Genomic DNA, 72,089 nt, shown 5'->3' with positions numbered 1-72,089 from the left:
GTTGCAGACCATGCACGGCTATAGGGATTCGGATGCAGTCTGCGGAAAACTGCAGTCAGCAGCATTTCCTTTTGGCCACACGCAATTCCAGCGCATCCAGAATTGTATGAGGAAAATGGCGGCGATATGCAACTCGTGGAAATAGTTCCTAACTCTCACTGAAAAGGAATCCTGCAAAAGAAAACTGAGAGCAGAGGATAGATAAAAAAGGTCAATAGTTCGGGGACGCTTAATAGGCTGCCATTAAGCAGACACTATAAAACAATAAATCTACTTTGTAAATGTTCTTACATAAAATAAAACCATGGAGTATCTAAAAAAGTCATTCTAAAGGCCCATACACACGTCGGATTTTAGCGAACGACCCGTTGTTTGAACGTTCCGTCGTTCGGACGTTTCCGCGTCAAATCCGACGTGTGTACAGACTATCGTTCGGGTGATAAGACTGGTTACCAGCGATCCGCCCGGCGGATCGTTGGTAGCCAGTCTTATCACCCGAACGATAGTCTGTACACACGTCGGGTTTGACGCGGAAACGTCCGAACGACGGAACGTTCAAACGACGGGTCGTTCACTAAAATCCGACGTGTGTATGGGCCTTTAGGAGTAGGAGGATAGATATGATTGTTTCTCACACCAGTTTATTTTCACCTCGGGTTCCCTTTAAGCTTACCCAGAAGTATTTAAAGATAAATGATGCAGCTAGATTTCAGCTTAAGCAAACACATCTATTGTCTGGTCATCCATCCATCAGACATGTGACCTCGAATAACTGGTTTAACTACCCCCTGCAGAACTGGATCTTAATTTGTCTCTCTTCCTGGTGCGTTGTGCAATGCAACCTCCTATTCCTCTATTTATTTCCTCTATAGAATTAACAGCTTGCTAAATCTTTGCTGTACTTCTGTCTTGCTCAACATTGTGGCTTGCGTTCCATTTTATTTTTTGTTGTTATTTATGTATTTTTTTAAAGGAAACCAGAGCTGAAGTAAATAGGAAAAACAGGTGGAGCAGCATGTATGGGGAGCTGTTCTGATGCCCACCTCTCCCACCATTCTTCCCTGCCTGCCTCCTTTGCTACCTAAATGCCCCTCACAGCCATTCTCGAGTCAGACGGGTCGTGCATCAATGCACAGGAGTTGGCCTGGCGCTCTGTGTATAGCAGGGTATTTTTTAATTGTTATAAGTTCACTTACATGTCAACAAGGAGGGGGGAAGGAGTTGTTCGTTAACCACTTCAGCCTTCAGTCGTTTTTCACCTCCCATTCATTCACCAATAACTTTATCACTACTTATCACAATGAATTGATCTATATCTTGTTTTTTTTCCACCACCAATTAGGCTTTCTTTGCGTGGTACATTTTGCTAAGAATATTTTTTTCTAAATGCAATTTAACGGGAATATTAAGAAAAAAAATCAGTATTTCTCAGTTTTCGTCCATTGTAGCTTTAAAATAATACATGCTACCATAATTAATACCCACTTATTTTATTTGCCCATTTGTCCAAATTATTACACAATTTTAATGATGTCCCTATCACAATGTATGGCGCCAATATTTTATTTGGAAATAAAGGTGCATTTTTTTGCGTCCATCACTATTTACACGCTTATCATTTAAAAAATTAATAGTAATATACCCTCTTCACATGCATATTAAAAAAGTTCAGACCCTTAGGTAACTATTTATGTTTTGTTTTTTTGATAAAAAAATGTATTTGGGTATTTTTTGGAGTGTGGGGGGTAAACAGTTAATTTTAAATGTAATACATTGTATTTATTGAAAAAAAAATGTATGTAGATGTAGTTTTAATATTTGACCACAAGATGGCCAGAGTCAAAAATTAGTTTTTTAGTCCTGTAAGCGAGCTCTCGCTTACAGGAAATGAAGTGAGGACGGGAAACTTTTTTTTTTCTTTAGACAGATTGCGGCTTCTGAAAGAAGCCGTCGATCTTTCTGACAGCAACTTAGATCAATGAATGGGAACTGTGTTCCCATTCAATGATTTCCATGCTAACCAGTGGTGGCACGGGAGTGCACACAGCCACGCGCAGCATAGCAGTAGCAGCCTTTTGGACTTAAAGTGGATCCGAGATGAACTTTTACTCATTGCATAATTGTGTTCCTTTCCTATTGTTTATAGGGCATTCCTCAAGCCAAATACTTTTTTGTTTTTATTTTAATGCTCTAATTCCCTATAAACTAAACAAGCCATGCCCACAAGTTTTCAGACAGCCAAGGCATTTTCAGACAGTAGCAAGGGCTCATGGGAGCTCAGTCTGGGCAGGAGGAGGGGGAGGTATTACTAGCCAGAGATTTCAGATGCAGAGGGGAGGATGGAGGAGGAGAGGGGGTTAGGCTGATGGCTCAAGATGCAGATAAGCCTGCCTCTGTGTAATGTTTACAAACAACATGGCTGCTGTCGTTGTATCACAGGAGGAAATAATCATATTCTATTAAAGCTGTTTGCAGCTAGATTTGCTGTGTAAACTATTTAAACTTTAGATAAGATATATAGACAAGTTACTTGTTATAGTTAGTTTTTCATCTTGGATCTGCTTTAATAGCAACGTTCAAAAGGCGAAAGTAGTTAAATACAATTTAAAAAAAAAAAATAGGCAGAACAGTGGCTTTAAGGCAAACCTGAAGCTAAAATAAACTTATGATATAGTGAATTGTATGTGTAGTACAGCCAAGAAATAGAACATTAGCAGCAAAGAAAAGAGTCTCATATTGTTTTCCAGCACAGGAAAAGTTAAAAAAGTGATCTATGCAAAAGAGCTTCTCTGAGCTGTTCCACCTACTGGGTTGAATACAGTCCTGCTTTATGAAGCACTTGAACAGCCAAGAAACAGTGAGAGACAGTGTGAGATAAGGTTTTACTGCAGGAAGGTTGAAAGGGTCATTATTTCTGCTTGTTTTAGAACTTAAAAGACATAATGTGGACTCTAAACTGCAAATATGACAGAATGCTGCAATGTTATAAAAAACACTATATAACTGAAAATAAAAATATGAGACTATTTTCTTTGCTACTAATGTTCTATTAATTATCCGTACTACACAACCAATTCATTATATCCTGGTCCAGATTTACCTCACAGGATCCTATAGGCATAGATGTCCTGGCACCTTAGACTCCGCCCTCCATGAACCTACAAACCCTCCACCAAACTGCACCTGAAGTGTGCTGGCTGTCCCAGCTGTTACTTCTCCTTACTTCCCTTGCCTGTCATAGGTGCCCCTTAATATTTAGGGTATTTCTGGCTACCTATTACTAAGTAGCTAGAGGTGCTCCAAGTATTAGGTAGCTAGAAGTGTCCCTGACTGAAGGGAGATTTTGTCAGTAAAATGCTGAGAGCTGGGTGAGTAATCTCTCATCAACACTCTCATCAGGACTCTGCATAGGAAGGGAGGGAGGGGGGAACTAGGGGAGTGGAGTGAGCCGCCTTTCCATCATCAGGCGCCTGTAGGCACAAGCCTATAGTGCCTTATGGTAAATCCGGCCCTGATTATATCATACATTTTTTTTTGCTTCAGGTTTGCTTTAAAGTGAGCCTCCAGACTAAAAATCTACTCAGCAGCACTGAAAAGGCCTGGTGTTTCTTTAACAGTTTCACAGCATCAGAACTTTGTTTTTCTTACCAAAGCCTCATTTTTAGCTGCATTTTTAGCTAAGCTCCACCCCATCAAAGAAAACTGTCCGGGCTCTTTTTCCCTGATGCTGTGCAAAGCATGATGGGATTTCCTATGTTATTCACGTTGCCTAGCAACTGGGAGGGGTGATCAGCACACAGGACAGTTGGAACTGTGTCTCATGCTCCCTGTCACCTCCGTTCAACCAAAAAGATGGCTGCCATCATGAAATCAAACATTTGCCTGTTCTTTTAAATCAGGGTGGGTAAGGAATTATATTACCTATCTATTTTAATTAAAATAACTAATGTAACTTAATGACAGTATGTTTGTTTAGGCTGGAGTTCCTCTTTAAATATCTATTTTTTTTTTAAGATTTTGGATGTAACGGTCCCTTTATCAGGTAGGCAGAGGGCCCGCCATCCACTCTATAAACATCATCTGCTAATTAGGCTGAGTGTCGGAGTCGCAGCGGTTAATGTTTGAAGGAGTTTGGAAATGTTTTCAGGCTAAATTTAAAATATGCATGTTTGCTCCGTGTATTTAAAGGCACACACTTCAATAATTCAACATCGCGCTCTGATTATGGCAGTCTGGCTCCGAAGGCGCGGATATCAAAGCCTATTCATTTCTTTATGGGGAGCGAATGCTGCTGCGGTGGGAAATGACAGAATGTCATGGTCGGCCGCGCGCGCGCTTCCTCGCTGCCGTACCTCTGGGGCGCCGCGCCTGTCCTGCGCCAGTTCAGCTTGTCCTCTTCCATTTACATTTCCCTTTTAGAGCCTATTTTGTAATCTGACATTAGGGCCATCTGTTTATTGGTTTGAGGCAATTCATTAATATGTAGCAGATACCTAGAATACCTTCCATTTTTTCCATCTTCAAGCGTATTTGCAGCAGATAACATGTATGCCTGCAGGAGCACACTTATCGGTGATAACATTCACCTCCAAAGTAACTTCTTTTTTTTTTTTCCCAAACTCAGCGCACACCTTAGTGCTTTTACCCAGTTAGTAGTTTAACTTCACAGTAATACTCCTATTACTGGGTCAATTTTGCATCATGGTTTGATTATATTCCTCTTTATTATTTTTTGCTATTTATAGAAAACAAAAATCAGTGAACATCACAAATATGTATACGCTGATCCAACATACTGTACCTTCATCCGACCCCCCCCCCCAATTTAGTCATACATATCTACACACATACATTCATACGTATATTCATACCCCATGGTCGTAAGACCTCCACCCAACCTCCCCCGTGTCCATCGTACATTCATACATGCAGACATACATCTAACATACAGGCATACACAGATACACATATCTATGTACTTTTCATGCTTACAAACATTCATACCATGAGAGACAAAGACAAGATAACATGTATGCCTGCAGGAGCGCACTTATCGGTGATAACATTCCCCTCCAAAGTAACTTCTGAGGCAAATAAAACATAGAAGCGTAATGAACACTTTTAGGGAAAAAAAGTAAAACGCACAGATTACAAGCCTGTGCACAGCACATTGTACTGTAACACTTAAAGGACCTCTGTCTCGAAAATCTTAAAATATATGTAAACGTATACAAGAAGTATGTTTCTTCCAGAGTAAAATGAGCCATAAATTACTTTTCTCCTATGTTGCTGTCACTTACAGTAGGTAGTAGAAATCTGACAGAACAAACAGGTTTTGGACTAGCCCATCTCCTCGTGGGGGGTTCACAGGAATTTCTTTATTTTCAAAATGCACTTAGTGAATGGCAGTTGATCCGTCCAACTGCCAAAAAAGTACACGATGAGCAGGGAGGCTGGTCAGCACCTTTGTAGAAATCTTTTTCAGGTAGTGTCTTTATAAAGAATAAAGGCCATGCTGAGAATCCCCCGTGAAGAGATGGACTAGCCCAAAACCTGTCGGTAAAGTCAGATTTCTACTACCTACTGTAAGTGACAGCAACATAGGAGAAAAGTAATTTATGGCTCATTTTACTCTGGAAGAAACGTACTTCTTATTTGTATGTGTTTTAAATTTTAAGTTTTGTGCGACAGTTCTTCTTTAAAACTGTTTGTTTACATTATCTTTTAAAGGACAACTGAAGTGAGGTATATATGGAGGATGCCATATTTATTTCCTTTTAAGAAATACCAGTTGTCTGGCTATACTGCTGATACTCTGTCTCTAATACTTTAAGCAGTAGACCCTGAACAAGTATGCAGCATATCAGAAAAATGAAGTCATGCTGATTTATTAGCACGAGCAACAGGAGGCTGCTCACGCTATATACTTTGATGAATCAAGCCCATTGTGAGTTAATAAGTAGAGAAAATTCAACAGAAAAGCTTTGTGAATCAGCCTCATAGTTACATAGCTTGGTTGAAAAAAGACATCTCTCCATCAAGTTCAACCAGCCCACACATATCCAATTTGATCCGGGGAAGGCGAAAAACCTTACAAGGCTTAAAGAGAACCTGAGGTGGGTTCTAAGAATGATATCTGCACACAGAGGCTTGGTCTGCCTATACTGCCCAGCCTCTGTTGCTATCTCAATCCCCCCTAAGTTCCTCCTGCGCTCTGCTGTCCCCCATAAATCCCAGCCGCGCTGTTGACACGCGGCGGCCGGGCTGTGTTTACCTATGTAGTGTCACTGTCGCTGCTCCCCCCGCCTCCTGCATAGCTCTGGTCCCCGCCCGCGTCCCTTCCCTCCATGCTGATTGGAGGGAAGATATGTGGGCGGGGACCGGCGCTATGCAGGAGGCGGGGAGCGGCGAGAGTGACAGTAAAAGAGGTAAACACAGCCCGCTGCAGGTCGACAGCGCGGCTGTGATTTATAAGGGACAGCAGAGTGCAGGGAGAACTTAGGGGGGATTGAGATAGCAACAGAGGCTGGGCACTGGGCAGTATAGGCAGACCCAGCCTCTGTGTGCAGATATCATTCTTAGAACCCACCTCAGGTTCTCTTTAAAGAGAACCTGAGGTGGGCTTGTCAAATTATATTAGGACATAGAGGCATGTTTCGCCTGTGTCCCTTCCCTCCCCATCTTCGTAAGCTTCCTCCAATCGGCTTATGGAAGGAAGGGACACAGGTGTGGAGTTGCGCTATACAGGAGGCGGGGCAGCGGCAGTGACTGATAGGCTAAAGTAAATAGCAGACTAGCGACAATCTGCGTGTCACTAGCCTGGCACTTTTTTTAATGGGGGACAGCAGAGTCTGGGGCAGGGGGAGGTGGGCGCTGGACTTATAATGGAAGGATACAGAGGCTGGTCATTGTATACAGAACATGCCTCTGTATCCTAATATGATTTGACAAACCCACCTCGGCTTCCCTTTAAGGCAATTAGCCTTGGGGCCCTGTTCACATTGCGTTTGGCTCGCTTGTCCATCCGCGTTGGGCATCTTTTTTTTTTTTAGATTACCGGCGCTTGGGTGGGCGATTCTTTTTTGTGCTTAGCGGTTTTCTAAGCAGTTTTTCCGAGCGGTTTTGTAATTCACCCCCTGACTTTAGTCAGGAAGTGAACTCTTTGACCTAGAAAAGAATAAATACAATGGGCTTGATTCACAAACTCTTATCACGGTGGTGCTAGCGTTTTGTGCACGCTATAATGCTCGTAATGTCTTTCGCGCGCGAGTTTACGCACAAAATCTCGATCATTTTTGCTCAAAATTTTGTGTTTTCGTGCGACCACGATTTTGTATGCGCTAAGATTTATCACAACTTTGTGAATCAAGCCCAATGTATTTATTCTTAAAAACGTAAACACAATCGCTACACAAAGCGATTTTTTGAGCCTTCTGCGTTTCTCCTATACTTTCCGCTGAGGCGGAATCGCCTCAAAAATGGTCCCGGCACCGCTTTGCTAGCTGCACCGCGCACAACCCGCATTGATATGAACTTTTTCATAAACATTCATTTTCCTTGCGGTTGGGGGGAGTTTTTAAAAACTGGCCGCAGGCGGAAAAAAGCCGAAAACGCCTGCAGTGTGAACAAGCCCTAAAGGGAAGCTCCGAGGAGTATAAAAATAAAAAATCCACTTACCTGGGGCTTCCTCCAGCCTCTGGCAGCCGTGGCAGCGACACAGGAGAAAAGTAATTTACAACTCATTTTACTCTGGAAGAAACATGGTAGCAGGAAAAAGGGCGCCGGCTGAGGGTGGACAAAAAGGGCGCCGCCATAGACATTAATGCTATTATCGTTATTACGGCGAAAACAAGCAGAAAAACGGGCGCGGCGATAAATATCATTAACATTAGAACATTACAGTTTTTGAAGTATGTTATCGTTTTTGTAGCTTGCAACGTTATAGTTTTTGTTATATTATTTTGTTTGTATGTACAGATTTTATGTTATCAAAGATATTATCGTTTCTATGTGTAAAAGGGTGTTTCTGCAGAGGGAGTGGTTAGGGTTAGGCACCACCGGGGGGAGTGGTTAGGGTTAGGCACCACCGGGGGTGGTGGTTAGGGTTAGGCACCACCAGGGGGAGTGGTTAGGGTTAGACACCACCGGGGGTGGTGGTTAGGGTTAGGGAACACTGAGAGGTGGTTAGGGTTAGGCACCACCGGGGGGTGGTTAGGGTTAGGCACCACCAGGGGGAGTGGTTAGGGTTAGGCACCACCGGGGGTGGTGGTTAGGGTTAGGGAACACTGGGAGGTGGTTAGAGTTAGGCACCACCGGGGGGTGGGGGTGGTTAGGGTTAGGCGCCACCTGGGGAGTGGTTCATTTTAGGCACCCCCAGGGGAGGGTTCTGTGTTAGAGCAGGGTTCGTTAAGCTGTATTGTTGAATTACGTAACGGTTTTTAACGTTAATATATTTTCGTTATTATTTCCTGTCTGTTTTTACAACGGTATTTATCATTAACCAAGTATGACAACAATGTTTATCATTATCAGATTTCGTTATCCACCAGCGCCATTTCGTTATCCAGCCGGGCCCTTTTTTCACAGCACTCTCTTTTCATGCACGCAGAAACATACTTCTTATTTGTATGTGTTTACATGTATTTAAAATGTTAAAATTTTTCCTGATAGTGTTCCTTTAATTGAAGTTATTTTCCAGTTTAACAGACAAGCAGAGAGCCCCCTGCTGATTGTTTTCTGCAATGCAGCGAAGGTTTGGCGTCTGGTGTGAGAAATGACCCTTTACATATAACGAAGTGTTTTAGCAGCCCGGAGGGGAGGGTTTGCATTCCTTTATCTCCAGGCTGATCGAGTTTCATCAGGTTGCACAATATTATGTCGAAAACTATGATTCAGTGTTACATTTTTTTGTTTAATGTTTTGACTTTTAGATTATGTGTTTATTCGTCATAATTTATGGATTGTGTGAAACAGGCGATACAGCCAGCTAAAGAAACATCTGGACAGATTTGTCACTTTCGGTCTATATCAGATCAGATGCTGCGCGCAGTTAAAGCGAAACCCTACTTTTGTTTAACCCTTGAAAGTGGGATACAAATCTCATCTGACATAACTTTAAAAAAAAATAGTGTTTTCCTCTTTGTTACAGTTACCATATTTGCTTTTCTGCAAAAGTAATATTGTCTGGTTACAAATTACAAAATCCTTAAAGGGGCACTATGGCGAAAATTTTTAAAATTTAAAATATGTGCAAACATAGACATATAAGGCCCGGTTCACATTAGCGGTGGCCGTCCGGAATCGCCGTGCCGGAGCCGGACCGCTTGCAGAACGGACGGAACGGACGCACGGCAATAGCAATGAAAGCCTATGCGTCCGTTCACATGCGTCCGTTCTGCCGGACCGGAGCCAGACCGGATCCGGACCGGATCCGGACTCCGGCGTCCGTTCCAACATGCGCTATTTTTTGGTCCGGCTCCTCCGGCAGCCGTATCCGGGGCGGAGCCGGACTGCACCATCCGGCCAATACAAAGTAATGAGAACCGGAGAGCGCACAACACACTGGCTACAAAAAACGGACGTTCTACCCCACTTCCTATGCATTTTGGATGGGGACCACATGGAGTTCACAGAGTGGGGCAGCAGCGATTTCATGCTGGAGCTCTAGGCAGCAACATGTCTGATATAAGTCTGATAACGAGGAGGCGAACAACAGAGAATTCCCAGGTATACGAAAAATGCCTGGATCCATGGTCCCAACTGCAGTCTCTGTATCCACGGATGGTCTCCACACGTCCACCTGTCTCCAACAATGACCGCAGACCCTTCTGCTGACCTCCCAGACCCCAGGTATTTACAGGTTGTTATCTCCTTAAGAAACCGGATCCGGACCGCAACCGTGTTCACACCGCACGGAAACCGGATGCAAACGGACCGGATCCGGACCGGATCCGGATAGGAACCGTACGGATCAGGTCCGGTCCGGATACGGTGCGGTCCGGACATCCGGTGCGGTTTTGACAAAACCGCAAGTGTGAACGGGGCCTAAGAAGTACATTTTTTCCAGAGTAAAATGAGCCATAAATTACTTTTCTCCTATGTCCCTGTAACTTGGAGAAGGTAGTAGAAATCTTACAGAAGCAACAGGTTTTGGACTAGTCCATCTCTTCATAGGGGATTCTCAGGGATTTATTTATTTTCAAAAGCACTTAGTGAATGGCAGTTGCTCTGTCTAACTGCCAAAAAAACTGTGTAGCGAGCAGGAAGGCTGGCCACCATCTTTTAAATGCTTTTTAGGGAATATCTTTATAAAGAATAAAAGCCTTGCTGATAATCCCCTATGAAGCGATGGACTAGTCCAAAACCTGTCACTTCTGTCAGATTTCTACTACCTACTGTAAGTGACAGCAACATAGGAGGAAAGTAATGTATGGCTCATTTTACTCTGGAAAAAAAAAGTACTTCTTATTTGTTTACGTTTGCACATATTTTAAATTTTACAATTTTTCGCCATAGTGCCCCTTTAAGTACAGTTTATCTGCTCTGAAAGCTGCCATTTTGCATTTTTGAGTTTTATCCTACTTTAAAAGGTGTATCAGGGCAAGCAGACCCATTGCGACATCATGTCCTGTGTGCTGGTGATCTGCTATCTTTGGCTCCTGATTACAGCTTGTCCCTGGCATCACTGCCTATCAGCCACTTGCCTTGATCTTCTGCCTGAAATTGACTTTGACTATCTGCCTGGTGCTTCAGATCTGACTGCCTCTGTTTCCTAATCAGGAAAACAAAAGTTTGCTCTCTTAAAATAGAAAGAATTTGCAATAATTCGGGTTGGAGTGAGCTTGAGATGTCTCCCAGGCACCACTGCTGAATATATGCAAATTAACCATTGTACCCTTAGAAGCTAAACACACCTCCAGAACCGCTGGAATGCAATGATGTGTCAGCTTGTTCATTTGTACAGAGCCATAATAATCCAACATGCATACAGACTGTTTTGGATTGTTTGATCCTGATCAGTGAAGAGCAAAAATGCCAATGTTATTTCTGTATGAATGCTTGCGAAAATAATGTAAAATTTGACTTTCAAATGAAAATATCATTGAAAATCATTTTAGAATACATTTGTGATTGTTTTGTATTTTTCACGCTAAAATAAAATTATGTTTGCGCTTCGTGTGAATTTTCACTGCAAAAATAAATTGTTGCTGTTTTTGCACCGGAAGGAAAATTCATTTTGTTTGACAATGTCGCAAAAACACAATGTATTTTCGTGAATATTTTTTCAAAATCGAAAATAGCATTTTCGAGGAGAAAATTACTTTGGTGGAAATTTGCAAACAGTACTGCTTCCTAATATATCCACCTTGAGTTTAATTCGTCCCAAAATATGACTGAGCTCTGCAATTTGAAATGTAACTTCATATTTCATTTGTTGCTATCTGGACAAATCAGATGGCCACAACCTAGAATGCCACCTACAATGATAAAGGGCATACATGTCAAACTCCAGCCAGTGGGCCGCATCTGGCCTGCAGAGTCATGAAATTTAAACCCCAACCCCACTTTGATTCATTCAATCTAAAAAGTTTAAACCATGAGGAGGCAGTGGTGGACTTACCTCCTCCAAGCAGACACAACAATTCCCAATCTGTTTGTCAAATACAAGAAGTTTATTTACAGGGGACAATTCAACGCGTTTCGCAGGTGTGATCCTGCCTCATCAGGCAATAACAATGGAGCAATAGCATATGTGGTCAGTAGAAGAGCCAGGCACCTCTGACACAGGATTCTTTTATCCCTTTGGTGCCTCTGTATCCATACTACGTCATATCAAGTCCACCCCTGGTGGAGGGGTGTTACCCCCTTTTTTCCTCATCTACGGAAAGTGACTTCTTAATCCTGAGTGGGATCAGGTCTAATCTCCCCACCTGCCTATACAGTGGTTGCCTTGGAGGTAACTCTGCCTTGTAAATATAGTTTATTACTCTGTTATACTTAATTTCAGCTACCAGTACATACTACACTATATTTGGCTCTTGGTGTCCCTACTCTGTGTTTTGATTCATGGTGGGTCCACTATAGACAACAAGAAAAGCTATGTTGGAGGTGAAGGCCTAGATCACCAGGGAAGCCATATGGGAGGAGGACGGGGAAAGCACAAGACACCAGGGAACTGTATAGGAGAGGAAGGGGAGTCACTAGACACCAGGGAACTGTAAAGGGGAGGGAGGAGGGCTACTAGACAACTGTATGGGGGGCATTTAGACACCAGGGACCTTATAGGCTAGGGAGGGGGCCACTAAATACCAGTGAACTGTATAGGGCAAGGATCCCCAAACGTTTTGCGTCGAGGGCCGGGTCAACATACTTCAGATTGCTGGGGGGCCGGAGAATACTTAGAAGTCTTTGCGGGCCAGACAGTGATGCATACTAAGGTGACAACCTTCAGTCCAATTGGACAACAGTGTCACCTGATGTGGAATTTGAGTGGAAACCAGCGAATTACTGCTTTCTGGCTTCATTCTATATGCAGACCACCAATATTTAAAGATGTAGCTAACCGCATCTATAATATATTTTGTGTGTGGGGGGCCGGTTAAAAAGCCTCAGGGGGGCCACATTCGGCATGCGGGCCTTAGTTTGAGGACCGCTGGTATAGGGGATGAAGGGGAGTCACTAGACACCAGGGAACTGTAAAGGGGAGGGGGGCTACTAGACACCCGGGAACTGTATGGGGGGGGGGGGTATTAGACACCAGGGAACTTATAGTCTAAGGAGGGAGGACACTAGATACCAGGGAACTGTATAGGAGAGGAAGGGGAGTCACTAGACACCAGGGAACTTTATAGGCTAGGGAGGGGGGGGCCCATGGGCATATCTGGGTAATAAAGAGCCTATGGCAAACTCTAAAAATGCGCCCCCCCCCCCCAGAGTCAGAGCCCCCTATCCCTCTAAACCCTCCCATCCTCCGTTAGAGCTCCCTCTAAAAAACACATCCTTTTTGCCTACATGTTTCATGGTTGCCTGTGTTTTTGGCTTGGGATATTGCTGAAGTTACTTTTATGGAAATATCTCTTATTCCCTCTCTGTCCTCTTTTCTAACTCTAAGCCAAGTGCACACCATGTTCCCCATTAACAGAAGTAATCTTATCTGAGGTCTGAGTGACAGGGAGGCACAGAGGAAGGCATGGTGGCACAGCACTGGGCGGGCATGGAGGCACAGGATAGAGACAGGCATGGTGGCACAGCACAGGGGCAAGCATGGCACCCATGGTACTGTGGCACCCATGGCACGAGCCATGCCTGTACTCCTCTAAATACGCCTCTGGGGGCCCGCTAGACTTTGAGGATGGCCCGCATATTGGTCCCAGTGTTCAGTTATGGCCCACTTTGCGTTTGAGTTTGACACCTCTGATATAGGAGAACCTTCCCTAAAGAGGGGTGGGGACCTTTGAGACCACTTATTATCAGCTTTACATGCTTTCCCCAGAAGATTTAACGAATCACTCCTTCAGCTGCATGACTTAAACAATTCATATCTACATGATGAGTCCACAGAGCGTTCAGACTTGCTATTCTCACCTTCAGATAGTCCTAGTATTAACATTTGCTTGCCATTTCATGTTATTATTATTTCTTGCACCCTCCTCTTTCATTTCCACATCCTGCAGGCATTTAGACAATGCTTTACCTTGTGCTCTGGGTTTAACACCTGACATACAGGGGACCAATTAGCAGACAGAAAACTCTACCAGGAAAACAAAAACTCTTGTGTATGACCCGGGGTGACACACCTAGTCTTACAGGCTCTGCAGACAGGGTGGGGTCTGCATCAGTCATTGTCAAATATTTGTCAATTACTGCTGATTGTTCAGATTTATTATCCACTTTCATCTGACCTTCCACAACCTGCTGCCTATTGATTTGGTATATTTGTGTCTCCCTTTTTACGTTTTCAGCTGTTCCTTGAAGCACACTTTGTAGCATTATAAAATAATGAAGTAGCTATGGAGCAGCCTTATATGCTTGATGCGGCATTGTAGGCTACTTAGGCTCAGTGTGTTCCAATGGACTCCACGAGATTCTATGCATTCAACTCAACTACTCCTCTCCAGGGCCAGGCCGAGGCGAGAGAGGCTCCTGCCTCAGGGCGCAGTGCAGGAGGGGGGGGCACAACTCACTCAGCTACAATTCCCTTATCATGTTTGAAGCAGAGAGAGATAAGAAAAGGGGATACATGGCAGTGACGGCAAGCCAGATAACTTGAGACTTAAGGCTCATACACACGGGGTACGGCCGTCGCCGCAACCACGTGGCACGCGCGTGTTGCGGCGACGGTTCGTCCGTGTGTATGACGCGCGCGCCCCGAACCGTCGCCCGTCGGAGCTGTCGCCAGGCGATTGACATGTTCAATCGCCGGCTACAGCCGTCGCCGCAACATCGCCGGAACTGTCGCTAGCCCCGCATGTGTATGCGGGCTAGCGACAGCTACCCACACACAGTACACGGAGCATCCGGCGGGGGGGAGGAACCTCGGCGACAGCTTCCGCCGCATCGCTAATCCCTCTGCTGCCGTGTGTATGCAGAGGGACTTGGCGACGAGCTGTCGCCGAACTGTCTCCGAACTGTCGCGCACACGCTCCCGTGTGCAGCGACAGCTACAATTGTCCCCCCGTGAGTACTTAGCTTAAGGTGTTGGTGGGGGGGGGGGGGGTGGGGGGGTGCTGGGGCGCCTCTTACTTTAATAGCAATCAGTGTGTGATGGCTGGGGTGGGAGGGATGGAGGGGCGCACTTTGATGCCTCAGCCTTGGATGCTGGAGGATCTTGTCCCGGCTCAGCTCCTCACTCTTTAACTGTCCATGTCCATGCATGGTGAACTGCTCCTCCTTCATGTTCTTCTCCATGCATGATGCACTGCTCCTCACCCTTCTCTTCTCCATGCATGGTGCACTGCTCCTCACCCTTCTCTTCTCCATGCATGGTGCACTGCTCCTCACCCTTCTCTTCTCCATGCATGGTGAACTGCTCCTCACCCTTCTCTTCTCCATGCATGGTGCACTGCTCCTCACCCTTCATTTCTCTGTGCATGGTGCACTGCTCCTCATCCTTCTCTTCTCCATGCATGGTGCACTGCTCCTCACCCTTCTCTTCTCCATGCATGGTGCACTGCTCCTCACCCTTCTCTTCTCCATGCATGGTGCACTGCTCTTCACCTTTCTCTTCTCCATGCATGGTGCACTGCTCCTCACCCTTCTCTTCTCCATGCATGGTGCACTGCTCCTCACCTTTCTCTTCTCCATGCATGGTGCACTGCTCCTCACCCTTCTCTTCTCCATGCATGGTGCACTGCTCCTCACCCTTCTCTTCTCCATGCATGGTGAACTGCTCCTCCTTCATGTTCATCTCCATGCATGATGCACTGCTCCTCGCCCTCCTCCAAATGTCAATGCTCTTCTGCATACGTGGTGCACAAGCTGGGCCAATAGTTGTGTGAAATGTATAGAAAATAAGCCCAGATTGCCAGTATCCAAAAGTTGAAAAACTTTAGAGCCTGAAGCTTGCCATATACACATTAGACCATTCAAACCATGGCACCTGATATGTCAGGATAAGATCACATGGCTGGCTGACATCAATGAGTTCAACCCCTTGGAGGGGTGTAGTACTCGAACAATGACATAATTGATTCACATCTGAGTGGACAGCAGTGACCCACCAGCTGTGGTATACAGTGGTTTTTAACGGCATGGTGGATTATGCCTATTAGCTGCCCATGTAGATGCCCCATTTAGTAGCTTATATAGACATAGACGGGTGCTCCTTATTGTCTATTAATGTATTTTAGAAGTTATCTTTGTGAACTCTGAATTTATGATGCCTCTGTGACAGCCCCAATTGTGTGAGGATTAAGTTAACAAGGGGTCTTATCTATTAGTCATAAATCAGCCAACAACCTCTCAACATCCCATTTAGATGTTCTGTTTCAATTAAGGCATCTTAATGATGTGTATTTATGCTTGCAAATAAAAATTCTATGTATCCCTTTTGATGTTGCATGTATATAACTGTCTGTTCCAACATCTTGTAAGCAAACAGGACTGAAGTCAGTCTAGCTGAAAGCTTACTCTTATTATTTTAAGTTAGTCAATAAATGGTATCATCCTGACTCAAAACTTCTTGCTTTTACTGATGGCTAACACGGTACAACACTCTACTGCTACTAAACGTTATCTTTACAATCCAATTTTCAGCCAGTTAATAGCTTCAACAGAATAGCTTCTTATCCATGCTTACATGTTTATTTCACCGTGTTGCCCCTAGCTGGGGTTTAGCAGAAGAAAAAGCGAAAAATCCCTGCCAAGTCTAGAAGAAGAAAGGAATGGACCCCCCCCCCAAGTAAAAAGAAAAAACAGTACATTATAACATAAAAAGAAGCGCAGATTGCTTGCGTTCCGCATGTTGGTATCTTTCACTGGAAGTAACGATCAGCATATGGAATGGAGGATAAATATTTATGCACAGATAGAACGTCCATAAAGGCTATTCCATTTGTGTGCCAAAAAGTAAGATGCTCTTGCCAAAATCTCCCCTCTCTTCGAAGAGCTTTCCTTTAGCCGAGGTCCCACAGAGCATAAAGAAGAGGAAATACATTTTATCGGAAATGATCTCAGCCTCTGCGTTTTCTAGCAGTATCATCAAAGATGTAACTGTATAAATTTCTGTTAAGTCGAGGGAAGAAGGAGCTGTGGAAGACGAGCCAGGAGACCCAGCTGTGTCCTCTACATCATTAGTGGGGCTCTGGGAGCACTGAGAAGAAATGGCTATTGGACCTGCTTCTAGTGCAGCTGTCAGATCGGCACTTCCTAGAAGAGCTGAAACAAGCTCTCTTATTTCGGGTCAATTTCGAGGAAGAAGAGGACGACGCAAAGGGCACTGCCAAGTCCATGCTCAAAGAAAATATGAAATTGTAATTAAACATTGAAGGGATGGCAACGGCTACCATCGAAGATGGAAAATGACTTAATTTCCAAGGTGAAGGACAAATATTGTGCGGAGGAAGAGTACCCACAGAAATACATTGAGCAGGGCACTCTGCCATGGCAGCGAATGTGGAGGTCATTGTAATTAACACTTAAGGCTCATGGCCTGCATACAGATGAAGTTAAAAAAAAGTTGAGCTGCAGGATTTTATAGTTTCCAGAAGTTAAACGCAAGTTCCTTGAGGGAAAACTTTACTTCTAGCCCTGGTTTCCATAACCCCCCCTCCTACACGTTTCATACTCACTTTGGTGTAATGCAGATCCTTTGCAAAGACCTTTCCGAACGTTTGCACGCAAAAGCATATTTAATGTATAAGCAAGGACTGTATTCTAAACCAAAGCAATGAAGAAAGCCAAACTTTTCAACGGCAGCAAATTAACCAGAGGGTCCAGTCAAACTCCTAAAACTAACTCACAAAGTTATCCGCAATCTATTTCCTCCATACAACTTTAGTTTCCAGATACCAACCCAACTACATCCTCAGTTCTGCACACAACCTTCTTCTTCTGTCCTCCAGTAGAATCACATCCGCACATTTGTATGTACAGGACATCTCACAAGCTTCTCAACCTCCAGGCCCGGATTAACATCACAGGAGCCTATAGGCACAGATGTCCTGACACCCTAGACTCCGCCCTCCATGAACGTAAACTACCAACGAACTGCACCACAAGTGTGCTGGCCCAGCTGTCACTTCTCCCTTACTTCCCTCGCCAAGCATAGTTAGCCACAGGTGTCCCTCAGTATTGGGTAGCCAGTAGAGATGGCCCGAACGGTTCGCTGGCGAACGGTTCCCGGTGAACGTCTGTGGTTCACGATCGTGGCGAACCGGGAACTTTTCCGGAAGTTCGGTTCGCCCCCATAGTGCACCATTAGGGTCAACTTTAACCCTCTACATCACAGTCAGCAGGCACATTGTAGCCAATCAGGCTACACTCACTCCTGGAGCCACTGCCCCCCCCCCCCCTTAGAAAAGGCAGGCATCGCCAGCCATTACACTCACTCGTGTGCCTGCAGTAGTGAGAGAAGGGACAGCTGCTGGAAGACTCTCATAGGGAAAGATTAGTTAGGCTCTTGTAGGCTTCTTAGCTTGCTCCTGGCTGATTCTTATTGCTAAAATAGCACCCCACAACAGCTCTTTTAAAAAGCTAATCTTGTTCTTGTGATCTATTTTTTTTTCTGTGTGTCCCACTGACACTTGTGTTGCTTAGACAGCCTTGCTAATTCCTACTGTGTGTGTGCCACTGCCAGGCCCAGCACATTCAGTGACTACCTGTGTGACAGGTGCACATTGTAATACCCATTACTGCATATACCTACCTACCTGTTGTTCACAGTGCACCCACCTACCTAAGTGAGCGCACTTAGTGTCACTGTGCCTGTCCACTACCTGTCTGTGTGACAGGTGCACATTGTAATACCCATTACTGCATATACCTACCTACCTGTTGATTCATTTCACATATACAGCAGGGCCTCGAAAGTCCTCCTGTATTGTTATTTTTGGTCCCTACCTCGGGACGTGCATGCCATGCCTGCTGCCTTCCTTGGATGTGCGGTGGTGGTAGCCGTTTACTTAGGCTCCCACTCCGGACCGGAATCGAACCAAGATTCCCCGGCCATTACCCGTGGTCACTCGCAATGGCAGACTTGCCCTCCATAACAGATTCTCGTTGCAGGTACTGAACCGCAAGCAGAACAAGTATTTACAAAAATAGATTTAAGATTAAACAATGGTAGAGAAAGAACCATCGAAAGTTGACAAGGCAGTCAGACATTACCTGACATCACTGAGTGAGGAAGAGCAATCCCGCCATGTTGCGCACCAGTCCAGCATGGCCGTCACTACCCAAACAGCTGTTTGCGGTGCGTTACACAGTGAGTTTGGTGCGTCAGTGTGAAGCAGTACTCTAATTACACTCCCTGATTGATGTATACACATTCAAGATGTTTTAAAGAACTTTAGGCCTGCAATTTAGCATTCAATGTGATTTCTGCCCTTAAAACGCTGCTTTGCGTCAAATCCAGATTTTTCCCTGGGACTTTTGGCATCTATCCCACTCCGCCATGCCCCCGTCCAGGTGTTAGACCCCTTGAAACATCTTTTCCATCACTTTGAAGTCTATTGCGGTTCGCGGAAGTTCGCGGGAACCAAACTTTTTGCGGAAGTTTGCGAACTGAAAATCGGAGGTTCGGGCCATCTCTAGTAGCCAGAAGTACCCTCAATATTAAGTATTAAGACTGAAGGGAGATCTTGTCAGTGGAACTCCGAGAGCTAGGTGAGTAACCTCTCCTTTACGCTCTGCTCAGGCCTTGCAATGGGAAGGAGGGAGGGAGGCACTAGGGGAGGGAAGTGAGCTGTCTTTCTATCATCAGGCACCTGTAGGCAAGTGCCTACAGTGCCTTATGGTAAATCCGGCCATGTCAACTTCACCAGCAATCCCTTCCAAAACACATTCAATGCTCTCTGGTGCTTTTAACCTTTAAGCACAGCCTCAAAAGTCATCTCTTTGAGCAAGCATATAATCTAATTTATGGTGCCCATACACGGTACAATAAAAACGTAACATTTTCCTGTTTATTCGACCAAAACTATCAAATCGAATGAAAATTTAAAAGAATCTTTTTCCAATCAAGAAAAAAGAATTGATTATCCCTTTTTTTCAATAAAAAATATGATTGGACATGTTGGAAAAATCTTTATATTCGATTTAACGAAATAATCAAATAAAATTAACTAGTTGAAAAAATGAAAAAAAATGTACCATGTATGGGGTTGATTTTGTGTGCCTAGAAGTGTGGTGGGATGAGTCCTGGGAGTAAGCTCTGGGGCTGAGGGGGAGTGGGAGGTCATTGCTAGGGCCCCCCCCCCCAAAGATACTTTTGCCCCGGGGCCCTATTTTAGCTAGAACCGTAGCTGGTCGTGACACCACATTGTGGGAGGGGTTTCACCACAATATCAGCCATACAGCGCCCCCTGATGATCCATTTGAGAAAAGGAATAGATTTCTCATGGGAAAGGGGGTATCAGCTACTGATTGGGATGAGGTTCAATCATGGGTTAAAGTTCCTCCTTAATACATTTTAAGTGTTTCCTGCTGTGTTGAAGTTGACCTGTAGGCAGAGGCGTATCTACAGGAGTGCAGACATGGGGCGGCGCCTGGACGCTGACCGAAGCAGTCACATGCTCTTGTAGCTCCAGCTCCTTAGGCCTTTTATAGCACCTTTTACCTCATCGTCTTGGCCACAAACAAGCTCTTCTCACTCCAAACAAACCCTGCACAGCCGGCTTGGGTTCTAAGAAGCAAACCGCTGATGCAGACACTGGCATTGCCGAGATATTTCACCGTAAGAACAAGGGAGCCTCATCCCAAGATGGCGCCGCCGCGCTTGATGAGACAGCACAGATACCAGGGCGCTTAAACTCTTCAAAAGAAGCGGTGACTAAAGCCGACCTGAATAAACTATTTGTCAATTTGGAGAAGCTAATTAAGTCTGCAAACAGAGACACAGTGCGAGAAATCAGCGCTGAGATCTCTTCCCTCAGGACTCGCATCCACGAGGTAGAAAGTGGCCTTGACGAGGTGAAAGCCTTTTGCAAGCAAACGGACGCCAACATGAAGGACGTTAAGGCAGACATCGCCATTCTGAAAGAGGCCCGGAAGGCAGCGAAAATCGAGACCGGTGCTGTAACCTCAGGATCCACGGTATCTCGGAAGACGAAGAGGACCTGCAGCTTTACCTCACAGCCTTGTTCTCCAGTGTCGCCCCTACGTTGGGCGAGGAGGATGGATCGAGCCCACAGAGCGCTCCGTGCCAAACCCAAAGCCGGAGGTCTCCCGAGGGACGTGATAGTGCGGATGCACTTCTACAGCTCCAAAGAAACCATCCTGTTGGCCGTGAGAGATATCCCCCGCTGTGGCTTTAGGGGTTCCCAGATTCAACTATATCCTGATTTATCGCCTACAACCTTGAAAAGGCGCAAAGACATGAAACCGCTTACTGCAACTCTCATCCGCCACAAGATAAGTTATCGGTGGGGCTTCCTATTCGAACTAACTGTACTGTATGATGGTGAACTACTATCTCTCACTGACCCGGCGGACATTCTGGACATCATTGCCAAACTAGGCCTAAAGCAAGATGGCACCTCGGCTCCCACCTTGTCCCCATGCCCGGAGTGCATCCCTCCTCTGGAACCCTCGTGGTCTAAAGTGCCTTCCAGATCTGATCCAGTGAGTCCTAATGTTTCAGCTCCTGTTTCTCCAACTTCAGTGAGCTCGGATGGGTGAGCATTCAGTGATCTCCTTTTTTGACTCTTTTTATACCTGTTCTTCACACTTTACGATGATACGCTAAGAGGACTTGCCCTGCAGCGGTGTCGGAAATCCGAGACGGCCCTGCTCAAGCATTGCTTTTACATCTTTACTTGTCATGTTCTCTCAGCCTCTTTGTCGCTGGACACAGGCTGGTTACACATCGTACAGGCCACCCTGAACTGAACTGTTACCCCTCCTGATTGTCCTCTTCTGAACTGTTCATACACGACACCTAAGGCCTGCCATGGTTTGGAGGCCTCTTCAGTGCTCAGACCCCAGGTATTACTGTGGCTCATTCTCTTATTATTAGAGATATTGAATTTTAATATCTCTCCCTTGAAACTATTTAAAGAGAATCTGTATTGTTAAAATCGCACAAAAGTAAACATACCAGTGCGTTAAGGGACATCTCCTATTACCCTCTGTCACAATTTTGCCGCTCCCCGCCGCATTAAAAGTGGTTAAAAACAGTTTTAAAACGTTTGTTTATAAACAAACAAAATGGCCACCAAAACAGGAAGTAGGTTGATGTACAGTATGTCCACACATAGAAAATACATCCATACACAAGCAGGCTGTATACAGCCTTCCTTTTGAATCTCAAGAGATCATTTGTGTGTTTCTTTCCCCCCTGAGAGGGGAGTGCATAGCAGAACCACAACACTGAAGAACTTGGCAGCCTTCCAGACACAGGCCTGACAAGTCTGACAAGGGAAAGATACATTGATTTATTACAGAGACTGTGATAGTACAAAGTGCTGCAGTAAGCCAGAACACATTAGAATAGCTTTTGGAACTTGTAGGATGATAAAAAACAGGATGCAATTTTTGTTACGAAGTCTCTTTAAGAATTTAGATGTTATTTGCATTTGTTTACATGCTTTTATTGTTCATGGTTATAGTTCTTTATTTCATCCTAATGCATACCTCCCTCACTATTATTCTCAGATTACTGTTAATTACTTTTGCACCTCTACACCCCCTGATCCTGGGTGGGACTACATTTACACCCCGCACCCAATTAGACCTGCCTATCTCCACAAACATGGGGCTTTGGACATGTGTGAACCCGACTGGACATAGTCCTTGCCCTGAGCAATGCACCCAGGAGAGAAGGGACATACTTTTTTTCCCACCCCCACCCGAGTTATTCCAGAATTGACTATGTCTTCATGGATGTCATATAGTTAGATAACTTAGAAATTGCTGATCATCTTGAAATATCTTGGTCAGATCACGCACCTGTGGTTGGAAGGGAGCCAGGCCTGCACTCCTTTTAAACTTTCTTTTTATTAGGAAAAAGTAAAAAAGGCACAATACATAGTACAAAATAGCACATCAAATACAATGTGGAGCAAAAGGCAAGGGTTGTTACACAATGTATCTAGAAAGAGGTCCAGCTTCGCATGTATTTTATATAATCATATAACGTATAGCCAGAATTTGAAATCATAAGAACAGCAGAAGGGAATATAACATGAAAGAAAAATAATAACAGGAAGAAACAGCCACAAGGGCAGTATTAACGTAAACAGGGGTACGTCACTCTATTTGTAGTAGCAAAAGGTAACTCTAACGGTTCTAGCGCAATTTACAGTGTGTGATCCTGGGGAGGAAGAGGGGGTAAGGAATATATGGCAGAGATAACCATTGCCGGCAGAAAGAATGCAAGCCCAGAGGGGTCCGGAGCAAGGGACTAAGTATCAGTGGGAAGGGGACCAGGTTGACCACTTACTCCATATGTTAATACATTTATCCGGTTTATTAGTTATAGAAGGTAATATGTTCCATGACTTATATCTCCTTGATATTAAGGATAAGAGCCGATCTAGGAGGTGGGGGGTTCATCCAAGTCTGAGCCAGCAAGGACTGCGCTGCGTTACAGACGTGCTATGAATGCATTGGTGAAATAATGCAATCCATGGGTCGGCCTGGACTTCCATCTCCAGGATCTCAGAGATTAGTGAGAAACACATTGACCAAAAAGATTGTACACATGGGCATTCCCACCAGCAAGGGGGTGCCATGCCCCATGCCTCATACTCAGACCTCAGATCAGATTCATTGTTATCTGGGGAACATGGCTACTTAATTTCTGTATGTAGGACTCACTTGGTCTAGTGTTAGAAGAGGACAGAGATGAAATAAGAAGAGATATTTCCCGAAAAGTAACTTCAGCAATATGCTGAGCCAAAAACACAGGCAACCATACCACATGTACGCAAGGAGGGATGCTGTTTTTAGAGGGGAAGGAGGCTCTGACTGGGGTGGGGGTTGGACAATTCAGTGGCTGCATAGGCTCTATATTACCCGGATACGTCCCTGCCTGTAGGGCCTGCTCTTGAATATTTTGTGTATTTTCAGTTGTTTCTAGCTGCCAATACGCTTTGCCCTGTTTTGTCCCTGCCATGAAGGCATTAAAGAGAACCTGTACTGAGTAAAATAATTTAAAATAAACACATGAGGTAACTTCAAATGAACATTGCATAGTTACCTTGCCATCAGTTCCTCTCAGAAGCTCACCATTTTCTTCTGACAATTATCCCTTCCAGTTCTGACAATATTTTGTCAGAACTGAAATATATCAGTTGCTGTCAGTTATATATCAGTTGCTGTCAGTTACAGCTGAGAGGAGAACTGATGTGTCCATGTTTCCCTATGGCTCAAGTGGGCGATATTACAGTTTAACAGTGTGCTGACCAGGAGGCTGTTATGAGGTAACAGCCATTTTCAAAATGGAGGACGGAGAATTCCATTGATCACAGTGGACAAACAGGAAGCAGGAGAGGAAAAAGAGATTGATGAGTAGACTACATGGGAGGTAAGTATGACTTGTGTATGTGTCACGTTCTGTGACGATCGGTGGACACAGAGAGTATCTGATTACCGGTGATCTGCAGTATCGCCGGAACACAGATATATACCTGATTATAAGTGAGCTGCAGTCTCACCGATAATCTGATATATTAACTAACCTCTGTCCACCCAAAGTGTATAGTGATTGGTGCAACAGTAATATGCACTATTCAGTGGCGAGGCTCACTGATAGTAGCAACTTCCGCCCAGCGGCACGGGCCCGCTGGAGGAGAATAGTGGTACAAGCAAAATTCGGCAACAAAATATCAGATATAGCGAGGCACAGAATCAGGAAGCTAGGACGGAGTCTAGGAACGAGCCGGGGTACGGCAACAGAAGATCAGGGATATCGAGGTACAGTATCACAAGGCTCAGAGACAAAACGAGAGAAATAGCAAGGTTGGCAACAGGAGATCAGATAGGCAGAAGTACAAAAGGATTAGGCAAGAGCAAGGTCAAGAACAGGCAAAAGGTCAAAGGCACAGATAAATCACAATGGTATGGTCTTCCAGTACTTATATATTGGCGGAACCAATATATATGTATACTGTGGATCCGAGAGCTAACACAGGTGTGATCGCTACAGCGGACACAGAGTACTGACAGTCTGCTGCTTAAATGCAGTCTGTCCTTTCAGCAATCCCCACCCTCCCCAGATGACGTCAGCAAAGGGGCGGCTAGTGTCCCAGCAAGCTGCTCATGAGATCCTTCTTCTCAGGGCATAAAGGGCGTGACGCTCCGTGCGTGAGCGCGTCGCCCTGCCCTGCTGGGACAAGCTACTAGTGAGACGCTGAGCGGTGGTTGGAGCCGCCGGGACAGACCGGAAGTTCGGGGCCCCGATGACGTCAGCCGCGAGAGCGGCGTTCGTACTGCTGCTGGCGGTGGGGGTGAGTCTATGCCTGACAGTATGCTTATTTTGACTTTTAATTTTCAGTTCAGGTTTTCTTTAAGTAATGTGTCTTTCTTTTCCCTTCCCTGAGATAAAAATTAGGCGGGTCTGGTGGAAGCAACAGTAATGTATGTAAATATGTCTAGTGAACTTGGTGGGTGCGTATGGAGTGTGCTCACATTGGTCTGGTTCAACTACTTTGCTACTTCTGCTATTTTGGCAAATCAGCATGGTTCTCATTTATGTTTGTGTGTCAGTCCTCTATTGTTCACCTAACACTAACAGATCCCTTTAATATATTTCTATAAATGTGTTCCTTGTTTCTTTTTTTCCTTTACAACATGTTTAGTCATAGTTCCAAAAAAATATAAATATACTATGTCATTTGATGACAGTTAGAAGGACTATCTTCAATCGTTGGCTTAAAGGGAACCAGAGACGTAGCACCCTCATGTATTTACCATATATATATCAGTGGGAACATTAGAGAAAACGCCTACCCTGCTCTCTGTTTCATCCTTCACTGCTCAGCCTGCTTGTTATCAGTCCTGATACAATTCCTGACTGAGCATTCAGCCTGGCTTTGCTCAGGAATCATTATAGCTGAGTCTGTCTTCTCTGATGTCTTTTCAAGCCCAAGCCTGCCCCCTCCTGGCTCTGCTTTCCTGTTCTGTATATTCACGGCATCACAGAGAGCTGTGATGAGATGGGAGGAGCTGCTGGTCTTAGGGCCGGTTCACACGGACGGCAGGCGGCGTTGGGGCGGCCAGGAAGTCGCGTCGTCCTGTGACGTCCCGTTCGGTGGCGGCGGTACAGAGATCGTCGCGATCGGCGTTTCTCGTCCCCGCAGGGGGACATGAAGCCGCGCCGGCTAGCCGTCCCAGGACGTTGCATGCGGCTTCTAGGGACGGCCGAAACGATGCGTTAAATCGGGATCAGAACGCCGCGTTTATGCAATCGACGGTAATCGACGGTAACCGCGCAATGCTAAACGCTCCTATTCACTTGAATGGGAGAGTTTAGCCGATGGGTCCCGAACGCTTGATGGTAGACGCCGCCAAGCGTCCGTGTGAACCGGCCCTTAAGGAAGTAGCTATGCCTCAGTGTCTGCTAATGTAAGGGTATATTGAAAATGTTTTTATTTTTATCTATATTTGTTAGTCATGAGAGGTGTTTAGAAATGGTGATTTCATTTTGCACACAGCTCACTAAATAATATGCTTTTCTAATAAACTGTGTTTTGCATGGAGTTTTAGTAAAAAAAAAAAATCACAAAAAACGGCACAGCAGAGCTGAGAAAATACCAGGTATAGTATTTATTTTGTAAAATCTATCGGGGGATATGTTTATTTTGTTCCAAAGCGTTCATCTCTGGTTTCCTTTAAGCTGGAGCCACCATCCATTCATGTGTACAAATTATTTGGCTGTCGGTCAGCTGGGTGAATGCCGGCTCTCCCTGGTGCCGCTAAATCATTCACGGACGGCGTTAAATACTATTCTCCCTCCAAGTCATAGGAAGAGGGAGAAGTAATTCAGGGTCCGTTAATCGGCGAACTCCAGAATTACCTGTGAGCGAGGCGGTGGACTACAGCATTACTGCTATAGCAGTGCCGTCATCTGGCACTACGGGCTGGTGCCATGTGTCCGAGATAACCTGATTCGCCATCCACTCCCTTGAAGATGAACTAGTAGTCTGCTTTAAATTGGAATTGCTTTATTCTCTACGATCAAAAGAAGAAAGGACTTAAACCAGTGGCGTAACAATAGGAGCTGCAGCCCCTGCAGCCGCCGGATACCCAGGGGCCCTCTGGGGCTCACTCAGTGCCGTTTTGGAGGGCAGGAGGGGTCAAAGCATGAGGGGAAAGCATGGCCACACATCGGTGGGGAGGGGGGACAGTCCCCCCCCCCCCCTCACCTCGGGCTCTCCTCTCTAGCATCAATCAGTGGCAGCAGTCAGGAACACATACCTTCATGCATTCCACGCGCCGGAGGTTCTGCTCTCTAATTGTCTGACTTTACTTCCTGTTTATGTGTTCCTGCCCGCCACCTGCTGCCACTGATTGATGCTGGAGAGGAGCGCTGAGGAAAGAGACCGAGGTAAGGGAGGGGGGAGGAGTGTCCTCCCTCCCGCCCCCCCTTCCCCGATGTAGGTGGCCATGCTCTTCCCTCATGCCGGGGGGAAGGGGGGGCAGCCCATCCAAATTTTTGCAGGGGTCCCAGTGATTTCTAGTTACGCCCCTGACTAAAACGTTCTTTACCACGTGGAAGAAATTTAACCTTCAGAGGTTCACGAAGGAGAAGATTAAAAATCTGGTAGACTCTTCTGCGCATGCGCAATCTTCACTGACCTAGAGAGTGGTAGCCATGCTAGCAGAAAAAAGCCACAAGCAGCTGCTGGCTAACTGAACGTCAGTTACTAGCTTTCATTTGCTAGCACGGTTTTTGACTTCCTGGGCCGGTAGAGATTGGTTTGTTGGAAGAATTTTCTGCATTCCCCTGCAGCTGACTTTCAAACAAGCTGCAGAACAAGACCGACCACAAGCGAATATTCCGCGCTCCAGCCAGACCCCCTAATACCAGCCCAGTTAACAAAAGATTTGTATAACTTTCTCAGAACTCACATTGTTTTCATAATTTTTTTTTAGGGATTTAATGAAATCCGTGGAACACTTCTGAACACCAGAAATGTAATTACTCCACACATGTGTTTTTCGACTCCACCAGACATTCAGACATATGTTCCACATCAATGACGCCTCTTTGGTGTTGCATAAAAGTTATATAACATCATCTCCGTAATATCCATTAACCAGATCGTTTATTCCACCCCCCCCCCCCACACCCCCTACTACAATCCCTTTATATTTTAGTTTTATTCATAAAAAAGCCAGCTTTGCTGTTTAGGAAATGTCTGCAATACATTAAAGATGAATGGAGCGATTGTCGAGGGAAGATGTCTGGAAAGATAGAGCGTGGCTAATTCTGTTTGACTCTGGAAGGAACCAAATCCATTTTTAACTCCAGCCTTGCTTTGGTATAATGTGAACCTACTGAGAAATGGTCTACAGAGAGAACGGATCGGCCATTTCTAGCCTGAGAGAATGTGCTGATCATTTATGGGAATTCAAAATTTCAGTGCACTCTAAAAGTAAAAAATGTCCACTAGCCACCAGAAACACACAAAGGTTCCAGAATTGTGTCACAACAATTCGGCGCTTGATAAATAAAAGTTCAGTAGCAAGCAGTTAGATCTAGGGGCAGATACCACCATCACCTCCCCCCACACAGGTGCAGACTCACCAGATAAACAGACAGAGCAAACTGTCATGGGCAGGGCTGGATTTCTGAAAGGCCTCCAAGGCCCAGGCATTAGACGGCAGCTGACCAAGGGGCGGCCAGACATGGCAGAGGGATTGCTGCATATGGAAGAAGAGACTGCAAATTGAATACAAAGGTTGCAAACAAGGAGAAACATGGAAATAGGCAGCTGCTGTCCAAGGAATCGGTATAGAACTGAAGGAGGCTGCTGTACATAATTGTTAGACATGGAAGAGGTGGCAGCACAATGAATAGGAGGGGGTGCTGCACATGGAAGGGAAGCTGCGAGAAAGTTGGCCTAGGGGCAAAAAAAGTATACATTCAGCCTTGGCCATGGAGCACTCACAGGATAATCCCAGCCCATCTTGTCTAATGGAGACTGATGGAACTCTGGTTCCTGTCTTTGGTCTTTCACAGTGGCCACCATATAAAACAAATGGGACTCGGATAGTTTGACCATCTAAAACCAGCCACCCCTTGTACACACTTCAGTAACCACATTATTAAAAACATCAATTAAAACACTGAACTTTTCACATGGTATGACCAACTTAGGAAAGTGGCTTCATAGCACTACGAGAGCACATGGGTCATATTTTTGAGTCATCGGTGATGAGGAGGGGACAAAAGGGGTCGGTAGAAGGCAAGTCTCCCAAAGCTCATATGCTGGTTTGTATAAACCTTAGTTGGTAATACCATGTGATAAGTTGGGTGTTTTATACAGTATTATTAAAGTGCATAAAAGGGTATTATACTGTTCGGATCTCATTTGTTGTATATGGCGCCCTTAACAAGTAAGTCATTGGGCAAGACTTTATAATGATAAAAGGTAGCCTACTAGGCCCGCCAGAAGTTGTTGCATCTCTGGAGAGCTTTGAGACTCACAGGAGAAAACTGCATAACAAATGTTATCATAGCGATTTATCATTACTACACAGCAGTAAAACAAAAAACATTATCGGTTCTGCTATACATGTCGTGTACCCATTTTCTAACTGTGGATCTTTATTCTCGTGCTTCAGATGTATGTTCTTTTTATGCCTCTTTAAAGGGAACCAGAGACGCCGGACTTGTAAAAAGAAAAAAGATTTTATACATACCTGGGGCTTCTTCCAGCCCCATAAGCCTGGATCGCTCCCACGCCACCATCCTCCCCTTCCTGGATCCGCCGGTACCGGGTCCCGTCACTTCCGGCGGATGCGGCCAATTGTCTGCATCACAGGGGCTCCCAGCATACCCTTATGCGTGCGGCTATGCAGTATGCAGCCGCACGCATAAGGGTATGCCGGGAGCCCCTGTGATGCGGACAATTGGCCGCGTGCTGCCGCCGACTGGCCGAAACTACGGGACCCGGTACCGCCGGATACAGGAAGCGGAGGACGGCGGCGTGGGAGTAATCCATGCGTATGGGGCTGGAGGAAGCCCCAGGTATGTATACAATCTTTTTTCTGGGGCCTCTGGTTCCCTTTAATAAAAACGTTTGAAATTAAAAGGAACCCGAGGTGAAGGACCTATGGTGGCTGCCATATATATTTCCTTTTAAACCGTACATGGCAAACTCCGGCCCGTGGGCCATATCTGGCCCTTGGAGCCATTACATTTGGCCTTCTAGTGGTTTCCCCACTTCACATTATGTACGGCCCACTCTAGACCACCAGGGAAGCCATACTGAAGGTGAAGCCTGTAACGATTGTGGAATTCTCTCCGTGGTCAGCGCACAGGACGCACGCTGACACTGCGGAAATCCTCCACAAGCGTGTAATTTGAGAGAACCCAGCAAAAGGTGCAACGCACCTGTAGAGGGAAATTCCTGTCGGCAGATGGAGCTGTGGAGTGCAGAGGAACAGCTCCTCTGCCCTGCCACAGACGCCAGATAGGAATTGTACGAAGGGAGGAACACAGGGCAAGATAGCCCTTAAAGAGAGAGAGTAAGCGACAGAGTGTATGTGTGTCCACCAATCTAGTCGCCACCCAGCGACGATGAAGACACAACCATGAAGATCAGGTGAGAAGGCAACTCGCAAGAGATGGCGATTGCTAACAGTGACACAAGACAGAATAAGCACAGAGGAGGAATGTATGTGTGTGCACCAATCTAGTCGCCAACCTGCAACGGTGGACACACAACAGAGGAAACCAAGTGAGAACGCAATCGCAAGAGAAGCGTTTGCGAATGAGAATGAGCACAGGGATAGAATGTATGTGGTGCACACACAACAGAAGATATGAAGTAGGAACGCAATCGCGAGAGAGGCGATTGCCAGAGGTGACACAAGGCTAAAGCAAGACAGGGCATGAGAGTAGCAAAGGCACAGCAAATCATACAATGAGAAGAAAAGGAAAATAACAAACGCTAACTAAACGCGAACACCGCACTCATTCGCAACAGCGAATGCGTTTACAGCACAATCTCCGCATGTTAAGCGCAACAGAGACAAGCACGCCTAACTAACCCCCGCCAACCAAACATGAAACAGAGAACGCGACGCTTGCTTAACGGTTACCTCACCGAGCCTACAGCAAGCGTTCGTGTCAGACAAGACAGACAGATGGACGGGAAACAGGATAGGAAAGATCCACTGCTCTTTCCGCCAGAGCGAGTGCGATCCAAGTGAAGCAACAGAGCTTAGCAGGATCCACTGCTCTTTCCGCCAGAGCGAGTGCGATCCTAGTTCAGGGACAGGATAGGAAAGATCCACTGCTCTTACCGCCAGAGCGAGTGTGATCCAGGTTAGACAGGTAGATGAGATAGGCGGAGGCAACCGCTGCCCCAGCTATACTCCAAGAAAGCAGATCAGAAGGATCCACAGCCGCTACCGCTGGAGGCTGGTGCGATCCAAGTAAGACAGATGAAACAGAAGGGGCTACCAGTAGCAACCGCTGCACTGGTTAGCACCCACAGACAGACAGGACGATTTTCTATCGACCACCGTTGGCGACAGGACAATCACAGCAGAGAGGCAACATAGACAAAACAGATAAGCAGGCTAACTGCACTACAGGAGCTGCCTAGTGCAGTCCCCAGAATCACGCTAAGATAACTATAACAATCCAACAGGGAAGGCTGACACTCCAGGAGTGTATTTAACAAACCGTTATGACCAGCAAAGCCTTCTGGTCAGCAGAAGGTTTTTATACTGCCAGCCCTCAAAGGAGACAGCTGGGCAATTTGCATGTATGCAAATCCCTCAGCAAAGCAACTCTGAAAGTTTCAAGATGAAGCCAGGTCTCTTTTCCAGAGACCTGCATCTCTCAGACATAAGGAATGGTCAAACAGCTGTCTGCCTGTGCAACCAGCTGAGCGGATCATTACAAAGCCCTAGATCACCAGGGAAGCCATATGGGGGAGGTAGGGGAAAGCACTAAACACTAGGGAACTGTATAGGGGAGAGTGGGGGCCTCTAGACACCAGGGAACCATGGAGAGAAGGAAGGGGGGCACTAGAAAGTAGAAATCAGGGACCTTTATAAGGGAGGAAGGTTGCCAGTAGACATTGAGGTTGGCCCTCGACTTGGTCCCAATGTACAATTTCGGCTCACTTTATATTTGAGTTTGACAACCCTGTTTTAAACCATACCAGTTGCCTGGCTGGTCCTGCTGATCTTTCTGGTCAGTAGTGTCTGAATCACTCACATGAAACCAGCATGAAGCTAATCTTTGTCAGAAACACCTGATCTGCATCTCGTAATTAATGTCTGTAATTGTAATCCATTCCTATCCTATTTTCATGTAATTTTAACATCATTTTGTGACGACTTTAGTGGTTTATAGCACAGCCCCCATACATGCTATTGTCACTGAAATGGCCACATATTCTAAGATTTCCGAAATAAAATCTATTTTCTAACGTATAATAATAAATAGCAGCCATTTTTCAGCTGCATGATGACAAATACAAAAAAACATATTTTATATTTATTGGCGGAACCCCTCCCTTCCTTTCATATTGCCGGGACAGAATCCGGCAGACTGGTGGAGGAGATAAAAAACAAAACACAGGCTGCTACTGATGATGTCACAGGGGAGGTGATCTCAGCTTGTGTGAGATTTCACATAGACGACGCCCCTGTGAGGGAGGGTAGCTGATGACAAACACACCCATGATCTAAAACCTCCTACTAAGCTCAGAAGTAATGGCTGCCACCTGTATAACGCTAGTTATGAAAATAGAAGGGTGAAAAGCATGCACTGAAATGCTCATAGGCTTGAAGGAGTGTTTATTTATCTTTGTATGTGTCCGAGTGGTGCAACTAAATATTTTGAATAAAAAAAATGTTTGGTTTCGGTCCTCTTTAAAGGGAACCAGAGCTGAAAATATAAAGAAGTTATACATGCCTGGGGCTTCCTTCAGCCCCATACGGGCTGAGCGTAACATACGCTTAGAGGGACGCAAGGGGGACGCAACAGCCAGAAAAAGCGCAGCTTCTGAGAGAAGCTGTCACTTTTTCTGCGGGGGAGAGGAATCAGTGATCGGGCACCATAGCCCGATTCACTGATTGCCAGGCTAACGCGGGAGCGCGCGGACGCGCACATGGCCTCCTGGGCGTAGCTAGTACGTCCAGGAGGCCAAAGTAGTTAAGGAGAAGAGTGGGTAAAAGTAAAAAAAAAAAAAAGAATTGTAGCTAAGCAGTGGATCAGCAGGACAGCCAGGCAATGTGCATAGTTTAAAAGGAAATAAATATGCCAGCCTCCATATCCCTCTCACCTTGGCTTCCCTTAACCACTTAATGACAAGCTGACTTATAAAAACGTCCTGCTGAGCCTCTTAATGGCTCCAGGATGTTTTTATAAGTCAGTCAGTGCTGCTGCCTCTGTGCGCGTGCGCGCCTGCGTGTTCCCGCGCCTGCATGTGCATTCCCGTGCACGTGAAAATAGTGGAAAATAAAACTACCAAAGAAAAAATACACCTTTATTTCCAAATACTATCTTGTCACCTACTTTGTACTAGGGACATAATTAAAATCTTGTGATAACCAGGACAAATAGGCAGATACAATGTGTGGGTTGTATGCACAGTAGCAGTGTTTATATTAAAACCATAGGGTATGAAATTGGAGAAATAGTATATTTAATATTTTATAAAAGCCCAATTGGTGGTGAAAAAAACAAGATATAGATCATTTCATTGTGATTAGTAGTGGTTAAGCTATTGGCAAATGAAAGGGATGAGCACTGAAAGGTGAAAATCGCTCTTGTCCGTTAGGGTAAAAACGCCTTTGGGATGAAGTGGTTAAAATTCTTCTGAGAGCCAGTGCACATCAACACAACACCTAGCGATTTTTTAAGTGATTTTTCAGAGCGATTCTAGGCATGTGCCTAGCGATTTTCTAATCATGCCTAGCAGTTTTTGGAACGTTTTGGTGTAGTGTTTGTTATATTTTGTTACAGTAGAGCTGTAACTGAACAGCTTCTGTAACAAAAACGCCTGGAAAACCCCTCTAATCTACCGCTTTTCAGAGCAATTTTCCACTTTCCTACACTTAACATTGAGACTGAATCGTCTCAGAAATCAGCAATCAAATACATTAGCCAACCGTTTTTCAAAGCGATGGCGTTTTTAAAAGTGCTTTTGGTGTGTACCAGCCCTGACTTCTAATTGAAAACATTTATATTAAAAAAAAAAACAAGGGTTTAAAATCAACCTGTTTTAGTGTTAAATTGTAAAGCTACATACGGACAAGCTGTTGATTACCCTTTACATCTGCATGAGTTTTGGCTATGTCTGAAACCAGCCACCCCTTGGGGCAACAGAACATTTTTCCACCTTATCACTATTATCCCTTCCCGGTAAGAGGTCCTCTGCCTGCGACCTCTGCTCTGCCCTATAGGAATGGACATGCTGAGATGGGCATGTATGTTCATAAGCTGATCCTTTATGTGAAGACGAGATGGGAGTCCCCAAGACATTGTTCTATTCTTTAACCCATCTGCATGCAACCAGAACTGTATAATCATTTCAATTATAGAATTATACAATGTTAAAGAGAACCCGAGGTGTGTTTTAAGAATGTTATCTGCATACAGAGGCTGGATCTGCCTATACAGCCCAGCCTCTGTTGCTATCCCAAACCCCACTAAGGTCCCCCTGCACTCTGCAATCCCTCATAAATCACAGCCATGCTGTGAGGTTGTGTTTACATCTGTAGTGTCAGTCTCAGCTGCTCCCCCGCCTCCTGCATAGCTCCGGTCCCTGCCCCCGTCCCTTCCCTCCTATCAGCAGGGAGGGAAGGGATGCAGGCGGGGACTGGAGTTCTGCAGGAGGCGGGGAGAGCAGCAGACTGACACTATAGAGATAAACACAGCCAGCTCTGACAAGCTGTTTGTCAGCAGCGTGGCTGTGATTTATGGAGGGATTGCAGAGTGCAGGGGGACCTTAGGAGGGTTGAGGATAGCAACAGAGGCTGGGCTGTATAGGCAGATCCAGCCTCTGTATGCAGATAATATTCTTCAAACCCACCTCGGGTTCTCTTTAAGGGGGTGTATTTTTTTCCATGTTGGTTGCAGGTCTGTTTTAACCTTTTCGTTACAGCTCTAGATATATTAAAAGACTTTCAGGAAGCTCATTTTTCCAACTTGCCTTTAATAGACAACCGAGGTGACGTGACATGATGAGATAGACATGTGTATGTACAGCGCCAAGCACACAAATAACTAGGCTGTGTTCCTTTTTTTCTTCCTCTGCCTGAAAGAGTTAAATATCAGGTATGCAAATGGCAGTTTCTATCTGGTTCGGGATCGGGTCGGACTGGGTCAGACTACAGCATAACCCTTACTGATAAGTAATTACAGCCATAAAACACTTTCCTGTCAGTAAATGGCTTCTGAGGGTAGGAAAAAGATAAAAAGTGTCAATAATTCATAGATTTGAGCTCTAGCATACTTTAAAGAAGGTGTCATTGAGCAGAGACAATGAAACAGTAAAAGCTCAAAAAATAGATTTAAATATAAAATAAAACTGTGGGATATCTTAAAAAGTCATTTTTAGGAGAAGGAGGATAGATACAATTGTTTTTCTCATCAGTTTATTTTCACCTCGGATGTCCTTTAAGCTAGTGCTCATGAGTAATGTTTCGCATAGCCATAATTTCACATCAAAATTTGCAATTACAATGACTAATCGTAATGCAACATTTTTTGAAAAATTGTAACTAATTTTGTTTGAAATTGCAATCAAGAACCTTAATTTTTCATTTTCACGTAATTTTGTGCCGGCTTTAATGGTTAATAGCACTTTTGTATTTTTTTTTTTTTTGTAATTGTACTCACTATTCTTCTTAACCAGTTCAGCCTATCTGGACCAGCATGTTCGTCCAGATTGCTGCTGCACGGTGCACGCAATCAAGCGCGCTCCCGCTGCCTGCCGCTAGCCCCCCTATCAGTGAATGGGAATATAGTTCCCATTCACCGATCTAAGTGTCCTGCAGAAAAACCGACGATCTCTCATCAGAGACCGCCGTTTTTCTGCTCAAAACATTTTTCCCGTCCTCTTTCTAGTTCCTGGATGCGAGATTATTAGCATCCAGGACTTTTTTGACTGTGGCCATCCTGTGGCCAAGTAGTAAACTACACCCACATACATTTTTTATTAAACAATTATATTATTTTACATTTAAAATTAGCTGTTTCCCTCCCACACCAAAAATTACCCAAATACATTTTTTAATAAAAAATAAATAAATTACAAGTAAAAAAAACAAAAACAACATAAATAGTTACCTAAGGGTCTGAACTTTTTAAATATGCATATCAAGAGAGTATATTATTATATTATTTTAAATTGTAAGCTTGTAAATAATGATGGACGCAAATTATAAAAATGCACCTTTATTTCTAAATACAATATTGGCACCATAAATTGCGATAGGGACATTATTTAAACGGTGTAATAACTGGGACAAATGGGCAAATAAAATACATGAGTTTTAATTACGGTAGCATATATTAAACTTTAATGGCCACAAACTGAGAAATAATGAATTTTTTTCATTTCTTTCTTAATCTTCCTGTTAAAATGGATTTAGAAAAAAATAATTCTTAGCAAAATGTACCACCCAAAGAAAAGCCTAATTAGTGGTGGAAAAAAATGGGATATAGATCAATTCATTGTGATAAGTAGTGATAAAGTTATTGACGAATGAATGGGAGGTGAACGTTGCTCGGATGCATGAGGTTTTCGACACTGTGGGGCTGAACCGGTTAACATATGTAGCAATTTTGGTGACACATTAAATGAATGGATTGCACAAAATCAATTGGATTTACAGATCGTAGTTATGTATGGGCGAAATTTCAAAAATGTACGTGATTTTGTGTAATCGTAATTAGCTGATTGCGATCGTTACTAGGGCTCATATACTGGTAGCCATGTGCGTGTTCCGACAAGGGGGCATATTGACGAAAGACCGTTAAAATTGCCCTGCGCAGTCAGCAAATGACAACTTTACTAATACTTATTATTATTTTGTTATTTATAGTGTGCCAACTTCTTCAATAGCGATGTGCGTAGTACCATACAAATAGTGAAGAGAATAGATACAAAAGACATATTATAAGCGTAAAGAGACAACCAGGTAGTGATAAAATTGGATTAAAAACTGAATAAAATTAGAAAAATGTGAGGTGGCTTACCACAATGAAGACAGTCAATTGCAACAAGGGTTTATTATGCACAGGCAACGTGTTTCACAGGTCCAAGCTCACTTCCTCAGGCCAATAAAATGCCAGTTTGAAGACAGTTTGAGGGTAGTTGGATGCAGACATTAGGGTTAGCGGATGAGGCAGTGAGCCTCCGGTGCTACCTATAGCAAATTATAGGCTTGTCTGAACAGGTCTGTTTTCAGAGAACGTTTGAAAGTTTCCTGGCTCGGTACATGAAGGACAGTAATCAAAGACACGTATGGACTATCCAAAGACATATCTATTTTTTTTTAAACAATACATATTGCCTGGCTGCCCTGCTGATTCGCTGTTGCTACTTGCTAACATCTTTAACCATAGACTCTGAACTCATAGGCAAACGGGGGGGGGGGGGGGGGGATTACAGCTGCCCAGAATCCCCCCTTAGACCAGGGTTGGTGCAGTGTCAGAGAGGAATTAAAACCTCCTCAGCGGTATGGACGAATATATACGTCCATCACCGCCGGAGGTCGCCGCTCAGGCCCTGCTGGGCAGATTTTTGCGAAATAAAAAGCAGCACAGGCAGCCGGCACTTTGCCAGCCGCGTGTGCTGCCTGATCGCCGCCGCTCTGCGGCGATCCGCCGCGAGCAGCGTCGAAAGAAGGTCCCCCCAGCCGCCCGAGCCCTGCGCAGCCGGAACAAAAGTTCCGGCCAGCGCTAAGGGCTGGATCGGAGGCGGCTGACGTCAGGACGTCGGCTGACGTCCATGACGTCACTCCGCTCATCGCTATGGCGGCGATGTAAGCAAAACAAGGAAGGCTGCTCATTGCGGCCTTCCTTGTTTATTCTGGTCGCCGGAGGTGATCAGAATGACGCTTCCGGAGCGCCCTCTAGTGGGCTTTCATGCAGCCAACTTTCAGTTGGCTGCATGAAACAGTTTTTTTTTAATTTAAAAAAAACCCTCCCGCAGCCGCCCTGGCGATCTTAATAGAACGCCAGGGAGGTTAAGATATAAGGGGCCCTAGGCGAAGTAGTAGGTTTGGGACCCCTTGTGGTACTTTTGGTAAGCTGAAGTGGAGAGAGGTCAGAGAGGGTGTAAGGTGGGCCCCTTGACACCCACTAGCCCCCGAGCACCTGCCTATGTATCCTGATGGATGATCCTGCTCTGTGTAGATCCGATGAACAGTAGTCTAGGTGGGAGGATACAAATGCATGAACCAGGGCAGGTAGGTCTTCAGCTGGGATAAGGTGTTTGATGGATTTTTGCTATATTTCTTAGATGGAAGAAGGAAGTCTTGACGACTGCTGATACCTGCTATCTGAGTTTTAGATTTCCATCCAGGATCACCCCAAGGTTTCGCACAGAGTCTTTATACTGTACAGTATCTCCCCCAATTTCTAGTTTGAGGTGGTGAGCGTTTTGTACTTTATCCATCATGTGTGGATCACCTACTACCAACACCTCTGTTTTGTCAGAGTTCAGCCTCAGCCAGCTGGTGTTCATCCAATTTTGTAAATCCACTAGGCACAAATTTATGGATGCTGATGGGTCTTGGGTGCCAGGCTGGAAGGACAGATACAGTTGTGTGTCATCTGCATAACAATGGTATCCTAGACCATAGTTCTGAACAGCGGGCGGTCACACAGGTGCAGTGAAAGGTATGAAGTGACTGGTATTATAATACAATGTGCAGCTGTCACACTAGGCACTGAATGTGCTGGGCCTGGCACAGTATAGCAATTAGCAAGGGCCAGCTGCGACAGACAGGGGTGTATATGCAGTGGGCCACACAAAAAAAGAAAAAAAAACACATCACAAGAACATTAGCTCTCAAAAGAGCTGTTTTGGTGGTGCTTTTCAGCAACAAATATCAGCAAGAAGCAAGCTAACAAGAGCCTAACTAAGTTTTCCCTATCACTGCTGCAACCTCTCTCCCTTCTCTCACTAATACAGCAACACACAGGGTGAGAACATGGCCGATGCTGCTGCCTTATATAAGGGTGTGTGTGTGTGTGGGGGGGGGGGGGGGGCTCCAGGAGGGAGTGCAGCCTGATTGAGTGCCTTGTGTCTGCTGACTGTGATGTAGAGGGTCAAAGTTTAGCCCAATTATGTAGTATAGGAGGCGGGTCGAACTGGCATAAAGTTCGCGACCTGATGCGAACGCGAACCCGCGTTGTTCGCACGAATAAGTTCGCGTGCGAACCATTCGGGACATCTCTACCGAGGTCTCTTGTGTCAGAGCCCTTAACCACTTAATGACCAATGTCAGCCGATAGGCGGACGCAGGTCGCAGTGGTATTTTCATGGGTTCCATGTCAGTTCACAGAGGGTGTCTCTGTGAACAGCCTGCGAGCCTCCGATCACGGCTCGCAGGCTAAATGTAAACACGCGGGGAAGAAATCCCCGCTGTTTACATCATAGCAGCAGCGCCGTAAAGGAGATCGGCGATCCCCGGCCTCTGATTGGCCGGGGATCGCCGGCATCTGATAGGCTGAAGCTTATCAGAGGCGGCGCAGGACGGATTGCCATCCTGTGCCGCCCATAGGAAGGAGGGAAGGGGTAGGAGGCGGAAAATCGCTGCAGCCTGCGGAGGGGGGCTTTGAGGAGCCCCCCTGCTGAATTAAAATAGCTGGCGGAGATCAGACCCCCCCCAGCAAGACATCTTCCTAGTGGGGAAAAAAAGGGGGGGGGAAGTCTGGTCGCCCTGGCTGCTTGCTGATCTGTGCTGTGGGCTGGAGAGCCCACGCAGCACAGATCTGTGCAAACAAGCCCAGTCCTTAAGTGGTTAACCATAACACTATCCAGCCAATATGGGTGTCAAACAGTTTAAAGAATATAAGTATCTACAAACTACAAGGGCTTCAATAAATATGTTTCACTTCTCATTTTACAAAAACTACAACTTTAGTTTTCCAAACCTGTTTTTTTGTTGTTGTTGTTGTTCTCTTTTTGTGCATAATCTTTACAAATTATACTCTACTACATGCATATAAAAAATTGTGCCTGGGCAAACAAGAATTAGTTTTAGCACTATAAATAAATAAATACATAAAACAAAAATGAAAAAATACTGTACAATTACTTTAACAACTCAGAAAGCAATAAAATCTGTCTCCTATTCTCCTCTTTCTCAGAATGAATTTACATTAACTTATTTTTCTGATTTAGCGTGATGCTGAAATGGAATAATAAAAAAAATCCTATCCAAATTTTTGTTATGTAACGAACAACAGGGGAAAAAGATCTTTCACTACTAGCTATTATAACAGCTCATGGAAGATTGTTTTTTGTTTTTTTTTAAATCATAGTGACTCAAATATCTTGGCAACAATCGACCATCACCAACACATTCATTTGGAGCTCTGCGAAAAACACTGGCATTCAGGAAGTCAAAGTTTGTTTAAAATATCAGCCAATTAGACAGCTCATTTTAGTTCGGCACTGACGGCTAGCCTTTTTAATATGTAATAATTCTGGTTTCGCCTGAATGGAAAAACAGTTGGCCTGGAGCCTATTGCAATAAAGTTTTGGGATGTACTTTTGGGAAATGCAATTTATGACTACACATATGATGACCTCAGTAACTGAAGCAATGTGCTGGGTTTTTTTTAGTTTTTTTTATATATATATTTTTTTATTTTAATAGTGGCTTTGAGAATATAAACATCCCTTAAAGTATTTTTTCCCATTATGGAGTTATCACAGCTGGACATTTTTTCCGTTTTCAAGAAATGCTGAATTATGTAGTATGCGAACAATATTCTGTTACATGGGGAGACGGAAAAATCTGCAACATCTTAGTTTGCAGATGTTTAAATGACCCGATGCAGTGTATACCTGACCGCTCGCCTGCTATGCTGACATAATCAAGTCTTACTTATTGGCCGCACACGCTCAGGAGACGCACGTGCGAGTTTGACTTGTCAAACGAGCGCCTCTTACATAATAAATACACTGTTTACAGTTTGCTTAGATTAGACAAAAATCTCGATTTAATGTTACGTAAGAAAATAGGATGGAATATAAGTTTGTGTGTTCAAAAAGTAAAGCATAAAACCCACTTCTATCAACATTTTTGGGATCTTGTTTCACGTAGGACGTAATAGCACAAACTGCATGTTTATAAAGTTGCCAAATAAGTGACACATCATATTTGCCAGTTTTCTGCCTTCTCCAAAAATAGCGTTACCACTGCCAAGATTTTGAAGTCTATCCAGTTTCAAAAAATAGGTTCTTATGCAGGGGCGCAACTAGAACTCACTGGGCACCCCTGTGAAAATTTGGATGCCCCCCGGGCCCGCTCAGGGCTGTTTTGGGGGGCAGGAGGGTTTGCAGCATGAGGGGAGAGCATTGGGCAGTCCCCCCTCCCTCACCTCGGGCTCTCCCCTCAGTGCGCTCCCCTCCTGCATTAAATAGGTGGCAGCAGCGGTGGCAGGAACGCAGGCATACCTCTGTATTCCACCGCTGAGGGGAATGCTCTCCCCTCATGCTGCGACCCCTCCGGCCCCTAAAAAACGAGAGGTCCCCCACCCCAAGGTTTCAGGGATTGCAGCCCCTATTGTTACGCCACTGTTCTTATGTTAAACATCTATATAGCTCCAACATGTTACACAGTGCACCAGAGATGGATTAAGATGTAATGAGGCCCCCTAGGCAAGGTAAAGGATTTTGGGCCCCCTTGTGGGAAGCTGAAGTGGAGAGAAATCAGAGAAGGAGGCTGGTGAGCCCCTTGACACCCACTAGGCCCCAGGCACCAGCTTAGGTTGCCTGGTGGATGATCCTGCTCTGCAGTGCACACTGAAATATTCACAAGTCAAAAAGCAGCCCTCATGGAGTCTAGGGATAGTCTAAATCTTTTCAACCTGTGTAATACCTTATCTAGCTGACCACATGCAGCCTTTACAATGATGAGAGAGCAGACAGAGTTTTTTCTAAGGACACTGTAGGAGGCAAGCCTCTCTTCTACATCATGCTGTGTACATTTATTAGCTTGCCATCAAATTGTACATATATTTCCCTCCAGCCTAGTGCTTCACATTGCCTTATACACTGTACCAGCAGCCTGGGGGAAAAATCTCCCTCCTTCCTCCTGGCTAGTCCGTTCTGGAATGCACACAAAGACACCATCCTCCTCTTCTTTTCAAGTCATAAGGAGGGGCAGGCAGGACAGGCGTCACACAGACACACTCTAGATCCCGAGAAAACACTAACATTAGGGAATGCCATACAACGTGTTGTATACAAAAGGTTTGTAGATTCCTTATTTGAGGCTGAGCTGTAGAGGCTTTCATTAGAATTTTTTTCTCCATTCCCTAAGTTTTCAGTCTCTAAGGACAGGAAAAATAAACTTTTTTTCCCCTCAAAGCGCCCTGCCATAAATCTGCGCTCTAGGCAATTAGCTTATCAGCTGGTCTCTAGAGGCGCCTCTGGGTGGGGCAATTAGACCTGACTCCACTCAGGATTATGAAGCTCTCCGTAGATGAGGAAAAAAGGGGGCAACACCCCACCACCTGGGGTAGACTTGATATAGCGTAGTATGGATGCAGAGGCGCCAAAACGATAAATGTATCAAAAAACGTTTAAGACATGAGGAGGCAGTGGTTGACTTACCTCCTCCAAACAGACACAAAAATTGCCAATGTGTCTGTCAAATACAAGTTTATTTACATACTCCGGGGGACAATGCAACACGTTTCGCAGGTTTGATCCTGCTTCATCAGGCAAAAACATTGGAACAATAGCATATGTTGTCAGTAGAAGAGCCAGGCACCTCTGTGACAGAGGTGCCTGGCTCTTCTACTGACCACATATGCCGTTGCTCTGTTGTTATTGTCTGATGAAGCAGGATCAAACCTGAGAAACACGTTTCTGTCTGCTTGGAGGAGGCAAGTCCACCACTGCCTCCACATGTTTTAAACTTTTTAGATTATTTTAACCTTTTTTGGCGCTGCTATATCAATGCCATGCTGGGCCTTAGGCTAGGTTACCACTTGAGCCGGGCCACGAATGGCCAGTGGCAACAGGCCATGTAGTTTCCACTCTCTCTGATGGCCCGTTAGTCTGGTTGGTGATTAGGGCAGATGGGTTTAAACCATAGGTGGGGGTGCTCATTTGGATTTTGTGGGATTTAAATTTTCCCATTTCCAATTGGAAATTGGCATTTAAAAATCGGAAGAGCTTAACTTTTCGCCAAAGTAATTTTAACATTTGCATTTTCACTTTTTCAAAAATTCTCAAAAAGTTTTTTTTTCTCATGCCCATAGACTTCAATGCATTTGCCCATACAGATTTGTGAAAAATACTGCGTATTTCTGTGAAAATATGACATTTTTGCAAATAATATGGCAAAACAAAAATGGTCATATTCCCCCATCGCAGCCTCTCTTTTCATTTTCTGCATCAAGCAACACTTCTTTCATTTCCAGCCAGTTCCTTGGGTTGCAGCTGTCCTAAGCCCAAGACTTTGTGGCCTGTCCAGAACTCCGGCCCTGCATATCTGGTTGTGAGCAACCTCTGTATGCCTAGTGGCAGTCCAAACTTTAAAACAGCACAAGTTCCGTTTATTGGGCAAAGGTCCACAAAAATTTCCCATAACTTTGCTGTTCACGAGAATCTAGCCCAACCCCGGTGTAAGCTTGAGAAACAATGCTCCGATCATGCTGATTCCCTTCAGCAGATGTCAAACGTTTTCCTGTAAATGATCCCAGTGGTGTTTCTACCGTTACCATCAACAGGAGTTATTGACAGATCTCATCCAATTCCGAGAAGAGTACAGAACAGCCCTTCAAGGGGCCAAGCAGATGGGCCCGTGAGAGGTTAGTGCTTCACCTATCCAAGGATATCCTCTCAAATCATTAAATTAGCCTAATCAGCCGTGCCTAATCAAAACATTCTCAGGTCCGTTTAAAAAGATTAGTGTAGACTTAACTTTGTAATAATGAGTTTCCTGTGAGGTGTCTTATGGCAGGCAGCTCCTCGGTCCCACCAGTTCTCAGAGGGTTTTAGGTTACTGGTCAGTCTGGCAGATGAGGAACTTGGAAATCAGTCAATACTAAACAGTTTGCAAGTGTTATGATAAGTCTTCTAGTACTCGAGCCTGTGCATCTGGCTGGTGGGAACACTTCTAGTGCTAGGTATTTTCTTTCATTCCTAGGTTTAGGCGTTAACGTTCATGAATGTATTCATATGTTAGAGATGATTTAACACCTAAAATGAGAGGAAACCGTAATGGTAAGCTGAAGGCAAAACAATTATTTTAACTTCCAAGGATCACTGGAGTTTTGCTTTACAATGTAATGCAGAGTGTAGAGTTTGGATGAACGGAATATTGTAATTTGGGCTCACAACCCATTCGGTGTACCGGGTGCCACCATAGACCAGAATGTAATCTTCAGCTATGGCAGCAACTATATAAATATTACGTAGGCACATTTTGGGCTGTCACTAGGGGCGCCATTGCTGGATCTAGTCCGGCATGGTGTCCCCCTATGTGGAACAAAGTCTTCCAGTACCATGCAGTGGCACTATTAACGAAATTATGCTGGTGCACATACAAGGGGGTGGAGCTACAGAGAGCAAGCTGGTGCCATCCCCCCACCTGATGTCATGTCACCTCCCTGCTCTAGATCATGGAGATACAGATCCTTTTAATCACGGCTGCAACAGTAATTTTACAATTGCCCACATCCCCCCAGCACCCCGGTATGTGCTGGGAAGAGGGGATGTTGGTGATTGCAAAATTGGATTGGAGAGGGTGAAAATGCACTCGGATGCAGTTTATAATTCAGTGTAAACAGGGTCATATCTAGAGATCACCGGGTCCCCTCCAAAAATTTGGATGGGCCCCCTCTGGGCCCGCTTGGGGCCGTTTTGGGGGGCCAGAGGGGTCCCAGCATGAGGAGAGAGCTTAGCCTCCCATCGGTGGGGAGGGGGGGGCAGCCCCCCTCACCTCGGGCTCTACCCTCAGTGCTCCCCTCCAGCTTCAATCAGTGGCAGCAGGCGGTGGCAGGAGCACATACCTCCATCCACCGCGGAGGTCCGATCTCTAAGTGCCTCACTCTACTTCCTGTTTAAACAGGAAGTAGCGTCAGACACTTAGCGAGAGGAAGCTCTGGCGGTAGAACGCAGGAAGGTACGTGTTCCTGTCCGCCACCTGCAGACACTGATTGATGCTGGAGGGGAGAGCCCGAGGTGAGGGAAGGGGAAGACTGTCCCCCCTTCCCGCCGATGTGTGGCCAAGCTCTCCCCTCATGCTGTGACCCCTCCTGCCTCCTAAAACGACCCTGAGCAGCAGGCCCCAGAGGGGTTTAGCGTCCCCCCACGGGTGCAGGTGCTGCAGTCCCTATTGTTAACCCCTTGAGTGTAAAGCAGGCCTAAAAGTGATTTACTACACAGGCAGCTTCTAACCCACAGGTGTCAAACACAGGGCTCGCGGGACAAATGTGGCCCTCTACACCAATTTATGTGGCAGAGCTTCAAATGTGCATTACTGAAGCAAAACAAAGACAGCCCACTGACTTCCTGTCTGTAGGAGCTCACCTGTGACAGAGTTTCTGATTGAAATATTGTTAGTTTGAGCCGAGGTACAGCAATAACTCATGGAACACCACCCCAACAAAAATGGCATTGGGCTCCTTCCTTGGATCCAAACCCTGCCCAAGCCCCCTCCCCCTGGTACCTGGTGAGACACACACCTACACACTCCCCATTCCCTTTCCCACTATCTCCCCCCATAGCAGAGTAGTGTAATATTTACCTGTTCCAGCGATGCGTTGTGTTTCTTCTGTTCTTCCTGGCAGTCACACGCTCTGTGCTTTCATACCTCCTCCCCATCATGTGACATCTCACAGAAGCCAGATGTATGCAGCATAGAGCGTGTGGCTGTCAGGAAGATCAGAGTCGTGAAGCAGCACTGGAGCAGGCAAATATTAAACTGCTCCACTGTGCTACTCTGACGGGTGGAGGAGCGAACATATGTATGTATGTACACGTCGCTGGTGAGTTGAGCGCCGGGAGAGCCAAATGACGGCTCTCCCTGCTGCCACATAACTCCCTGGTGCATTAAATTCTATTCCCCCGCCGAAGCCCCGAATTAGAGACGAAGGATACTAAAGCTCTGATACTTACCCGGGACTTTCACCCGCCCCATAAACACGTCTAAGTCCCACGCTGTCCTCCTGTGGTCTGCTGTTCAGCCGCGGTGAGCTCCGTTACCAGGCTCAGTCGATACCAGTCAAGGTCTACTGCGCATGTGCAGACATCCCACGCATGCGCAGTAGACCCGGACTGATGTCACAGAGTCTGTTACCGGGGCTCACCGCGGCTGAACGGCAGACCAAGGGAGGTAGGTGTGGGACTTAGATGTGTTTATGGGGCGGGAGGAAGCCCCGGGTAAGTATCAGAGCTTTAGTAGTATCCTTCGTCTCTGATTTGGGACTTCGGCGGGGGAATAGTATTTAATGCACCCTGCACATTTCTGCTATGACTTAGGCTAGGTTTTTTATTTTGGCCCCTTACTTCATTGAGTCTGACACCCCTGCTCTACTCAGGCAATAACAAGCTCTGCAGCTGAATTCCCACACAGGCCTAGTAAGACATTTGTACCGGAGTAGAGCTTTAAGATTCCCTTCAAAATCGCCCTAAGCTCTTTGCATGCAGACTTTTCACGTTTGACCGTTGTGTACCTTTTAGTCACTGACGGGTCTTGTTTTTCTGCTGTCGGTTAGTCATACATGTGACACAGTTTAAGCTGGACACCTCAGTGAGTCCATGAGCCTGATGAAATTGATTGTGAGAGAGTGTGCTTTTCGCTCGTAGCTGAGGCAGGCATTTCTAAAGCTCCTTGGCGCTGGTCCAAGCTGTCACCGCATTTTTTTTTCAAGAGTAGAATTTAACATGGGAACTTAATGTAAGGAATTAAGGCTAGTGAATGTGTTTACATCGCACAGAGGTTTATAAGCAAGTCCCAACCTTTCTAGATTACACAGATGGGATTATTATATTTTTCTTCAGTGATTATATAGAAAACTTGACATGCAATGGCTGTTTCCAGTGATTTATACTGGGTGAATATAAATGGTGCTATGTCTATATGATTCAAGAATTTAACTCCTTAGCAGTCAGTAGAGCAAACAGTTTAAAGCAATTGTGCAGTTTATTCAATGGAATTTAAAGAGGAACTGTAACCAAGCATTGAACTTCATCCCAATCAGTAGCTGATACCCCCTTTCCCATGAGAAATCTTTACCTTTTCTCCATGGGCGTCCGCAGAAAATTTTCCAGGGGGCGGCAAACATTTGCGGTGGCGTTGTGTGGCACGCGTAGAGCGTAAAAAAATGGGGCTACGTCATGCTCCCTCACTCCCTCGCTCTTCTCCCTCTAGAACTAAGTTTTGTGCGGGTGGCTGGCAGCGGGTGGAACTTACCTCTGTCTCGCTGCAGGCGCCGGATGGATTTGCCGCTAGTCTGGTCTGGTCCAGACCCAAGCAGCGGCACCAGAACTTCTGGCGCTTGGAGCGAGACGGAGGTAAGTTCCCCCCACTGCCAGCCACCCACACAAGACTTAGTTCTGGAAGGGAGAGCGAGGGAGGGAGAGCCCCAAGGTGAGGGAAGGAGGGGGGAGATGGCCCCCCTTTCCCGCTGTCCCCATAGCTCTCCCTCTTCTCTGCGCTGCTCCCCTCCTGCTGGCCGCACACGGCCAGGGGGGACAGCGGATGGCCGGGGGGGGGGGGTGCCGCCCGAATTTGCCATATGTGTGGATGCCCATGCTTTTCTCACATAGATCATCGGGAGGTCTGTGTGACTGATACTGGGGTGAAACCCCTCCCACAGTGTGATGTCATGACCATGGTCCTGACAGTTTCCTGTCTGTGAGCCTTGTTGCGTTGTGGGAAATAACAGCTGTTTCCAACCAGTATCTCCCTCTGTGAATGTGTATATTTATTATAAAAAAAAAAAAAAAAAACCTTTAGCCTATTGCATTGTTAGAGGGTGTGGTTATAATTAATGGCAGTTGGTGCTGTCTAGTTTTTTTATTGTCTGCCAGCAGTAAAGATGACCAGCAGGCTGATTGTGGATCAAACAATATGAACAAATTACATGGTGAAGATCAATCATTTCTTGATCTCTCTTCTATTTATTTACTTCTCACTTTGAAATATATTGATTTATTTTTTCCTCTTTATACTTGTGAGAAGGTGCTGTCTATGCTGCCTCACTGCTCTAGCACCATTGTTGCATTTCACCAAATGAAAGTCTCAATATTATGCTGGATTTCCTCGTATATATGTTACGGCCAGAACCCGAAGTTTGGCCACTTCTAGTTCTGGCCGGCCACTTCGGGTTCTGGCCGGCCAATGCGCGAAGTGGCCGCTGCGCTGCGGCCAATGTTAGAAATGGAATGATTCCTCTGACATTAATGTATCTTCTGTCCGCAGCGCAGCAGCCAAACGTAGAACAACTTAGTTAATTTAATGCAATTCAGCCGGCGGCAATGTAAGAATTCAAGCCGCCGGCTTTTTCTCTGCCTCTCTCTTCTCCTCTTATGGGCAGCAGGCGGGGACACGCGTCTCCCCGGGAGTCATTCGTCGCACCAGGAAAGCAGAGCGGGGAGGCTGCAGACATCGCTTCTGCCAGCACCCGCTCTGCAAGAACGGCAGGATTCCCCTGCCGCGACGAACGACTCCGGGGGGACACTCGTGTCCCCGCCCGGCTGCCCATAGGAGAGAGCGAGAGAGGTGGGGGGGTGGGGGGGGGGGGGGGGGGGGAAGGAGAGAGAGAGGCAGAGGAGGAGAGAGAGGCAGAGAAAAAGCCGGCGGCTTGAATTGTTACATTGCCGCCGGCTGAATTACATTAAATGAACTAAGTTGTTCTACGTTTGGCCGCTGCGCTGCGGCCAGAAGATACATTAATGTCAGAGGAATCATTCCATTTCTAACATTGGCCGCAGCGCAGCGGCCACTTCGCGCATTGGCCGGCCAGAACCCGAAGTGGCCGGCCAGAACTAGAAGTGGCCAAACTTCGGGTTCTGGCCGTAACATATATAAAAAAAACAACCCTCTGGAGGATACTTACCTTGGGAGGGGGAAGCCTCTGGATGCTAACGAGGCTTCCCCCATCCTCCTCTGTCCCTCCGTTCAAGTGTCGGGACCCCCGGAATTGCAGCGAGGTAAATATTTACCTACTGCGATTCTGCGCAGGCGCACAAGCTGCTCTTCGTTCGGGTAAGGCGGAAATACCCAAGCCAGATCGATCATGTCTAGTGCGCAGGCGAAAGTCCTTTTGCGCCTGCGCAATAAAATGGATACTATCGGGCTCGGCTATTTCCGCCTTACCCGAACGAAGAGCCGCTTGTGCGCCTGCGCAGGATCCCAGCGAGGTAAATAAATCTAGCTTGTCAGGGGCGGTTTCAGGGGAGCCAGCGCTGGATTCCCTGAAGCTACAGGGGAGGGGGAGGCCTCATTGGGACCCGGAGGTAAGTATCCTGCAGAGGGTTGTTTTCTGACGTTACAGAGTCTCTTTAAAGGGAAGGTTCAGGGACACCTTGAAAGAAATAAAAATCGATATCCACTTACCTGGGGCTTCCTCCAGCCCGTGGCAGGCAGGAGGTGCCCTCGCCGCCGCTCCAGAGGCTTCCGGTCGTCTTCGGTGGCCGACCCGACCTGGCCAGGCAGCCCGGCGGACGTCCGATGACGTCAGCGCGCCGGCGTGGGACGCAGAAGTGGCGGGCCTTGGAGCGCAGAAGAGCCCGACCTGGCAGCCGGCCTGGCCAGGTCGGGTCGGCCACCGAAGACGACCGGAAGCCTCTGGAGCGGCGGCGAGGGCACCTCCTGCCTGCCACGGGCTGGAGGAAGCCCCAGGTAAGTGGATATCGATTTTTATTTTTTTCAAGGTGTCCCTGAACCTTCCCTTTAAGTACTACTGAGCTGAGGCAAAGCTTACCTAAGGTAAGCACAAAGATATGTTCATGCTGGATCCACATACCTCTGTTCATTGTCCATTCCTTTCCTTGTTCTTCCAGGTCTGCATAATCACTTGGCTACAGTCAGATTATCAGACAGGAAGAGGCGGACTTGACAAGATGTTCCCTCCTATCCCCCTCCCAGTCCCTCCTTTTAAGGGCAGTGAATAGGGCAGGGAAGAAGCAAGAATGGGAGGGTGATAGGAGGGAAACAAGCCTGTCTCTTTCTGCATGACAATGCTACTTTAGCCAAGGAGTAATTACAGGGACCGGGAGAAACGAGGACAGAAATGAACAAAGTACAGAGGTCTTTGGATCCAGTAGGAACATATTTTTCTGCGTACACACCTTTGACGGATGTCACCTGTAGTTATTAGGACCGAATTCCCTTGGGCGACATCACTGGGTCAGGCCATACATCGCTGTGTAGCTGACGAAGCGTCAATGGAGGGACGTGCATGATGTCACATGGTGGGTGTGTCGGTGGCGCTATCAATGGGATAGGCGGGGGGTTGCCGTCGCTAAGGGTGAGTAGAACCGCCAGGTGGATCTCTCTCGGGTTGTGGGGCTGTTGAACACACGGGCACGGCCTGAGGCTTCTAACTGGAGTATCAAATACAGTTCAATTAATTCGACACAATTATTGTAACCGTAAAAAAGAGATAAAATGCAGAATACCTTGGCATGAAGTAAAAAACTAACTCTTGTAAGAATTGTGGGTAATGCACTCTATGAGTCACTTTTAATTAAAAAAAATCCTGTCTGTACCATAGATCTTCTGTTATTGGAGAACAGAGAGTGTGGGGGCTTCTGCCATTCTGGCATTGCAGCGTAATTGAGGAACAAGGCATGCTAAGAAAACTGAAGTTTGAGTATTGTGATCGTTGTGAACGTCTGTAACCACGATGCAATTTTTACAGAACTTTTCCCCACGATGGGTGACTTTTTTTTAACGAGGAACGATCTTTTTTTTACGATATTGTATAACAACCTTTAACTAAAATTACTTAAACACTGTTAGCGACATGCAGGGATTGTGACCATGTCGGATCACTGATCATGACGATCGTTCAGATCCCCGTAGATTCTATTGTTTATGCAATTGTTCTTATTCCAGCTGCAAGCACTGCATGAATGTCGAGAGGGATTTGGGAAACAACTGGCGATCCCACAATCCATCTGGCCCTTGGTACTTAACTTTATGATATACAGCCCCATTTTTTTATTTTAGTCAATTTTTCAGAAAAAAATTACAATAAAAATAAATAAATAATAATAATTAAAAAACACAGCGGTAAAAAAAGTTTTCAATCAAGATGATACCATTTATTGGCTAACTTAAGAGATAAACCAATAAATGGTATCATCCTGATTCAATCAAAACTTCTCACCTTTAGGGCCCTTTTCCACTAGCAATCGCTAGCGTTCACGCTAAACGCTAGCGATTGCTGAATCGCAAGTGCAGGAAACTTCCCAGCGATTGCGTTCACGATTTTCCTATGCAATGCACTGCATAGCAAAATCGCGGCAAAGATCGCTCCGTGGTGCGTTCGCGTTTGAGTCAAAAACAAATCGCGGTAGTGGAAATTACCTACCGTGATTCCTATGTTAAAAAGCAAACCGTAGCGATTTCAAAATCACTAGCGGTTTGCGATTTTGCGATTCAGCATCGCAATCGCCGCTAGTGGAAAAGGACACTGTTGGCTGACACGGTAAAATACTCCACTGCTTCTACTAGGTAAAAAATAAAATAATAAAATAAAGGTCAAGCCAATATTCTGCTGAACAGAGGGCATAGGTATGCTTCCTGAAATACTTTGTACATTTGAGCAGTGTATATTATTTCCCAGTTTGTTGTTTCACACTGGCTGGTTTACTACACGTTGGTACCATGCTGACAATTCCTGCACTCCCGCCACCACCTAGTACCACATATCTAAGCTGCTACCATACACTGCCCTTTGACCCGGGACTTTCACCCAGCTTGATGGATTAGGTGAAACTCATGTCCATCCCGGACAGATGAATCCAGACCCACAATTTACTGTTCCTGGTCAGGCTTCTGGTTTCTTGCACCCTGGCCTGTCTAAAATCTGGGGATTACGGAGTATCTTCTGAATTATAAATGGCCTGCCAGAACTAAGTTTTATCACAGGCCATTTCTAGAAAATTTTAAAAAGTAAGTAATCAGAAACAAAAACTAATCGTAAGCACTGCAGTCTATAATACAACGTGCGTAGAACTGCCATAAAAAATGCTTTAATAGGAGAAAAAAAATGTTTATTACTAATGTGCATAATATGTTCGCAAGTTATTATTGCTGCAATATGGTATTTTAAATTAAAGGGAAAGTATAGAACATTTTCTATGTTTAATATATCGTTTTCAACACCAAAAATATAAATATATTTTTTTATTTTTTGCTGTATGTTTGTAATTATAGAGACTCTGTAACAAAAAAAAGTTCCCCTGGGGGGTACTCACCTCGGGAGGGGGAAGCCTCAGGGTCCCAATGATGCTTCCCCCTCCCCTGTAGCTGCAGGCAGTCCAGCGCTGGCTCCCCCGAAACGTCCTGTAATCCTCCCCCCGACAAGCCTGACAAGGCTAATATATTTACCTTCCCTGGCTCCAGCAGGTGGCGCTGATGCGGCTCTCAGCACGGAAATAGACGGAGATAGCCGATCTCTGTTGGGTCCGCTCTACTACGAAGGCGACTTGATTTCTGCCTATTTCCGAGAGGAGAGCCGATACTGCGCCTGCGCTGGAGCCGTGAAGGTAAATATTTACATCCCCGCTGTTCGGAGGGGAACAGCGAGACCGCCGTGGGACCGAGGAGGACGGGGGAAGCCTCAATAGAATCCGGAGGCTTCCCCCACCCAAGTAGAGTACCCCCCAAGGGAACTTTTTTTAGTTACAGGTTTTCTTTAAGAAAGCATTAAACGTTACATCTGTACATATCATATTTCCACTTTCATTAAAGGGACTCTGACCTCTAAATAAAAACGAAATTGGTATTCACCTGGGGCTTTCTGCAGCCCACCGTAGGTCAAGAGGTCCCTCTGCGTCCATCCAGCTCTTCTCCCAGGGCCTGGTCAGAAATGGCTCCCACGGCGGCTCCCGGCGACACTGGGCCCGAGTATCGGGCTCCTTCTTCCGCAAACGTCACTGCTTTCGTCACCACGCCGGCCTCCTTGAATCATCACGGCGGCCGGCATGACAGTACAATGCGCGATTAAACTGCGCATGCGCAGTACTTGGTGTCGACAGCAGTGACGTTTGCGGAAGAAGGAGCCCGACACTCGGGCCCAGTGTCGCCGGAAGCCGCCGTGGGAGCCATTTCTGACCAGGCCCTGGGAGAAGAGCTGGATGAATGCCGAGGGACCGCTTGACCTACGGCGGGCTGCAGAAAGCCCCAGGTGAATACCAATTTCATTTTTATTTAGAGCTTGGAGTCCCTTTAACCACTAGAGGCTTGTTTCATACTAAAAACCAGCATTGGCGATGCGGGGCGTCGCACCCGACACACCGCATCGCAACATCAAAAAGGCCTCAGGGAACACCGCGCTATTGTGCGGTGTTCCATGTCTGGCCACCGGCCAAGCAGGAAGTGACACACGCAATGAGCGCTTGCTGTCGCTTCGGGTATGAGGAAGCATATTGATAAAATACGCTTCCACGCATGCGTGCCGCGCCGTCGTGTCTGGATCTTTTTCAAATTCCATGCATCGCCATAAACTAGCATAATCTCCAGGACATCGCAGATCGCTGCAAGTCGTGCATTGAACCTGAAAATGCGCTGAAAACGTTACTTGTGTCGCACCGTACCGCAGAAGTATGTAAGTCTCCAAAGACTTTCATTGCCCGGCAGTGGGGTGCGATAAAAATACCGCGCCGCCCCTCCCCGGTGTGAGAAGGGCCCTAAGGCAAAATTGACGCGTATGTATATACGCAGTACCGGTAAGTTGGGTGACGGACACGTAGCATTACATTGCTGCTATGAGGCACCTGGTTTTGGCACCCGGCGGCGTGCGCCGAAACCACCTGCTTTGAAATGGATGTTTTGAAACGTCCTATTTGTGCACTAATTAGTGCAAAAAGAACGTTTAATAAACCTCTGTTAAGCTGAAATGCTTGTGCACTTACTAACTCAGTGGTTAAAGTGGACCTGAACTCTTGCACAGAACATAAGGAAAACAGAGAGCAATGCACCCTGTATGAACTTAGAGAGTTTAGCCTGTCTAATTGCCCCTCATCTGTGACTAATCAAAGCTGCAATGTGATGTCTTAGCTGTATCAGCTGGCTGCCTCTGCAGAGCAGCTAATTTGTAAGCACAGGATTATTCCAATTGTTGTTGTATATGGACACAAATGTGTCCTCACACTGTCTCTGTATATGTAGAGCCTGAAGGAAAGTTATGCAGGGTTCTTTGACCTGTGATGTCACTTCCTGCAAGGAGCACCATAATATTTCATCAGAGCATTCGGGAGAGATTAGGCAATATTCAGCACAGCTTCCCTGCAGGCTTTGAAATCACCACCTGTCCTTGCAAAGCTCCCATCTCAAGCCTCCTCCCTTATACCTTCCATCTGATTTCAGTGTGTGAAGGGCTGGTCACCCAGTGGAAAGTTAAAAAGGGAAGTGAATAGGTTTGGCACACAGGCAGTAGGGGCAGCTTCCACAATTGCTCCATCGCTGTTTTCACACTGTGCACCGCAGCTGCGGCTGGTATTAAATGTCTGTTAGAAAAATAAAGTGCTCACTCACATAATTTATAACGCATATAAAACATCAGGTTATAATCTGACCTCTCAGTGTTTTTCTTGAACAAGTCTGTATCCAACTAGTCTTTATTTGGATTGTGGGAGGAAATGAGAGTGCTTAGAGGGAAAACACAGACACACAAGATCTAAACTGCGTGCCCACAGTGCCTCCTGCTGGTAATTGCATCCAGGTCCCCAGAGCTGCAAAGCCAGATTGCTCATAGCTCCCAACTGTCCCTCTTTGGGAGCCCTGTCCCTCTGTCCCTCTTTCCTCCTCAGGCCTGGAACCCACTACAAAACGCTATCGCTAATCGCAATCGCTAGCGTTTTGTATGAGCGGTTTGTAAGTGATTTCATGAGCGTTTTCGGGAGCGATTTTAAAAAGTGTAATTCATTTGCCAGCGGTTGTGTAGCGATTAGCGATAACGTTTTAAATTCTGATCAAATTAAATTAAATTCTTTCAATTAATTTTTATTTTGTTACAGTGTGCAGTAATTTCAAAATGCTAGCAAAATCGCTCTGTGTAGGTTTTGACGAGCGATTATGCCAGTGTTTATATACTTTACATTGCAGAGATGCTAACGCTAAACGCAAAAAATGCTGCATGTCCTGTGTTTGGCGATTTGGTAATCGCAATCGCTCCAGTGGAATTTCGCCCATCCATTAACATTAGCTGAGCGTTTAGGGAAATCGCTAGCGGTTTGAATCGCTCCCACCTGCATTAGGTGCTACGTTAAGGTTGCATAACGTGCACCTAACGCAACGCATGGTGGTGGTGGCAGAGGACGTTAGCGAAGAGCCGCGTTAAGCGGCTCTTTGATGTGTCCGTGATGCATACTATAGTATGCATGCGCTGGTGGAGACCACGTGAGCGGAACACTCCGCATCACGCGGTCCCGCCAGTGACGTCAGCACAGTGCAGTGAATATTAATTAGCCATGTGGCTAATCATTGAGCCTGAGCAAGTAGGCTAATGCGGCAAAGCCGCTCTAACGCCGTAGCATGCTGCACTTTAGATTGACGTGCAGCGTTACAATGTAACGCAACGTGGGCACTGTGGACAGCCCATTGCAGTTACATTGCTGTGCATTGGGGAGAGTTACAGGCTGCACTAACGTGCGCCTGTAACGTCTCACTGTGAAAGCAGCCTTAAAGCCAATGGGTACCAATGTAAAAATAAAAAAGTCAGATACTCACCTAAGGAGAGGGAAGGCTCGGTCCTAATGAGCCTTCCCTCTCCTCTCCCGGTGCCCTCGGTGCTGCGCTGGCTCCCCCGTTCGCGTCCGCCGCCGCAAGGACTTCGGAGGTCTTCGGGTGCACTCGGGCTTCCGAAGACGGGCCGCTCCATACTACGCACGCGCGAGTGCGTCATAGAGGGCGCTGGCGCATGCGTACTATGGAGCGGCCCCGTCCTCGGGAGCCCGAGTGCTCCCGAAGGCTTCCGAAACATCCCTTCGGCAGCGGAAGTGGCAGTATTTGACCAAACTGGTCGAATACTGCTACGGGGGATCCTGCGCGGGACCGGGCACCGGGAGAGGAGAGGGAAGGCTCATTAGGACCGAGCCTTCCCTCTCCTTAGGTGAGTATCTGACTTTTTTATTTAAAATGGGTAAACATTCACTTTAAATTGATATATTACTTTTTTGAAAATCTCTATGGTATGCGTGACTAGGGGTGTGTCGGGGGCGTGATCAGGGGTGTGGCAGGGCGTGGCTTTAGTGTCCCGCTTTCTCATCTCAAAAAGTTGGAAGGTATGAGATTGCTGGTTACTCAAAAGGGAGAGGGATATGGAGGCTGCCATATTTATTTCCTGTTAAAGCGGACCGAAACCAACCATTTTTTTTTTATTCAAAATATTTAGTTGGACCACTCTGACACATAGAAAGATAAATAAACACTCCCTCAAGCCTATGAGCATCTCAGCGCATGCTTTTCACCCTTCTCTTTTCATAACTAGGGTTATACAGGTGGCAGCCATTACTTCTGAGCTTAGTAGGAGGTTTTAGATCATGGGTGTGTTTGTCATCAGCTACCCTCCCTCACAGGGGCGTCGTCTATGTAAAATCTCACACAAGCTGAGATCACCTCCCCTGTGACATCATCAGTAGCAGCCTGTGTTTTGTTTTCGTTTTCTATCTCCTCCACCAGTCTGCTGGATTCTGTCCTGGCAATATGAAAGGAAGAGAGGGGTTCCTCCAATAAATGTAAAATATTTTATATTTGTCATCATGCAGCTGAAAAAAGGCTGCTATTTATTATTATTATTATTATTATTATTATTATTATTATTATTGTTATTATTATTATAAGTTAGAAAATAGATTTTATTTCTGAAATCTTGTATTTTTAATTTGGATCCACTTTAAACAATACCAGTTGCCTGGCTATCCTGCTGATCTATCTGGCTGCAGTAATGTCTGAATCACACCAAAAACAAGCATGCAGCTGCGTGATATGTTGGCGCTTTATAAATATAATAAATAAATGCAGCTAATCTTGTCAGATCTGATGAGAAACACCTCATCTGCTGCATGCTTGTTCAGGGTCTATGGCTAAAAACATTAGAGGCAGAGGCTCAGCAGGACAGCCAGGCAACTGGTATTGTTTAAAAAGAAATAAATATGGCAGCCACCATATCCCTCTCACTTTAGTAGCCCCCACACACCGCAGCATGCCCTATCTGTAGACTGAAAGGGTGAGACCACCACTTTACCGCAGTAGCGACTTCACCCTAAACACCTGACCGCGGCATGTCTCGGGGGGCCGTTGCTTTAAAAGATCGTAAAGATGTCCGCCTCCACATTCCTCCCTCGCTTCACGTTTCCTTTAAGACCTGCTTATCCAAGAAACATAAATGACATAAGCGGCATTTCATACCTGTGAGGGCGTGTCCCCTCGCTCACCTTTAGCACAAGAAGCGCTTTATTCGAAAAAATGACCTTGACAGCTGGTGACAAGAGAATGCAACTTAATCGGCATGAGCCCCGAGGGCTGCTAAACCCACGTCTTCTCTGAACACTGCCAATCCTTTCTAGTGCAAGATGGAAATCTCCCCCTGAAAAACTATACCAGCGCCATACATAATTTACTAAACCAGAGACAAATTGCTACATGGCATTCCGTCCTGGAACCTGTTCAGCTGTTATACAACACATGAGTCAGGTTTACCAGGAAAACGATATACACTGGAAGCTGCATCACTGTGTTGAAATCTTTCAAACTCGAAAGAGAGTGTGGGATAGATCTGCCAAGAAAAGAGTCAGGGGTGACTAAAGATCCTGCGTTTCCTCTCCAATCCGTGGGAGTGAAAAATAACTCTGAACATTTGTAATTAATTAAGGCCCAACTCCAGACAGATCTAAATATAACATCTGATAGTGCAGGAATCAGTGGAAGTATCCGAAATGTACCTCTTTGTTTGAAATGCAAGTTTCTGTAGTTGGCCTAGTGCACACCAGAGCGGCTCTGCTGCGGTTTGCGATCCGCTTGCGGGTGCGGATCCGCTAGGGTAATGTATTTCAATGGGCTAGTGCACACCAGAGCGGGAGGCGTTATGCAGAAACGCATACTCCCGGGCTGCTGCAGATTTTGGATTGCGGAGGCGTTTCTGCCTCAATGTTAAGTATAGAAAAACGCAAACCGCTCTGAAAAACGGCAGTTCAGAGCGGTTTGCCTGGCGTTTTTTGTTACAGTAGCTGTTCAGTAACACAGTGGCGTACCTAGGGCATTTGACACCCGGTGCTGGGTATTAAAAAGACACCCCCCCCCCCCCCCATAAAAAAACCAAAAAACAGCAAATGTGGCATGCTAAACGTGACACGGCGGGTAATGCCAGGTGTAGGCTCGCTCCCCCCCCTAAAGTTGTCCTTAGTATAGTATAGTGGCACCAGTATAGCTAACAAAAAATGGGTGCGGCTATAACATGCGGCGCGCATTGCGCGCCGCGGCGAAAAATGGGCGTGGCCATGACCGGATGAGGGCAGAGCTAACTAATTTAAAGTGAACCCGGGATAAGAGTGATATGGAGGCTGCCATATTCATTTCCTTTTAAACAATAGGCAGCCCTGCTGATCTATTTGGCTGCAGTAGTGAACTGAATTACACCAGAAACAAGCCATGCAGCTAATCTTGTCAGTTCTGACAATATTGTCAGAAACCCCTGACCTGCTGCATGCTTATTCAGGGTCTATGGTTGAAAGAATTAGATGCAGAGGACCAGCACAGCAGCCAGGCAGCTGGTATTGCTTAAAAGGAGATAAATATTGCAGCCCAATATTATTCTCACCTCGGGTTCCCCTTAAAAGTGCAACACAAAGACAGTGGGCCTTTCCCCAGAAAATTCACATAATTGTTCAGGTTTTCTCAAGAAAATACACGTAATGTGAACAGATTTGCCCAAAAAACACGTTCAATCATGTCGGCAGATTTGCCCAAAAAACACGTTCAATCATGTCGGCAGATTTGCCCAAAAAACACGTTCAATCATGTCGGCAGATTTGCCCAAAAAACACGTTCAATCATGTCGGCAGATTTGCCCAAAAAACACGTTCCATCATGTCGGCAGATTTGCCCAGAAAATACATGCAATCATGTCGGCAGATTTGCCCAGAAAATACATGCAATCATGTCGGCAGATTTGCCCAGAAAATACATGCAATCATGTCGGCAGATTTGCCCTGAAAATACATGCAATCATGTGGCCAACCTGGCCAGAAAACACTTCAATCATGTAGCAGACCTGGCCAGAACAGTCGATACACCTGCTAATATAAATTAAATAAAAGTTTACTCACCTGAAGCAGCAGCAGACCTCCTGTCCCGGCCTCCGTCCGGCGCGCAGCTCTCACGATCCTCTGCAGCCAGCCAGCAACTGAAACTCCCGCGCTGAGAGCAGGGCTACGGGAAAATGGCGCTCGAAGCCCTGCATTGCAGACTCCGTCTCCAGAGCAGGGCTTCGGACGCCATTTTACTGTAGCCCTGCTCTGCCGCTGTTGGAGCTGCGGGCTGCTGCTGTCAGTGAACTGACACAGCGTCTATTAGACGCCGAATAGCAGTTCACGCTGGGGGTGCTTCAGCACCCAAACCACCCCCCTGGCACCGCCACTGCCCCAGTATAGCTAGTATAGTTGCCCCAGTATAGCATAGTGGCCCCAGTATAGTTTAGTGTAGCATAGTGGCCCCAGTGTAGCATAGTGGCCCCAGTGTAGCATAGTGGCCCCAGTGTAGCATAGGTGCCCCCAGTGTAGCATAGGTGCCCCCAGTGTAGCATAGGTGCCCCCAGTGTAGCATAGGTGCCCCCAGTGTAGCATAGGTGCCCCCAGTGTAGCATAGGTGCCCCCAGTGTAGCATAGGTGCCCCCAGTGTAGCATAGGTGCCCCCAGTGTAGCATAGTGGCCCCCAGTGTAGCATAGTGGCCCCCAGTGTAGCATAGTGGCCCCCAGTGTAGCATAGGTGCCCCCAGTGTAGCATAGTGGCCCCCAGTGTAGCATAGTGGCCCCCAGTGTAGCATAGTGGCCCCCAGTGTAGCATAGTGGCCCCCAGTGTAGCATAGTGGCCCCCAGTGTAGCATAGTGGCCCCCAGTGTAGCATAGTGGCCCCCAGTGTAGCATAGTGACCCCCAGTGGAGCATAGTGGCCCCCAGTGTAGCATAGTGGCCCCCAGTGTAGCATAGTGGCCCCCAGTGTAGCATAGTGGCCCCCAGTGTAGCATAGTGGCCCCCGGTGTAGCATAGTGGCCCCCGGTGTACACATAGTGGCCCCCGGTGTAGCATAGTGGCCCCCGGTGTAGCATAGTGGCCCCCGGTGTAGCATAGGTGCCCCCGGTGTAGCATAGGTGCCCCCCGGTGTAGCATAGTGGCCCCCGGTGTAGCATAGTGGCCCCCGGTGTAGCATAGGTGCCCCCGGTATGAGGGAAGCTTGGAAGGTGGGGTGGCGGGGTCCCCTCCTTCCGGCGCTTCCCCCTCCTAATTAGCAGCAGCCAGCAGCTTAGCGAAGCGGGCGGGGAGGACTTACTCACCTGCTCCAGGCGATGGCGCATAACGTTATCCTCACGTGACGCTGGTCTCTCTGTCGCTCACTGTGCTTCCGCAAATCAGGAAGCACAGTGGGCGGTGGAGAAGGTGGAGACCAGCGTCAGGTGACGATGACGCTATGCGCCATCGCCTGGAACGCAGGAAGTAGGTGAGTAAGGCCCGCTCCTGCCCGCTCATCAAGCTGCTGCTAATTAGGAGGGGGAAGCGCCAGAAGGAGGGGACCCAGGTGAGGGAGGTGGGGGGTCCGGCCCCCCTCCCCGCCGCTTTCCCCGCCACCCCTCCTTTCCGGGTTGCTTCCCCCTCCTGTCCTGCCTGCATAGTGCCCAGGCCTCTGTGGGAGGCCTTGGTGACACCCCCTGGGGCACCCGACACCCGGTGCGGGGCGCCCCATGCCGCCCTATGGTAGGAACGCCACTGCAGTAACAGCTTTACTGTAACAATACATGAAATCTACTACACCAAAAACGCTTCACAAAAATGCAAAATGCTAGCTGAAACGCTACAGAAAAAGAAGAAAAAGTGTTTCAAAATCTGCTAGCATTTTGCCCAGCCTCAGGGAGGAAGGCCTGTTGCGGGAGCACAGGGATGGGACGGGATCACACAATTAGTGAAATTAGAGAAATGACGCCTATTCGTAATTCGCAGTTACACAGTGTAATCTGCATGCAAAATTTGTGGATTAAGTGTAAAAAATTTTGCATGCAAATATAATCGCAAACCTTAATTACGCATGTTTCTGACACAACCTTTTTTTGCATATGATTGCATTTTTCGCATTAAATATTTAATTAATAGCCACACATCTGCATTATACTGGTTGATCAATGCACATTTTTTTTGCATACAAACATGAATTACGCTAAATTACACAAGTAATTATGATTCTCACACGTAGTATGTTGTAAGTAATGTAATCGCAATTAAACAATGTGTAATTGTGAAAAATTATGCCAAATTTAGCGAAAAACGATTAGGCCACACTGCATCCAAGACCCTATGTGATTCTACTTTGTCCGTCGAGGTGAATGATGTTGTGCCTCAATGTTCTGAAACTAAAAATCAATTCTGTGCCGATGAAAATCATGTGAATAGTATCCGGTTCCTGCATGATCACTGGCATAACAATAGGGGATGAAAGCCATGCATCCGCATCGGGGCCCGCTCAGGGCTGTTTTGGGAGGGGGCCGGAGGGATCGCAGCATAAGGGGAGAGCATTGGCCATCGACGGGGAGGGGGGATAGTCCCCTCCTCCCTCACCTCGGGCTCTCCCCTTAGCGCGTCCCCCTCCAGCATCAATTACCGTGTGAGCAGCGGCGGACAGCGAGCACCAACTCATCCGGAGGTCTCCGATCTCTCAGTGTGTGACGCTAATTCCTGTGTAAACAGGAAGTGTGTGTCTCAGTGTGTGATGCTACTTCCTGTGTAAACAGGAAGTAGTGTCACACACTGAGTGGAACCTCTGGATGAAAGTATGAGTTGGTGCTCGCTGTCCGCCACTGCTCGCACGGTAATTGATGCTGGAGGGGGACGTGCTGAGGGGAGAGCCCGAGGTGGCCAATGCTCTACCCACATGCTGCGACCCCTCCAGCCCTGAGCAAGCACGGGGAAATGTGGCGCTCAGATTTTTTGCAGGGGGGCCTGGGGATTTCTAGTTACGCCCCTGTGCATGATGGACCAATAATCTCTCCCGATCCAATAAAACAATCAACTCAAATGGTTGATCGAGCAGGGAAATCGAATAATGTTACTGTATGGTCACCTTTAGTCATTTAGGCCTTTAACAGAAAGGCCGGTTTCACACTGCTAACCAGTGCTAACATTGCGGTGCAATGCCATGATCACATTGCACCGCAATGCCAAAAACAACCTTTGGGGATTCCCACGTCAATGCGCGGTAATCCCCTTTTGGCTGACAGACAAACAGGAAGTGAGGCTCTGTAGTGCTTACTTCCTGTGGCTGAAGAAAAGAACTGCACGGCAGTGTATTGACAAAACATGCTTCTGCGCTTGTGCGCCACAATGCTGCCGCGCAAATTTTTTTAAATACATACGTCGCTATAAACTTACATGATATCCGGTCCTCCGCACGTCCAGCACAAGATGCCCTTCCAATGTAGGGATGCGCTTGCGTCAGGGTTGGAGCGAATACGTCACTTACGCCACATCACGTCAGTCATAAAGGCGCCAAAGACTTACATTGGTGCAGCATTGGCCTGCGGTAAAACAGGCCAACGAACCCCGCCAATGTGAAAGGAGCCAAAGGGTAACTGTGGGTTTTTTTTGTTGTTTTTTTTTAGATTATAATTATAAAAGCAGGGTTCTAGTATAGTTATTTATTTATGTAGCGCCAATATCTTCCGTGGCGCTGGTTATGTGGCTAGTTCAGATGCAAAGCGAGGCTTTAGCGGAATTCTTGGTTAATTGTTTGAGATGAAGTTCTTTTATTTTGTCGGATTCTATGAAGGATCTCAGCGGGTTTATTCATTAGTCAGCTTTTTGTTGTGACAGCTGATATTCCCCGAGGCCTGTTCCCTGCAGGAGGTCTGGTGGCATTGCAGAATACAGATACAGGAACTGCTGGATGTGACATCACTCAGCCTCAGTATTCTCCCCATCACTTATTAACTGCGCATTTGTAAATGTTTATTTACGGTTTATTAAAACCACTGGTGTCTGGGGTGGTTCTGACCATGATGGGGCCTTAGGCAAGACACCCACCAGCACCACCCGCCCCTCCCCCCCTCCCTTCACTGGTCTCGCCTTTGCTTCTAATGCAAGGCATTTTAAAAATTAAGCAAGGATCTCTAGAGCTATAAGATAGCCTGGCATCTATAAAAAGGTGGTCTATGCAACTCATAATAGGTTAAAGTATTTGCAATGAAGTCAGTGTTAAAGTGGACCCGAACTCTTGTAAGGCCACTTGTGTGTGTGTGTGTGTGTGTACTGTGTGTGTGTGTGTACTGTGTGTGTGTGTGTGTGTGTGTACTGTGTGTGTACTGTGTGTGTGTGTGTACTGTGTGTGTACTGTGTGTGTGTGTGTACTGTTTGTGTACTGTGTGTGTGTGTGTACTGTGTGTGTACTGTGTGTGTGTGTGTACTGTGTGTGTACTGTGTGTGTGTGTGTGTGTGTGTGTGTGTGTGTGTGTGTGTGTGTGTGCGCGCGCGCGTGTGTGTGTCTGGTGTATGTAGTGTGTGTGTGTGTGTGTGTATGGTGTGTGTGTGTGTGGTGAGTGGGGGTAAGGTGTGGTGTGTGTGTGTGTACAAGCCTACAACAGCCAATCAAAATTCACCTATTGATTTTCTAGGGAATATTTACATTGCTACCATTCTTACACTGTTAATGACAGAGGCCTCAAACCTGATACAGTCAGTCATTGGGTGACTGGGGTCCAAATTCACTAAAGGGGTGGAGACACAAACAGCCAATCAGATTTGTTAGATTGATTTCAGCCATCCTGTTATTGGCAGGGTTCTCAAACTTGACACAGTTGGTCACTGGGTGATGGGGACTAATATTCATGAAAGTGGGTGGAGCCTAAAGCAGCCAATCAAAATTCACCTGTTTATTTTCAAGGGGAATATTTACATTGCTGCCATTCATGCACTCTTAATGGCAGAGGCCTTCAACCTGGTACAGTCAGTCACTGGGAGACTGGGGTTTACATTCTGAAGGGGGCAGGCCAAAAAACAGCCAATCAGATTTGTTTAATTTCAATGGTAAAATGCAACTTATTGATGCCAAAGACCCCACAGCTCATAAACTTGGTCATTGAGTGACTGTATGTCAAGGTTAGACATAGTGGGTGGAGCCAAAAACAACTAACTTTTTACATGGGAAAATATAAACTGCAGCTATTCTTACGCTGTTAAAGTTAGAAAAAGTGGGCGAAGCCAACACCAGTCAAATACCTCCACGGGCAACGCCGGGTCATCAGTGGCTGGAGAAAAATACAAATTTCACTGGAAAATGTAAGCTGCAGCCATTCTTACACTGTTAATGGCAGGGTTCGTAAACTTTGCACAGTTGGTCACTGGGTGACTGGGATTATTATGTAGAAAAGTGGATGAAGCCTACAGAAGTGAATCAAACTTCACCTATTACTTTTCAAGGGGAATATTTAATTACTACTATTCTTGCACTGTTAATGTTAACCTGGTACAGTTGGTTATTGGGTGACTGGGGTTCAAATTCAGAAAAAGGGGTGGAGCCACAAACAGTTAATCAGATTTTTTTCATTTCAATGCAAATTATTGATACCAAAGACAGCAAAGCTCACAAACTTGGTCATTGAGTAATTGTGTGTTAGGGTTAGAAAAAGTGGGCGGAGCCAACACCCGCCAAATACATTCCCGGGCAACGCCGGGCAATCAGCTAGTGGTATATATATAGGTGTATGTTTTTTCTTCTAGATCAGGTGTGTCAAACTCAAATACAAAATGGGCCGAAATTGTACACTAGGACCTAGTCGCGGGCCAACCTTAATGTCTACTGGCCACCTTCAAACTACGGCCCTCATGTGGTTTCCCCACTTTGCATTATTTTTGGCCCACTCTAGACCACCAGGGAAGCTATATTGTAGGTAAAGCCCTAGAACACAGGGGAGGGGGGGGGGGGGCATATGGGGAGATAGGGTGAAACCACTAAACACTAGGAAACTGTATAGGGGAGGGTGGGGGTCTCTTGACACGTGCAGAGCAGTCCTCCACGTTCCTGCTGCTACACTGCTTGCGGACAGCACTTCTGGGATTTCTTTTTCTATCAAGTTACGGTTCCTTTATTCTGGTATTGCTTTGATGCCTACATATTTATGTGTCTCTGAGGAAGTGGCATCTGGCCATGAAACACGTGTCAGGCAACCTATGGTTCTGTATTATGGAACTTTTGTATTGAACTGTCTACATTTCACAAGTGCAATCGAGAGGATTTTACACTGAAGAATAGACTTTAAAACCCTTTAGTCTAAAGACTGTTTTGTGAATATTTATTTCTTAGTGGGATGGAACTACACTGGTATATTTTATTTGTGGAATCTGTAACTCTAGGGTTTGCAGAAAATCCTCAAAAGTCCTCAAAAGAGAAAACATTCATTAAGTTGCGTGGCCGAAAATGCCTTGTTGATGTCGAGGGCCAAAGAGGATGAGCACACTGGTTCAAGAACACGGAAAAGCAAAAGTACAAGCTATAGGGAATACCATCTCTGAATACACAACAAACTGAGCCTTGAAGCAGATGGGCTACAGCAGCAAAGGTCCAGAGGTGCCACTCCTGTCAGCTAGGTACAGGAAGCAGAAAATGATTTTAGTGGCTGTCACTGGAGCCCTAGTGGTCAGACCGCGAAATGCCTTCCATACGGTGCCAGAGCACGGATCGTGCGAACTCTAGTCGCAGTCAATGCGTAGGAACCGTTGGGAATTGGCCGCAAGCAAACCAGAAGGAAGCCTGTGAGGTACGGTAATTACAACTTTACACACTATTTCAGGGTATCTGCCACCACCTCTGTTACCATGGGAAAGAGGAGCCCGCTGACTGTCTGTGCCTAGATCTACAAATAAAAACGGTTAAAACACGCTGTATTCTGTCTAGCTAACCACAATACCATAGTAACGTCTCTTCAGAGATCTGAGTTCAGTTCCTGTGTATGTTGAATAATAGGGTAGCTGGAATAACAACTGACGATAGCGTCGGTTTATTGAAGCAATATAAATAATTAAGATATACAGACAATTATTAAAATCAATAGTTATTAAAACAGTAATAGCCAGTATGAAAAATAAAAGGAAGGGAGAAAAAATACTTAGTTTCATGGAAAATGTCCTTTTGTGGGAAAATCATCAAGTCCTTGATTTCAAGTTCTGTAGAGTTCTTTGTTCCAGCTAAGTTCAATCAAAATTGCCACCACTTGTTCCTCACGGTGGCCGTGTGTTCATGAAGGTGGAAAAATGGAGGAATAATTAGCCCGAGCAGCTCATGTACTTTTAATGGAGCTGCTTTCAGTGGCGGGCTTCCAGAGTCGGCCCCCGGGCCGGACTATGGTAGTCACATCTGGGCAGGGGCTTTCACAAGCCCCATAACCCTGACATTTCCCTAGACCAACCTACGTGGTCGGCACACAAATAATAATTACATATTCGATCCCCAGAACCTACCGATTAATGTGATACCTTGGATGCGGGTGTTAGGGCGTAGGGTTACCGAGGGGTCCATAACTCCTTAACCGAACGAGGTATGATTATGATTTGTATACCGAGACGTTGGTCCAATTTCAACGAATCCGAATACACTCCTCCCACCTTTGGGTGATACTTGTTTTTTTCTTTAATAAGCAGAAACCATACATCACATGCATCACCATTTTAAACCATGGAGACGGTTTGGCTGGGTAGTCTGATCTCCCGCTGTGAGCTCATCCTGTCTTTTCCCAAAAGGCAGAGTGAGCTCTTTGGGGGCTCCTGGGAGAAGCTTCCTTCTAGCTGAACAAACTTTTGGTGTTTTACACCTCTGGCTAATTAGCATCTAGGTGTCACCTGGTTCCCAGAACAGAAAAGGGAATTCACGCCTCCATGTTATTCTGCCTTCCACAGGGAATATGTCCAAGCTAATTAACACCTCCCCCCAGGCTTTTACAGGGATTCTCTGAGCTAAGAAAAGATTGTAGATGCTCCTACACAATCAACCCAGATTCTATTGATCTGAAGCGCAATCGATGCAGAGAATCGAGTGCGATAGCTTTTTCTTCATGGGCGGTTCCAGGACGCGTCTGCAGCCCCACAACCATCCGTAACAGTAGCCTTTATAAACGATAATCATTACGTCACTTACCCCCAACCCATGGTCCCACACTGGTGCTCTGCCTATACTCCTCTGATGACCTCTCATTTGACCGTCCTACATGCAATGAAGCTTGCCTAAATTTCTCTGAGGTGGGAATATAGGTTCAGGAGCATCATATCAAATTTTTAAATGTATTAAAAAATATATATATATAAAAAAAAATAACACCATCTCCTTCATGTTATAAAACTTTAACACTTAGACCACAACCTACTGTAATTAATGTTGGTAATGTTTCCACAGTGATATGATCAGAGAACATGACTTGTGAGACAATTACTGGCAAAGTTCATTTTTCAATGACAAAAAGGACATGTGCGGGGAATTCTTGTGCAACAGCAACTATGTGACTGACATGCTGATGATCCGATACTGCTGCATCTATCACTTGTTCTGCAAACTAAGTGAGTCTTGTTTGTATAGGGAATAGACCCAGTATAAGTAAGAGATGTAATAGTTAAAGCTTTAGTCTGGTCTCCCATTTTTCTTTTTAAAGAGAAGCTGTTAGGTATAAGGTCTCAGAGAAAAAAAAACACATATATCAGTAGCTAAATATTGGCTGTACTTACATTACATATGCATTTCACTGTCCACGTTTGGATTTCACAGAATTTTTATATTGTATTTGCAGAGAATGATGCTCCTGACAGCTCATGGCAGCTTCCATGTTTGTCTGTCTCCTATGAAGCCAATTGTGATGTCATATCCTCCCTTACCCTGCTTCCTGATTCATGATTCTTTAGCCCTTCCAAGTTCCAGCCCTCAGACACTCCCACCAGTCTCTGATCTAAGGGGGCATATTGTCTGTCACTCTGATTCGAATCGGATCATTGAAAAGATCCGGATCTTTGAACCGAATTTTTGAATCATTTGCAGCAGAGGGAAAGAAGCTGCAGTTCCTGTTTCTTCCAGACATCCACTGTGAACCGAATCTCGGATGATTTGACTCACAAAAAAGATCCGGTTCAAAGATCCTAATCCTTCATGATCCAGACAACACTACTGTGCAGTGAATATTAATTAGCCATGTGGCTAGGAACTCAGTATACTCTAATGGAACATGTGCACTGTGAACAGCACATTGATTTTTCAGTGCTGTGAGTTGGGCTGCAAGTTACAGGCTGCTGTAACATGAGCCTGTAACGTCCCACTGTGAAAGCAGCCTTAAGCTGGCCATACACTGGCCCGATTTGCGCCCGTTTCGACAGCAGATTCGATCACTGGGATCGAATCTGCTGCCAATCGTTCACGCTACACGCCGAATTTCGATCCATTTCGTCCGATCCCGTCGATCGCGCCGTGCGGAAAATAACCGTCGATCGCCCGCGGGTAAAGAGCGCATCGCTAGCGGCGTTCGAGTGCCCGACGACCGACGCAATAGAGCCCGCATACATTACCTGCTCCGCCGGCGCGACTCCAGTCTCCCGGTCACCGCTGCTCTGTCTGCGCTCTAGGCTCCAGGTCCGGCATGCCTCACTTCTTCTAGCCCGGCAGGAAGTTTAAACAGTAGAGCGCCCTCTACTGTTTAAACTTCCTGCCGGGCTAGAAGAAGTGAGCAAAGGCGTATCTAGAGGGGTGCAGGCATGGCTTGTGCCATGGGCGCCACAGCACCATGGGCGCCATTCCTACCCTTGTGCTGCCCCGCCAAGCCTGCCCACTGTGCTGTGCCGCCATTCCTGCCGTCATGCCTCCCTGTCATTCAGACCGTGTTAGTGTTACAAAAGAGGACAGAGAGGGAATAAGAAGAGCCATTTCCCTCCCAAAAACCTCAGCAAAATCCTGAGCCAAAAAAATACAGGCCACCATAACACATGTACAAAGCGAGAAAATATGCTGTTTTTAGAGGGGTAGGAGACTTTGACTGAAGAAGGGGGGAGGGGGGGCGCATTTTTTTTTTTTCAAAGATTCTTTATTTAAAACGTTTTTCATATAATTTTCAGAGAAATAACAAACATGAGTGTCAATGTGAGGCAAAAAGTCCAGTACATAACATCCAACCATGAACAAATGGAAAGTGTGCAAATAAACAGTACGTTGTGTAGAATAGTATTGGTCTCGAAGACATCAACCGTCCAATTGATGACATGTTTTGTAAGTGGTGGCAAGCCAGAGCCGCAAATGCAAAAGTAAGGACCGGGGGTGTCTCAAAGTCCAGAGAGCTTATACCTAAAAATGGGGGAAAATACATATACAAGTGGGACAAGATGAGGTGGGAGACAACCTAAGAGGGTAGAGAGGACACTATGAGGAGTATAGTAATTAACGACCATCCATGTTGGCAAAAAAGCTGTCTAAGAGTACCCTGGGGCCCGAGGGGGGGCGCAATTTCAGTGTTTGCCATAGGCGCTATATTACCCAGATACGCCCCTGGAAGTGAGGCATGCCGGACCTGGAGACCGGAGCGCAGACAGAGCAGCGGTGACCGGGGGACTGGAGTCGCGCCGGCGGAGCAGGTAATGTATGCGGGCGAGCGGGGGCAGCAGCAGCAGCACCACCACAACAGATTGTGAATGGTTTTAGGCTGAAATCAGTTCACAATCTGTTTGCTGTAAAGGTAGCCATACAATCCCTCTCTGATCAGATTCGATCAGAGAGGGATCTATCTGTTGGTCGAATCTGATGGCAAATCGACCAGTGTATGGCCACCTTAAGGCTAGGTTCACAGTGCTCAGTTGTGTTGCAGAAAAAATCTGCATGTCAACTCACTGCCCATACATTTCTATGGGCCTGTTCACAGTAACGGATTGCATTTTTTTTAACTCCCTGCATGCAGGCTTTGTATTAAAGACTATAGCAGGTCTCCATTGCAGCTCACAGTCATTATAACACATGCATTATGCAACTGACCACTGTGAAAGCAGCCTTAGGGCGGGATAGGGAAATGAAGGGGAGGACCAGGGAGGGCAGTAGGGAGAAGAAGCAGCCCCAGCATGCTTTGCAGTATCTGTTATGCGTCCTGCCAGCCTCCTTAGGAGCTTGGGAATAAAGAGGATTGCTGTTCAGCAAACATCAAAGTAAGAAAGATTTTTAACTTCAGTATTGCCTTTTTGGCTTCCTTCTAAACTGTTTAACACAGGAGAATAGAGGTTTAAATTAGCTTTTGCAGCCTGACAGTTACTCTTTAAATAATTATTTTAGTAAATTTCCATCAATTATCAATGCACGTGTTAGGCTTCTCATATCTATATTTTTGCACTCCTTTTTTTTATATATTCTGAATGTACGTGGCTGCATGCATACTGTAGATTTTGTTTTTTGTTGACACAGCAATGCAATTTTACTGGGGAGAAAGCTGTCCAGACTCCACCCACTATCACTCACAAGAAGCAATTAGAAAGGACATGATGGGAGGAGGCAGCAGCTCATCTCTCCGCCTCCCGGGGGTGGGGGGTATAAATTGACTGTGGTATGTACCTTTTGAAGAAGTGAAACATAGGGTCAGGACCTTTATGTTTGTTAACATTTTAATAAAAACTCTGAAATAAAAATGGACTTTGGTGTGGAGATATGGGCTTGTAGGTCTTTCCCATTATACATGAGGTTTACTACAGGCACATTGGTTTTCTCCCACACACCAAAAATTGTGCCCAGGAATGTTTAGCCGAAGCTGATTCGCTATGCCGAACCCTCCACCTTCTCCAGAGCACTCTGGGCAGGGGCGTAGTAATAGCCATAGCAGTCATAGCAGCTGCTATGGGGTCCTGGAGAAGAGGGGGCTCAGGTGGTACGTGATATGTTCACTATTAACTTTGCTTAGTTGCTCCACCCTCTGACTTTGTTTCAGTGCTCATGGACTATACACAGTGTACATTGCATGGTGGAAATGAAATTACCCAGTCAACTCCAATTCATAGGGTAGGAGCAGGTAGCGTTGCTCCAGAGCGCCTAGATCTGATGGCCCCATGGAAATTTTGCTATGCATCCCCATAATGTCTAGCTACTTCACTGACTCCGGGAGTATTTTTGTACTAGCTTCAGATCTCTCAGGAAACCAACATTCAAGACATTTTTATTCAGTAAGTAATTTTCACTACAGTTCCCCTTTAAAGGGAGCCCGAGGTGGACTCAATAAATGAAAAAGGCTACCTGATCCGCGGGGCTGAGCGGACCAGAAAGCCGCAGAAACCGCCGCTCCCGTGGGCCGCAATGGCCCACTTTCACTTTCGTGACCTCTGGGTCACGACGCTGCCCTGAGAGACTGTGCGTCTCTTATAGCATGCAGGGAGGCGGGGGAGAGACAGGAGGCGTGGCCAGGGAGAGAGAGCTGCCCAATGGCAGCTCAGGAAACCCTGCAGGAATGTCCCTGGTGGGCGGTTTAAACAGGGAATTCCTCTCCTCTGTGTTTACCTCTGAGTTAGTGACAAATCTTGTTGCTAAACCCAGGGGGCTAAAGCTCGGCAGTGGGGTGGAGGGGGCAGAGAGCGGCGGTTGGGGGACACAGAGCCGTGTCCTTAGGCAGAGGAC

The sequence above is a fragment of the Hyperolius riggenbachi genome, chromosome 4, assembly GCF_040937935.1.
Source record: "Hyperolius riggenbachi isolate aHypRig1 chromosome 4, aHypRig1.pri, whole genome shotgun sequence".
NCBI classification, from domain to species: Eukaryota; Metazoa; Chordata; class Amphibia; order Anura; family Hyperoliidae; genus Hyperolius; species Hyperolius riggenbachi.
Note: the sequence above shows the minus strand (reverse complement) of the source record.